Here is a 60,782-nt window from a genome sequence, read left to right as displayed (position 1 = left end):
CATATTGTTATGCTTAATACAGCCTATATAATGCAAGCAATTAATATTTTTGAGAACTCTAACATAATACTTTTAATGACTAAACTGTTGAAAACAATGCACGCAACCTATCAAATAATGAACAACATAACAACTAGTTGTAATTCATAATATTTATTAAAGGAATTACTTTGGTATGGGCAGCTCGTTTTCCCTTCACCTCCTTACGATCTACATCCTCATCAGATGGAATCTCACTGCGTTCCAGGTTTTGTTTTCTTGCCTTCTTGTCCTTGTTTTTTTACTATATCTCCGCTTCCTCCTTCACTTTCACCTCTAACCACAGCCGGCTGTACACAATGGACGCACAGTTAAGTATTTTAAAAAATGAAGAATGGGTACACATTCAATGATGTAATGTTCCTACCCCATTGTTGATTTCCACACCACCTGCGGCTGTCCCAGATGTCGTTCCAGATCCACCAACCGAATTAGGCTTGTCTCCTGACACAAGTAAATAATGCGTGAATTATGATTTAATAAAGCAAAAACCTCTGTATACAATGCGTTGTAAACTTTACAAAAATTAGCATCACCTTCATGCTCACCTCCAACACCATCATCTCCTGTCTCCTCGGCATTAGTGTTTTCCTCTTCCCGACAACAACCCTCTGCCCGTTGTTCTTTCTGCGTAGCAAAAGGGCCAGGACACTCAAAGCCATCCAAGACGAACGATGGCCTATCAAATCCTCTGCTTATTGTTTTCTTTTTGTCGTATGCCTGCATCATCTTCTCCATTTCAGCAATCCACTCGGGACTGTACTCTTCCTCGTCTTCCCTCACTTGTGTTAGTGTTGTCACGATTTCCCCATCTTCCACGGGCTTTTCTTCTTCCATCCCTAACAACTTCAACCCGATCTGACTCCTCAATCGGAAGCACCCATCGTCAAGCAGTTGAATAGGTATCTGCTTAAAATCGTCGACCCACCTCGAAATAGCGTGTCCCATCAAAGAACTCGAAGCGACAAAACGATCTCTAAGTCCCTTCGCCTTGTACCTGCTGGGGGTTCCACTAATTCCCCTTTCCACAGCGTCCACCCTCCTTGCTTCCTCGTCGGTAAGATACTGATGTTTGTCAATGCGGCCCTCTAACCTCCCAGTTCCGAACTGATCAAGCTCCACATCCTCCCTTTGTTTGAAGGTCTCCGCTGTCCAACCCTTTATAGTGGGCCAGGCACGCTCGACTCGCCTCCGTATGTGAACCACACGGTCCACGTACGCACACTGACAACAACCAAGCAATGTCAAATATTAGTAGCGCAGCGCGACACAAAAACAATGCACAGTAAAGGCTATTATAATGCAACAGATTGGGTTCATTAATGCAGCAAAAAGTAATGCATGTACTCTAACATATAATGCACTGACACTATTACATACCAAAAGAAAGTGGATTGGTCCGGTGAAGTATGCAGTTTCCCCCCTGGCCCAGCCCGGATAAGTGACTTCCAGAACGGATAAGACGTAACCGCACCAATTCATGTCACTGATAGCCTCCACATCGTCGATAAAGTGTAGTATCTTTGGCTTGCAATTGCCATCTGACGGAGTCTCCATCAAGGCATTCTCGAGTAAGAACATGAATAGACGCTTGAAGACCGGACCACCATCAGTTTCATCCTTAATCATATTCGCAACATCTGTCGCGTTCAGCTTGTACCGAGACTTTTTACACCGCGCAGCAACCATATCGTTGAACTCGAAGTTTGACTGATATTCTTCTTTGCGTGCAATCGGAGTCCGCCCTCTCGGGAAGCCCAATGTCAGGTGGACATCCTCCTCATCTAGTGTTAGGCGCTCGCCACCAGATAATGGAATCTCGCACCAAGCCAGATTTAACGACTTCAACACCCGGTAAGCTAGGTAACCTGGGATCTCCCTGATGTTGAACTCTAGGACAGCGCCGAATCCCAGTTCGATCACGGCTTCCTTCTGCTGGGGAGTTAGGTTTTGTATACATGAAATGAACTCGGTGGGGTTCTGTCGACAGTACAGGTGGTCGGCTTTCTTCCCCCTGGGTTTCTTTTTCTCCACGTCTTCATTGCGTGAACTTATTGCAGCTTTTTCCTCGGCTAACCTTTGCCGAAGTTTCTGAGCTAATGCTATGGGAGTAACATCGTCTACCGCTTGGTCAAACTCAGGCCGACGGTGCTTAGAACCTGTCCAGAACAGGTAAAACCATGGTTTAGAACAAATAATCTATGCGTTTCAGTAAGTAATGCATGACATATATTTACCAATGTACAGAACTGAAGATGTATGTACAAACCCAAACATACTAATCACTCACTTGCTAAAGGGATGCATCCAACAACTTCATGCCAAACTCCCACATAACAAAAATGCCAAATAATCTATGAGTTTCAGTAAGTAATGCATGACATCTATTTACCAATGCACATAACTGAAGATGTAATGTACAAACCCAAACATACTAATCACTGACTTGCTAAAGGGATGCATACAACAACTTCATGTCAAACTCCCACATAACAAAAATGCAAAATAATCTATGCATTTCAGTAAGTAATGCACGACATCTATTTACCAATGCACAGAACTGAAGATGTAATGTACAAACCCAAACATACTAATCAATCACTTGCTAAAGGAATGCATCCAACAACTTCATGCCAAACTCCCACATATCAAAAATGAAAAATAATCTATGCGTCTCAGTAAGTAATGCACGACATCTATTTACCAATGCACAGAACTGAAGATGTAATGTACAAACCCAAACATACTAATCAATCACTTGCTAAAGGGATGCACCCAACAACTTCATGCCAAACTCCCACATATCAAAAATGAACAATAATCTACAAAAATGATGGAATGATGCATAACCTTCATTCGGTTCTGGCTGGCTTTTGTAGGGGCGTCGTCTTTTAGTCATTCTAAATCTGCGCGACGAGAGGGCCAAAATCGGTTAGTTTTCAATCATAACTCAGTGTGGTATCACCAAAAAAAGACGAAAAGTGTACATATTGGCCAGAAATCCAGCATACATTAAATAGAATGCTCACAATACCAACTTCTCCAACAAAAAACAACAACTTTTGTGCATTACACCAACTGGAAAGTAAACCGATGCAAAACCCAGATCCAACTGAGAGAACTAATTATTATAGCAAGGATGAACAAAACCCTAACTCTAATGACCGCAATTTCATCTTTTTCCAACAAAATCGAGCAAAATAATTTTGTGCATTATTTCGATTATAAAGTATAAATCGATGTTTAGGAGTGTTTTTGCATACCAAACAAAAAAAAGAACCACACCTTTTTGTTTGCAGGAGAGGTATCGACTTTCAAGAAGCGCGCGAAGTGATTTCACGGCAGGAATCGTCGACCGACGTAGATTTCACGGCGGGAATGGTAGACGGACAGAGATTTCACGGCGGGATTGGTCGACCGACGGAGACACAGCGGCGGCTAGGGTTTGTTCAATTAGGGAGAAATTTTGTGGAGAGAATGTTGATGAGATGGAGTGAGAGAGAGGGGAGACGAGAGGTCGATGAAAATGCCGCGTAAATTTATGACCTGCCGTTTCGAAACTGATTGTGTAGTATATTATTTTACTCCTTTACCCTTTTAATGCACGAAAATGCACTAATAATGCAACACGGGATTGGATTGTGCCTTTTAATCTAGTCCACCCATTCCATCCATCTAACGGTTGACATTAAGAAGAGAAAAGATACTTAGGGTGTAATAGGACCCTAATGCTCCCCTATATATATATATATATATATATATATATATATATAGGGATGTATTCATATCCTTTTTCTATATATTGTTCAAACATTCAACTGAATCTCAGCCCCACGATTTTGTCATCTAACGGTTAGATGAATGTCACGTGTCATTTAATAATGCACATTTTCATTCTAATAATGTACACCGACTAATAATGTAGCATTATAATCTAATAATGTAGATTTTCATTCTAATAATGTACACCGACTAATAATGCAACATTATAGTCTAATAATGCATTGATCACAACCATCCAATTCAATGATCCAAGGGATGTGATTTGTTTGAAGCTTAACACCAAAAGCTGTGAAGGACCCTAATACACCCCTATATATATATATATATATATATATATATATATATGGAGATGATCAAAATAAGAATGCATTTAAATCAAGAAATGCAGCCCAAATCTTGGCCCTAGGATTAGATGATCTAATGGTCAATAATTAACCAAAAACACAGAAGGTCATAATTAAGTAGTTTTAGGTCATATTATAATATTTGAGTTTATGTCATGTTAAGATCATTTTAGGTCATGCTAACAAAGCATGACCTAAAAATAAACTAGCTATGACCTAAAAATGCCCTACGTATGACTTTGTTCTGCGTTTCTGTATTTAAATCTGGTCTTCATAGATCAAAACTCTCTCTCTCTCTCTCTCTCTATATATATATATATATATATATATATATATAAAAGGATATGTTAAAATGACAACTCATATTAAAATAACACCATACCACCATTCCTAGCCAATCATTTGTACATGTGGACCGATAATCAGCTGTCATGTGCCAATCATAAAAAAATCGCAAGGGTAAATTTACGCGGACTGCAACATCCAATATTTTAGACTGCAATATTCAATACTCTAGACTGCAAGGTGACGCGGCCTGCAATATCCAATACGCTAGACTGCAATCTATAGATTGTTGTAGATTACTGTCTAGCGTTTATACTATTGCAGTCTAGCATATATAATATTGCAGTCTAGCGTGGTGTCACATTGTCATTTTAAGAGTGTTGTCATTTTAACACACCCATATATATATATGTTCGTTTATAAGTATTTTTATTAATACCGACTACATATTTATTCATCTAAATGTTTTTTAATACATCATTACATAATTATGTATGATCCAAATGAACTAAAATTTAGTCTTCTTAACCAAGTAAAATTTTATTTTGATCATTATTATTAGCTACCTTTATATTTTAACATGGCATATAAATAAAACACTTAACCTATTTAATAGTGATTAATATATACAAGTAAAATAAAAATAATTAAGCTGTATAATCATTTAATTGTGTTCAATGCTATCAATTAAAGAAAGAATATGCATGTGAAACATGATTACACTCTATTATGTGTGTTCACACATATATACCTATATATATTTTAGGGTTTTTGGCCTTAAAAACCAAAAACTTTCACCGAATTCTGGTTTTCCCCACAAACTATGAGATAAGATTTTAAAACCACGAACTTTAGATTCGTTTGATATTTCCCAACCCGACCCGAATACAATTTTCCGGTGTGAAATTGTCCAACGTGGACAAGTCGGAAATATGACTTGGAAACTGATTTACTGACTGTGAAATACCAATATTTTTTTAATTAAAACTTGGAATTAAAAAATTATTTTCACATCTCTGCCCCAATTCCTCCTCTCTGCACAGCCGCGCAGCGTGCCGTCTCCGCCGAATTCACGGCGGCTTCAGCGCCGTCGCCGGCATCTCTGACTCCGTCGCCTCACGCCGCTGCCTACAGCTCTGTTCCCATCTCTCTTGCGGGGAAGAGGGCGGCCACGTCCCTTATTGGTAAGGTTCTATCTTTTATTTTTGATATGTCTTGTATAGTAAGGCAAGCCTAGATGATAGTTTGGATAAATAGAAGCTAAGTCTGATATTGAATAGCAAGGATGCAACCTTTCACCCCTATTTAGTAGGGCATGTTGCAAAGGTTGCTGGTGTCTGAGATTGAGAAGGAAGGAGAGTAGGAGCAAGAGGGGAGGCTTCAGGCTCAAGAGCAGCTAATGAGCAGGCTCCTTAGGAGAAACGGCATGTCTTTCGTTCGCTGTCCTGAGTAGTTGACGGGGGAGGAAGAGGGGGTAGCGGCGGCGGCTGGTGGATTGGACGGCATTGGAGTCTGGAGAGGGAATGGTGGGAAATGGGAATACAAGAAAGATGAAGGGTGAAAAATGGGAATATGGCAAAATAGTATAAGACATGTGGCATTGTCAAATAGGATCTTTAATGACAAATAGGATTAAAATTGACACATAGACAAACCGGGTTGGCCGTTGACCCGCCGGAGGAAATAGCAAACGATATGAAAGTTCGTGGTTTTAAATTCCAATTTCATAGTTTGTGGGAAAAACCAGAATTCAGTGAAAGTTTTTGGTTTTTAAAGCCAAAAACCCTATATTTTATATATATTTAAATATATATTATAATATATATTATGTACCGATATCTAATGAAATAGTTTCATAGTTTATAATTGCTGTAACATTTTTTTCAGTTGATTAAAAGATAATGGCAGATTTAGGTAATACTCCTAATATTTAATGCATATATGTAGTATATATGGCTATAGCGTAGTATTAAATATGGGATAATAATAATTTCCATATAAAAATCTATGTTGTTAACATTTGTGGAGGTGTAATTTCCAGCTGTTATATTTCCATTTGTCAATATGTTATAGGTTAGGTAGGACATACCTCATTTTCCCATTTTGGTATACCTTGACTAGAGAATTTTTTCTCCAATTATCACATAACTTAAAATTTTTGGCGATTATTTGCGGTTATTATTTACGTGGCATTATTTAGTGACTTGACATTTATGTGGTTATTTAATGACATGACATTATGACGTGACATTTTTGCTTCCATCAATGTGATGCATTACAAATTTAGAAAAATGACGTTGCTTTCCATTCTCAAAAATTTCGCCCTAATTCTTGTCAAATTTCTTCATTCTCACGTAATTTAGCCCTGATTATCTCAAATAAACTATGTTATGTCCACATTGGAAAATACCGGCATCCATTTCACCACATAATCGCCGGAAATTATTAAGTTATGGAACAATTGCGAAAGTATGATACGTTATGATTTAATTAGCTAACTTTATAAGATGCGGGATCGACCAGAAAACTGAAAGTTGTGATTTAATGGGCAATTTACCATAATTTATGTTAGTATAATTTTTTCAGATGAGCACAGATATTACAGTATATAGTTCCTTATTTTGATATAGCATATAATACATAAAATTGAAGATTAATATAAAATGAAAATGAAGTAAGAAGTAACTGGTGCGTAAGTAAATAATTAAGGTAAGATATATTTTATTGACGACAATGTTGAATAAAAATTACCACAAAAAAATATTGAATGTGAATGGAATGTGATGTTTAATTCAATTCGAATTAAATAATTTTTAGTTAATCCAATATTATACGATCAGTTGTGAGCTCTATACTATGAATAGTGGGGATGGATGGAATAGAATGTTTAAATTACTATAATTAGAAATAAGTTATGTATAAAATATCAATTTTATTATATTTTGTTAATTATTGTTCATGGTATTTTTGTTAAGTAGTATAGTAAATGGCTATGATTAGAAAAAAAAATATGTATGAATAAAACGATCAATATATTATATAGTACTTCCTCCGTCCGCAATAAGAGTCGCATTTTGTAATTTCGCTCAATCGCACGATAAAAATCACATTTTATTTTTATCATAGATGGTAAGTAGGACTCACATTCCACTAATTCACTTCATTCACGTTACATTATAAAATCAATAATATAAAAAAGTGAATCTCATATTCCACTAACTTTTCCACCTCACTATTGACTATGTGACTCCTAATGTGGGAGTATATTTATATATTCCACTAACTTTTCCACCTCACTTATATATCTTAAAATTCGTGCTCACCGAATATGTGACTCCTAATGTGGGAGTATATTAGATTTCTAATTTGAGCAATGGATTATTATCTTATGGTAAAATAATAAATTTATAATCAAACTTATATATTAAAAATAGGAGTTTAAAACAATAATAATGATTAAAATCATAAAATTTAATCAAAGTCTAATTAGTTTAGTAAGATTTGAAAATGAATTATTAACCCAGTTTCAATTTTTGCATTATCTAACTAGTTTGATAATACTTAACAGGACATTATTATACATTAAAATAAAATTGAAAAAATAGTTTTTCTTGCGTCACATAAGATAAGACATTGTTTGAATTTATACATTAATTGTATTTAATTTATACAAAAAACCAAAATATGACTTAATCCTTCCATTGCAAAGCCCAATTCCACTGCTAGTACAAAACAAATCAAAACAGCCGCCAATGCCCTTTTCCTTCTTCTTCACTAGATTTCTCTACAGACGTTTTTCTTCATTGCGGTATTCCTCTTCCCTTCTCTTTTTTATGTAATCCGCTGAGATTTATTCTGTAATATTCCATTAATTAGTGTTTGTGTTTGAAACAGTAGAAACTCAATCAAGCAATTCTACTCTTCAAAACTAGATTAAAAACGTAATTGCATACTAGGAAATAGAACTGAGAAAAACAAATAGGAAAAGCCCTAGAAAATTCTCCATCACATTTAGGCATACTAATGTTGAAGAAATATTTAAAAGCTGGAAGCTTCACACCCACTGCGAATAATTGGTAACAATTTTTTGTATATCTTATTCCTCTTGTATTTTACATTGAATTGAAAGATTAAAGTAGGTGAAAGTTCTTGAATTGTGCTAGCCAAGGGGGCGAGAATTTTCGACTTCATAGTAATTGGCTTTATGCAATGCTCAAACTTGTCTGGTAGAATTTGTGAATTGGGGGTATTTCATAGTAATTTGGAACTTCACCAAATATTTATGATTCAAAGTTTTGGAAAATTTCAGAGCGAAAAAGTGATTTTGTTATTAAAAAATATGATTCATGGATGTGCCAATTTGGAGATTTGAAAATCAAAATACTTGTTTCCATCATTTTATTTTGGCTGTTACAGGAGGAGATGAATGTTATAGATCAAGGCAGTATGCAGTTCACCAAGAAGCCATATGTGGAAGACGTCGGCCCCCGAAAGATGTAAGTACTTCTCTTGATACTTTGATAATGTGCAAAGTGGGTTTAAGTGCATTCATAGTCAATATGCCAGGATAAAGTGGGTTTAGTACATTCATATCATAGCGGATGTTAGGATCTCTTAAAGTAGTGTGACATGTATACCAAGCGTAGAGATATGGTGTTCTGGACATTCCAGCCACTTGCATGTCTGAGAATCTGAGAAATCTAAGACTGATTGGACAATCTGCTACAGTCTGAAATCCTTGAAATAACCAATTTTTTAATGAAAATAGTTTCTTTTTTAGTTTACTCAAATGATACTATTATTTTAGTTTAGTATAAGCCTACTACAAAAGTTTATCATGTCTTGGGATATTTTTTTGACTGGATTTTATTGCCATTGTGTAGAGAAAGTATTAAGTTCTGTACACTATCTGAGAAGGAAATATTAAAAATTTCTGAAGTTCAAGTTTCGCGCGGCATTTACTACAATGACGCCAGAAAGCCTGAAGCTAGTGGGTTGTTAGATCCTCATATGGTAATATCTTTTATCTCTTTCCTTCAAAGTTGTCATTTTACTTGTGTTTTTCCATCCTAGATAATAAGAGTTAAAATTTCAAAGTCCTTGTTGGTTTTCCATGATCTCCTTGTTGGGTTTCCATGATTCAGTAAGTCAAGGAAATAACAATATTCGGGAATAGAAGAAGGCAACAATCACATGGTTCTTTATTTTGCCATTTCCTAGCATAGATATTCCACCCAATTAATAGTATCTTGGAAATATATTTAGCCTGTAAGACCAATGTAGTTTTTCTTTCAGAAATGTAGTTTATTTGGGTTGATTTTGCTATATCCTTATTTGTAATTGTTAGGGATATTGTTTCGAGATTATGACAACTAAAGAGTGTGGAAATAGCTTGCATTTTGACGAAAGTATGTGATTTTTCTGCAACTTGATTCTTGTAGTTTCTTTATTCTTATCAGTACCATATTATACAAGTGTTTTTTTTACCAAGTCGTCTATCTGAATTTACTGAGAGATATTGACATTTGATAGGGCGGTTTTCCATAGCTCATAGATATTCGATAATCAATACTATAGCGTATTACATTTACATGTCATATTTTGGTATTTCAGGGGCCACCAAACAAGCTTGGCAAATGTGAAACATGTGGTGGAAATTTTCAGAACTGCCCAGGTCATTGTGGATACTTGAATCTAGCCCTTCCTGTATATAATGTCGGATTTTTGGCTACGATCGTTGACATATTGAAGTGCATTTGCAAGGTATCAAAATTTTGTGTCATTATCTCTTCTCCCAATCGTAATATTGTATCATATCAGACTTCTCATTCCTAGATATCTGAAAAATAGTATAAAGTGTCACTTTATCTCAAACTGAATCCATTTCGTAGGAGTTCACTTACTAGGCATTTTTACTACACTTGAAGTTACTTCTGTAGTACTTTTGGGACGCTGCTGCCCATGCGCTAGTTTTGTTCTAATATAAATGAGTTTTTGTATTAACAATATACCTAACATTGTATGCCCAAGAGAACACAGATGCTTGTTTCAAGTAAACCTTTGAAGTTGTTTTTGTGAAACTAAGCTTGTCTCATGATTAGGACTTTGGCAATTCCTTACTTATATATATTCCTTTCATCTTTCATCCTTCTAGTTGGTGACTATTAATTCGTTTCATTCTGTTAATGGATAACTAATTTGCATGTGTAGTCGTTGCCATATACCTTGTCTTGTACTCTTGTTGTTTGTATTAGTCCCTCTAGTTCTCTCCTTCGTGATCAATTTGTATTCAGATGAAGATTGGATATCCTAGATGGCGATTTTTCTTGATGGAAACTTCTCATAGGTTAACCTCATTTTTCTCTATTAACAGAAATGCTCCATAATACTCCTTGAAGAAAAAGAGCGGCGAGATTTCCTTAAGCAGATGAGAGGTCCAAAACTTGAGCATTTGAAGAAGGTTGAGTTACAGAAGAAAACAGTGAAAAGGTGTAATGGCATGGGAGGAACTAGGCGCGCTGTTGTGTGCTCCAGATGTGGATATATTAATGGTTAATACCCTACCTCTTTAAAACCAGCAATATTGCATATTTAATAAAACTTGCTTAAACTATGTGCATGTGTGTCACAATGTAAGCTATCTTTCATGGATATGGTTATGAACCTGAGATTATCGGTAAAATTGAATTAAAAGACATTGCAGAAGCTTAATCGCAGATTATAATATTTTTATTGTTATTATTTTCATATAATAAAGATGTCCCTAACAACTAGTATTTGTTATAGGTATGGTTAAAAGGGCACAATTGAAAATCGTACATGATCGTGCTAGAGTTGCTGACAGTGCTGATTGTAGCTTGGAGGAATGCCGTTCAGCTCTATCCCATACAAAGACAAATATGCCTTTGCCTTCATATCTTGATCCTAAAAGGGTCTATGAGCTACTGAAAAATATGCGTGATGAGGTACTTCCACATTTATGTTTCAGTATGATTAAGTCCTCAGTTTCAGTATGGTTAAGAGAACAATAACTGACATTTTTCATATTTTCCATTATCTATTTATTCATTCATTTCTCCTCTTGTTTCTTTCCTCCATTTTATTTTTTCTTCAGGATTGTGAGTTGCTTTATCTAAATGATAGACCTGAAAAGCTTATGCTTACTAGTATTCTTGTGCCACCAACTTCCATACGACCTTCAGTTTTTGTGGATGGTGGAACACAGAGGTAATCCTGAGCACGAATACACACATTCTCTTGCCTTATATCATAATAGAGATATCAATTTGCTTTGATATTTGTTTCCATGGTCGAAATCATTGATCTCTCCATCCCTTTTCGAGAATTTTAGATACTTTAATCTGCTAATGATAACTCTGTATTCTCAAATGACATTTAATAAATCATACTCCCTCCGTCCCACAATGATTGTCACTCTTATTATGGGCACGAGTTTTAATAAATGTAAAGAAAAGTTGGTTGGAATAGTTAGTGGAATGTGGGACCCACTTTTTTATATTGGTTTTATTCTAAAATGTGAGTGAAGTGAGCTAGTGGAATGTGAGACCTACTTACCATTTATGGTTAAAGTGAAATGTGACAATTATTGTGGGACGGACTGAAATGGAAAAGAGTGACAATTATTGTGGGACAGAGGGAGTAGTTATAAATCACCTGATTTCTGTTATTGAAGAGAACTTTTTCCATGCCTCTTGGTTTTAGAGCATCATTTAGGCCATTAAGTTAGACACATAAATGAGCATTGATTATATGAAGATTGGGAAAAACTGCATAGATCTTCTTGGTCAAGGTCATACTTGTACAGTGTCTCTTGTCATCCACAACACTTTTCTGACTTTTGTTTGGCTTATGCAGTAATGAAAATGACATCACAGAGAGACTAAAATATATCATCCAAGCCAATGCTAGTGTTCGCTCAGAAATGGCAGAAACAGACTCTCAAAGCAACAGATGCATGGTATAATGCTGTTTATGTTTAGGTTCCTTTTTGTGATATCTTCCAAGGTGTTGTTCACTTTTGTTAGTTTAAAAAGTTAAATTGTTTCTGGTCAACAATTTGACATATGTCATCTAATTTAAGTTGATAAAAAGCTACAGTTTTATGACTATGCATGAGCCATTAGTGATGAACAAAGGTAATCAACTTTTTCTTGTTGTAGTAGACCAGCATGCCGTAAGCTGTAATTTCAGATTTGTCTTCTTCTGCACGTTTACTTGAGCATTTCACTTGGTTTTATTGTTTTCTGCTCTATGACTGTAATTTCTAGTTTGTTTGCCGTACCAGTCAACTAAGTCCCCATATAATCCTTAACTCGGTAAACATAGCCAAGCACATTTAAGGTCTTCAAAACAATTAGATCCACACGTTCTGGATTCTGATGGTCATACTTTAGTTTCTGAGAACTCTTTTCATGGTCAGTTAGCTGGTGGCTGTTTTTCCACTTTAGAGTGAATTTAAGAACTTGTCTTAGCAGAGAAAAGTGGGTGGTTTTATAACAACCACATCAGCAATCAACATTTGATGATTTGAATTCTATTCTGAATAATCCTGGACCACACCTGCAAGGTGTGAAGTTATAATTCTTTGTAAAAAATGGTTTGCAACTTACTTTCCTTCAATGATAATATGGCACCAGATGTAGATAAGGAACTGATCTTAGAAAGAATAAACAAGTGCTAAAAAACTTGTTTAGTTTTTGTGTGTTTTTGTCTATGTATCTAGATTAGTGGAACACTAGATTGATATATTTGCAATCCTTTTCATTATTTAAGGAAATGAATTATGAATATTCATATCCAGGAAGCTTTTGCTGCTTTCCTGCAGGTTACTGATTTTCTAGTAACGGATAGTGATGCATGTTAAAATGACCTTACCAACAGCCCTACTTGGTTTTTCTCAATAATTGACACGATATTGAAGATTCTCATGAAATGTTGAACCAGGTTAGCTGGCAGCTTCTGCAAGAGGAGGTTGCACAATATATGAATAGTGATGTTCGTGGATTGACACCACAACCTGCAAATAGTACTAGAAGACCATTGAGTGGTTTTGTTCAGCGTCTTAAAGGAAAGCAGGGGAGATTTCGTTGCAATTTATCAGGGAAGCGTGTAGAGTTTACTGGCAGGACAGTTATTTCTCCTGATCCTAATTTGAAAATTACTGAGGTAAAGTATTTTACTTTTATCTGTCATGCTGAAGATGCTTTGCATTTGGTGACAGACTTTCTGACTGACAGGTTGCTATTCCAATTTTAATGGCTCGGATTTTGACTTATCCTGAACGAGTTTCACACCATAATATTGAGAAATTGCGGCAATGTGTTCGTAATGGCCCCCAAAAATACCCTGGTGCTAAGTTTATAAGGACACCTGATGGTCATGAGATGTATGTGTTTACTGGTTTCATAAGTAATTTCTTTTTCTTTTTTCTTTTTTTTTCCTTTTTTGTGGTTTCTTTTACTTTTTTTTTATATTTTCTTTTTTGGAGGGTTTAACTTCTGATTGCTCTTGGTTTCCCTGTAGATCATTGATGTATTCTGCCCGGAAGCATCATGCAGATCAGTTGCAGTATGGGTGCATTGTGCATCGTCACCTTGAAGATGGAGATGTAGTTTTATTTAATAGGCAACCGAGTTTGCACCGAATGTCAATCATGTCCCATCGGGTATTTACTGCAAATGAAAATTGATATAATAACAGTAAGATACTATCAATTAAGCTCATTTTATTTGTTGTCTTCAGGCAAGGATAATGCCTTGGCGAACACTGAGATTCAATGAGTCAGTGTGCAACCCATACAATGCTGACTTTGATGGTGATGAGATGAATATGCATGTACCACAAACAGAAGAGGCCCGTACTGAGGCTCTTATGCTGATGGGGGTATGTGAATATTACTTTTGTTCATTGATTTGACTCAATGGTATAGTTTGAATCTTTTTATCCTCATCCTCTATTGTGCCCTTCACGGTATCCATAGTTAAGAGGCTTAGAGCACATAATCACTCATTCTGCAAACATGCTGAATAAGACTGAAGTCAAAAGTTTTCTCAATGTTACTATCTTTTTATCCATTGCCCCTTTTTCTTGGATTCTGCTAGCTGCAATACCTTTTTGACAATGGTAAGTAGTAGCTTGGAGGAAACATTAAATGGCTGACTTTGTGAATCGTGGTTAGTTTTTTCCGCAATAATGCCACCCAAAGCAAATGTTAGTAGCTAAAATCTTATACAAGCTGATTCAAGTAATCAACAAAATTTCACTTCATAGGAGGATAGATTGTCTGAATTGATTTAGGTCAAGGTGACCTTGGATGTCTGGAACATTAAAGTATAGGCAGCTTCTGTGTATAAGTTTGAGAGGTTAACATGGTGGGTGTCTATAGAATTATCCGATATCTAGCCATATTGATTAAGGTGCAACAATATTTGATTTCCTACTAATTAACCTAGGGCACAGACCATGTATTTCCATATCATTGTGAAATTGTGAATTAGTGATATATGGATGATTTAAATGTAAGCTGTATTTACAAGGAATATAAAAGGTAACAAGTAAATTAGCTTTTCCTGATTCACGAGTTCAAAATTTTTTTTTGTGTGGTCTTCATTGACACTGCAGGTGCAGAACAATTTGTGCACCCCAAAAAATGGAGAAATCTTGGTTGCATCAACACAGGATTTTCTAACTTCTTCCTTTCTTATAACAAGAAAAGACACATTTTATGACCGCTCGGCCTTTTCACTCATGTGTTCATATATAGGTGATGCCATGGACCCAATTGATTTGCCAACTCCAGCATTAGTTAAGGTAAACTTGCATTCTAATGCCACTATGCTTAGTGTGCTTCGAGTATTGTCTAGCATTGCTCTTGTACTGATCCATGTGCTGGTGTTCATTTAAAGTCTTTTCTGTATTTTTGGTGAAACTATTTCCTGCATCCCATCCATCTATGCTTTCTTTAACTAAGTTTCCAAATTAATTTTTTCGTCGTCCTTATATTTCATTAAATGCAATGTGTTGTCTGGTGCACTTACTTCATGCAATTGTTACATTTACTTTTCTGTTCTCTCATAACATCTAGGACCAGAACCTAGAACCAAAGTTATGTAGCTAAAATAAAGATATATTCAGGTCTGTAACTATATGGTACCCTTTTCCAGTAGTATAAGCACACATAAAGGTTGAATTTGGTAGCTTTATAGGTGATCAGGAGTTGCCTTTCCTTTTTTTGTTATGGATTAAATGTTGTGGAGGTCAGCCACTCCCAGTTACTTGTTACTATTATTGAGGACTGTTGTGCTGCTGGGTGGGAGGAGAGGTTTGATTGGATGCCTCAAGACCATGTACATAATGTGATCTAATGGTTAAATCAATGGTTAATTTTCTAATATAAAGATCTATCATAATGCAGCTTACAACTTAAAGCCTTACTTTTAATTATCTTTGACGCATCCATGATTTGTGGATAAGAGTTGATTGTTAGGACTAGAGTCATTTTGTACCGTGCTTTGCATTCCATGCATGTGTGATGTGACGAGGCTCATATTTACTTCTCTAGGAAGGTGTTGTTGCTATTGCCCCTTCAGTTTGTAGATTAAAAGCTGCTATAGTTACACATATTTCTCATGTTTCCTTCCCCATCCTCATGTGCTTGATGTATGCTTGTATCTGATTTAGATGTTTCTCATTGTAGCCAGTGGAGCTATGGACTGGCAAACAATTATTCAGTGTGCTATTGCGTCCCCATGCAAAAATGAGAGTATATTTAAATCTAACTGTAGCAGAAAAGTCATATGGGAAGTCTAGAGAAACAATGTGTTCCAAGGATGGTTTTGTGTATATTCGCAATAGTGAGCTCATCAGCGGGCAGCTTGGGAAGGCCACTTTAGGTCAGTATCATGTGTTTGCAATTTATGGAGTTGAAATTGTAGAAGTAGAGAGATACATTTTTTTTCTTTTTGTTGTTCGCTAAATTGCTTATTCATCCAATATATCATAACAGGTAATGGGAACAAGGACGGTATTTACTCCGTTCTTCTCAGGGATTATGGTCCTCATGCTGCTGCTACCTGTATGAATCGCATGGCAAAGTTAAGGTGAGATATATCAACATTGTATACAAATTTTAGCTTTGTGCATTTATTTGCCCTAATTCTGTAGTCTGTACTCCCTTTAATTGTGAGACAGCATGTACATCTCTGTGATTTTATGGTCTTATGTAACACTAGATATAAATTCCGTTTTCATCATTTTCAAGGTTACAACCTTGTTGAACACATGAAACATACTTCTTCGTAATTAATGTGTGCTTGGTTAAGTAAGTACTCCCTCTGTCCCATTAAATATGAAACATTTGCTTTTTGGCATGAGATTTTATGTAGTGTTGTTTTGTGAGTTAAGTGTAGAGAGAAAACAATAGAGATGATTTTGTTTCCATTATAGGAGACGTTTCATTTTTAGAGAGACAACCCTACAAGGAAAATGTTTCATTTTGATGGGACAGAGGGAGTATTTTAGTAGTGATATTGTTAAAAAGTGCAGCTTGAAACTTTTGCAAATTTTATACTCCCTCCCTCTGTCCCTTAAAAATCAGCCTAATGGGGTGTGACACGAGTTCTAATAGAAGTGGTTGGTGTATTGTGAGTAGAAAGTATCCCACCTTAAATAGTGCTAGTAATAATTAAAAAATGTAATGTGAGTGGAGAAAGTGGTGGGCTATGTGGTAGAAACTAGAAGGGGTAAAAAAGTAAGTTGATATATTGAGGGTAATAGACTTAATAGGTTGTGGGGTAGTGTTTGTAAATGGAAATGGACTGACTTTTGTGGAAGTACAAAAATGGCAAAAACTAACTATTTTAGTATTTAAGTGACGATGGAGTATTTTTCTTTAGCATATTTAAATAACAAGATGCTTAATTTGAGCAGTGCTTCCCAAACTCAGCAATTGTAGAATCACGTGAAAAAAAATCTATCTGCCAGCATCAGCATGTAGTTGTTATTATAAGCATCATGATCAATATTAACGAAGTATGCACAAGTATCATTCTATTGTCCATGTTGTCGTCTTGTGAATTGATATTGAACCATCCAATTATAAACATAAACTTAACTAGAATGCATTTACATCAACCATTACACAGCTGGATATCTTTGGTGTTTTGCAGATTTCATTGTTATATTATGACATTAAGCTTAAGTAGGTATTGTTATATCTAAATCATTCTTTGTTAGGTGATGCTAGATAGTCCCCATGTTCTCGGGTCTTGTTCTTTCTTTGGAATCTACAAAGTGGTACCCAGGAAGAATATGGAAATCCATAGACGTATTTAATGACTGAAATGACATAAAATCTCAACAAATAATGCATGCAGCTATATCTGTGTACTTGTGTACTCGTGCAACTTTCTTGCCTGGAACTAGAAAAGAGTTAATGATGCATCATATTGGCTCCAAAAATTTCAGATCTTAGGTGAAGAAAATAAATGGAATCCACTGGAACTTTAGTATTGAATTGTAGAATGAGATTTATGATTTAGGACTGAGGAACTTAGCCTAATAATAAAATTTATGTGGTAGGACTTCAATTTCTTTCTATTAGTTTTAATACTCGCACTCCTGTTCACTTGAAGGAATTCAAAGTTGATTTTATTAATGAATTTATGTTATAGTGCACGATGGATAGGAAATCATGGTTTTTCAATTGGGATCGATGATGTTCAACCTGGGGTTACATTAAACAAGGAGAAGAAGGCGACTCTGGACAATGAGTATGGTCATTGTACCGATTACATAAGAAGTTACACATCTGGAAGTCTGGAGCTGTTACCCGGCTGCAATAATGCTGAGACTCTTGAAGCCAAGATAACTGAGACACTTAATAAAATTCGAGAAACTACTGCCGATGTAAGTTTTATGTATTCTCTGACATTTGTGAGAATTGGTGCTCCCTTGACTTTTAAGTAATCTTTGCGAATTCACTTCTGGGCGGACAACTAGCTTCTATTGGCATAAATTGCCTTGAAAGTCTGCGATATATGCATGAGATTGTAGGTTTAGGTTATATTGGTACTACTACTTGGTAGGAGAGTTTATGGCTCTTCAACATCCCTCTGCGTTTTTATCTTTGTGTATAAAAAATTTAGTATTGGCTGTTAAATTTGTTGTATGTTGTGTCATGTCGTGTTGTTTCATTACTATGTGACTATGTCAACATGAGGACTATAAGACAAAACTATTGAGTATTTATGTATTTTGGTTCCAATGCCTTCTGGAGATTGTTATAACATGCAGTATCATGTCTTATGATGTGTTAACACAGATATTTATCCTTTTATTGAGGTCAAGTTACTTTTTTCGTAACATAATCTGTTTGTGCTTGTTACTGCTTCAAAGATTATGCTCAGTTTGTGATAAGACTTGTGGAATCACAGCTCATGTCAAAAAATGGTTACCATTGTATTTATTGTTGTGGTCCAGCACAATAGATGTGCTAACTCATTCTTGATGTTGTTTTGGTAGGTTTGCATGAAGAATTTAAATTGGAGGAACAGCCCTCTAATAATGTCTCAGTGTGGTTCTAAAGGTTCTCCTATTAATATCTGCCAGATGATTGCTTGTGTTGGTCAGCAATCTGTAGGAGGTCAGAGAGCTCCCAATGGGTTTGTTGATCGAACACTGCCTCATTTTGAAAGAGGAGCAAAAGACCCAGATGTATGCAACTCTCTCACTATGTTATTTTTGATAATTTTATTAAGTTTTTTGGTAGTAATAGTGGACCAATTGTTGCTGCATCATCGCTTGCTTATTCAATTTGAGTAATCTGACTTTTACATTGCAGATAGATATGGTCAAATTATCCTTAATATGTTTCAGACTCTCACATACATTTTCATATGGAGAACTACCCTCCACACTAGCTAAACTTCATCTTATGCTTATTGTCAGGCTAAAGGCTTTGTTCAGAATTCCTTCTACACTGGTTTATGTGCGACTGAATTTTTTTTCCACACCATGGGTGGTAGAGAAGGTCTTGTGGATACAGCGGTATGTGTATTCTTTCTTTTCTGAAAAATTTACTCTTTAAACTGAGAGTGATGGGTAGTTTGCTCTTTATAAGAATGCTTATCTTGAGAATTGCTCTTTATACTCTCTCTGTCCACCATTTAAAGAGCCATTTTGACTCGGCATGAGTTTTAAGAAATTGTTTGACTTTGTGAAGAAAAGTAAAGGGAGTAAATGAGTGGAATGTGAGACCCATTTAAACTATTAGTTTTATATTGAATTGTGAATATAAAAAGTTGGTGGAATATGGGGTCCGCATACTAAAAGTGGAATAAAGTAAATGGTTCTATAAATCGTGGACAAACCAAAATGGCAAAAGGGTTTATCATAGGGTATTTTTGGGTGCTTATTACTAGAGTGTTGAGAAGACATTTAGAGCTTTCATCTGCTGTTATAGGTGAAAACAGCCGATACGGGTTACATGTCTCGTAGATTGATGAAGGCTTTGGAGGATCTATCTATCTTTTATGATAATACAGTGAGAAATGCTAGTGCTTGCATTGTGCAATTTGCCTACGGTGGTGATGCTATGGATCCTGCACAGATGGAAGAGAAAAGTGGGCTCCCGCTGAACTTTGAAAGATTATATATGAAAGCCAAGGTAACAGGATCCATCTTTTTGCATTAATCTATATGGAAGTTAATTATCTTGACCAAGTTTGGATTTTGATAATATACTTATTTATTTTCTTCTGTGCTATGATTTGACAGGCTACCTGCCCTGCAACAGAGCAGAAGAGTTTAACGACTGATGAAATTGAGAAAATAGTTGAAAACACAATCGGGAGAAGACTAGTAAAATCATCCATGACTTCTGAAGGAGAGTCTTCTCATTCATTAGAGCCAGCATCTAAAGATGAATGTTTGGCAGCTTTTGCAGAGTCAATAAGAAATTTTATTAAGAAAAAAGGGCCTAGCTCAGTTCGTGAGAAACTGAAATTGGGTGAAGGGGGACATTCTGAAGAAGATAGACACTATCTGGAAAATGTTGCCTCTAATATATCTGGGATAACTCAGCGACAATTAATGGTACTTTTCTTCTTGGTTCACTCTCTAAGGATTCCTGCATACTTTTTGAGCACTCCTTGTTGCTTAAAGTTTGGTTAGGAGCATGTTTGCAATTTGGTTGTATGAAGTCTTGCACAAAGGAAAAATATGACGAGAAATCTTGAAGTTAGGTTAGGAGCACATTTGCAATTTAGTATTATTATTGCATTGATCCTACATCTTCAACTTGTTCTCGCTGTGACTCATTTATAATGCTTCCATTATAGAGTTCCTGAAGTGAAGCATATTTTGGGCGACAAATCTTTTTTCTTAGTGCATATTTAACATCAAATCATATCTTGAATTGATAGTTGTAATTTTTTTTGTGAAATGCCTTCTATCAATCTAAAAAATATTTATTATGAGTGCCCTATTAGGATATAAAAGTTCTCTATTTTCTTTACTATTACTCTCTGATGATATATATACATCTACAAAATATTATCATATGTATAATCCTCTCCTGTGTAACTATGTTTTATTCATACAAGGTACATGGTATAATCCTGACATGCCACTTCTTTTTTTATTTTATTGGTTTCAGGTCTTCCTAGAAACTTGTATATCTCGTTACAATTCCAAGAAAATTGAAGCGGGAACTGCAATAGGAGCCATTGGAGCTCAGAGTATCGGAGAGCCAGGAACGCAGATGACCTTAAAAACTTTCCACTTTGCTGGAGTCGCAAGCATGAGTATCCTCAAATATGATTTTTTTTCTAGTGTTGTTATTTACACACCTAACCTTTTATCTGGTTTCTTCCGATATGTTTTGTTAACTTAATCTTGAAAAAGATGTTACCCTTGGGGTTCCTAGGATTAAAGAAATTGTTAATGGTGCTAAAAATATCAAGACACCAATTATTACTACACATCTGGATGTTAACAACAATGACATAACAGCTAAAATGGTGAAGGGGCGTATTGAGAAAACCCTTCTGGAGCAGGTATACCATTTTATGATAATCGATTCAGCTGTGAGTGCATGCTTTAGATCTTGTTTAATGTATTTTGATATGTTGAAAATCCTAGTAGCTTGAGATCTTTCTCTGAAAGTAGAAGATAATTAACCTTAGTGTTTAGATTGAACTTTTACTTAACAATTATTCTGTGATTTGCTTTCTAGATTCATTCATTTAGACAATACTGAAGTTGCTTTTGTCTTGGTCTTCTTTGTGTTCTTTAGGTAGCCCAGAGTATAAAGACTTCACAATCGTCGAGGTCAGCATCCGTTGTTGTAACACTTGACATGGGTAGAATAAAAGAGGCTCACCTACATATTGATGCGTACACGGTAAAGGATTCAATACTACAAACCACCCCAAAGTTAAAACTTAAAGAGCAGGTGCAATTTTCTTGCTTCGCCACTTTATTTGTGTTTATTATGGATATACTGGCATGCTTCTCTTTCTATGGTTCCTGTTCTGAATTCTCACTGTTATAATTGATTCTACTTCATGTTTATGATAGCAAATTAGAGTAGTGGATGAACGAAAACTTCAAGTCGATCTGAATGATGATAAAAGTAAACTTCAATTTGAACTCAATGGGCTTAAGAATAAGCTCGCCAAAGTTGTAGTCAAGGTGAAACCAGCAAAATTCAATTTTTTAATATCCTTTTTCCTTTTTGGTATTTGGCTGGCCTGTCAATAGTTTCATTCAAGAGAGTACTAATTTCTTTCGTGGGTATTTTCTATAAATGGCAGGGAATCAGGACTGTTGAGCGGGCTATAATACTTAATGAATCAAAAGAAAAAGATCCCGCGTGCAAAAAATTGACATTACTAGTAGAGGGGTAAGTAGCAGTAAAACTTTCCAGTCTTGTTCTTTTTTTTTCTTGATTACTGAGTGTTTGATAATGGAAAACCTTGTAGAGTTTTTTGAGACTGAAAAATTGAGAGGAAGGTACACTCGATTTCTGATTGTGCTTGATTATTGGTGTTTGTTGCGTCAGTGTGTACTTTTGGTTTGTGAAAATAAACAAGGAACAGCACCAGAGATAGCGTAGCTGTGTGTTTGTAGATGAGCAACAATAAACAACTCTTCATTTTCCTTGAATATGAACTGCGAATTAGATATGTAGCAGAACCTATAGATAAAAGTGGAGTATGATTTTATCATAATTCTTGCATGTAATAGTTTTAGGCATGCAATTTCAGCATTATATGTTTACGTGCAGGAGTGGTCTTTTGTCTGTCATGGGCACTGAAGGAATTAATGGTCACAAGACAGTGAGTAATCACATCATGGAAGTAAAACAGGTACTTGGAATTGAAGCTGCACGGAAGAAAATAATTGATGAGATAAACTACACCATGTCAAGCCATGGCATGACCATAGACATACGACACATGATGCTGCTGGCTGACTTAATGACATTCAAGGTTATTTTGTTTTCTTTCAAATTGGAAATGTTTCTTGTTTATGACCGCAAGGATATGCATATTTTGTCTCTCTAGCAACTGTGAGGAGCTCGTCTAGAGGTCTTGTCAAGTGTTGAGGAAGCATCCAAGACGTCATTTGTTCTCTACCATGAACACCAGACTGCCTCAATGTTTATTATACTTTTTATGTTTGTCATGTTTTAATTCTATCACGTGTTTAGTAAGGGTTTAATGAAGAGAGTAGAAATGGCCTAGTTCTGACCATGATGGAAGTAGGATAATTGTGAAAATAGTTATGTGAAGATATGATAAAGGAAATGCTAATTCTTGATTAGGTCAATATCTCCCAAGTTCTGTTGTCGATTTCTTGATTCTCATAAAAAACATATGCCAATTAAACTTTCTTGTCCATCATCTCCGATGGCCTTCCCCGATGCCCTGTTTGTGTGTCCCTTTCTGATTACATTGTATGCGAAACTTCTTATAACAAGAAGTTAATGATGAGCTGATTTCCTTGTTCGATTATGATTAAATTTGTTTACGCCATTAAACTCGAAGTTAATGATGGTCTAATTTCCTTGTTTTTTGCATATGCTGGTTATTTCAGGGTGAAGTGTTGGGTATGACAAGATTTGGTGTGGAGAGAATGAGGGACAGTGTCTTGATGCTCGCTTCATTTGAAAAGACCGCAGATCACCTCTTCAACGCTTCTGTGAATGGGAGAGTCGATAAGATTGAAGGAGTCTCTGAATCCATCATCATGGGCATACCCATGCAAGTTGGAACGGGAATGCTTAAAGTGAAGCAATGGTGAGTTTTCTGTATATGAGCTTCTTCTACTCACAATCCTTCAATTTATCCTAAACAATCAATCAATCCAAATAAAACATGAAACAATACAATATCTCGTTGAACTGTAACTTCTTCCATGATTCATCTATATTTAACAATTTGTTTAAATTCTCGTCCGTGCAAGTTTTTATGCTATAGACGTGCTATCTATCCTTGTTTATGACAGTTTGGATTCACACTACTGTTGTGCTAATCCTTGACTATTATCTATGCAGTGTGCCGTCTGTTAAGTTTACGTACGCTCCAGATCCAATTATACGATGACATTCTGGGAAGGGATTTATTGCTTTCCATTTGGTTAGCAGATCATCATCTCCCTAACTGTATATATTTAGTAGGAGTTGAATTTACAGTTGCTCACATTCTGCAGAAATCTGTGGGTTGTCGAATCAGATGAGCGCAAATGCCATCTCACATTCGACTTCTATAGCCGAATGCATCAGTTTTGGAAGTTTTCCGTGGCTTAGAATAGAGCAGATTAGAGACTTAAATGGTTGCATTATATCCATATTTTTTTGAATACTTTGCTCCATTTTTGAGCTTCAGTCATTTTTCGTCATCTCGTTAGGCGCTAGAAAACACGATGAGCACGGAATGAATAATTCGAAAGACATGAAGAAACTCCTCATGTGACATATAAAACCACATTAGGGCACATTAGCATGTGTCTCTCCATGAGTGAAGAATGAGTATATTAATGTGACATTTCAAACAAAAATGTAGGCCAAAACGAGGTAATAAGTGATAAGGTGCTAGCATACCAAACAATAGATGTAGGGCCATGATGGATGGATTGATGGATGGATGGGCATGCCTTGGCCATGACAATGATGATGACTACACGATGACGTAGGAGCAAAGAAGCAACATTATTATAGCATCATAATGTGTATGATGATGATGATGCATAGTGCTAATGTATGTCATGTAGTATCATTTTGCTTAAGCATCATTCAATAATGTTCAATGCATGCCAAGACAATCAATTCATTCAGATACAATTGTTGCTCAACTTTTTATGTCAAGGTATTATTTGAGTTGCGAGTTGTGTCTATATTTTAAAATGAATTATTAGCTTTTGTCTTGTATCGTTTTAAAATAGTTGTGGAAGAGGTGTATTAAGACCATCCCTTTGCAATTAATGGATCATTGTACAACACATATTTTGAACGATATTTCGTGTTAATTAATTTGGTGCATCTATTTCTTGAAACTAGATTTGACATGTTTAAATTATTGATGTACAATATTCACTAGTAGTGGTACTTAGGAATGGGAAATAGTACAAGTCAAGTTCTATATTTGAAAATATAATGTAGTGGTATTAAATGCAAAAGAAAGGCTATGCGGCCGCACCATTAAAGGATCAATTAGATGTGCTCCGTGCACATAATATATCCGAGTTGGAGCACGCGCACGTGCACATCCTTATTGCGACGCACACTTGTTGTGCCTCCTACTAACGTGCTTAGAATCAGACCGCATTAAATCAAGTTATCTAAGGTTATACATAGTCCATTTATAAAATTTCAGTTAGATATTATTATTCCTGTGTCATGCCAATATCTCAAATCATATCGTGAATACAAACATTTTAACAACTAAATTTCGACAAGATATTTACTAATTAGGGTTCTATCATTTATCTTTTTAATTCTAGATTTTATTAATTTTTACTTTCATATATTAATTTAAAATATGTGTCGTTCAAATAGAAAATACTAATAAGATTAAAAGTTGAGTATATATTTAAAATAATTAGATTTTTAAAATTTTGAATTTCTAGGCCCGAAATGAAACCTCATCTTCTACTTTCACCATCAGATTTTATAAAGATGATCAATAATAGTTCTCTATCTACTATGTAATATCTGAACTCTTTCCTTAATGTGAGGCTTCTTCTTTCCACTTGTTCTTCTCTTTCTCCTTATTCTTCATTAGACTTTATAAAGATGATCAATAATAGTTCTTATCTACTATGTAATATCTGAACTATTCTCTTAATGTGAGGCTTCTTTCTTTCCACTTGTTCTTCTCTTTCTCCTTATTCTTCTTCTATCCGGTCTGCAACTTCAGCTTCTCTTCAATAATAATAATAATAATAATAATTATAATAATAATAAACTTGGATGAGAGGCGCTCCCTAATTTCATGACAACCACATGTGAAACACTTTCTTTGTCGTGATTGTCAAGATTGTGACATATTAGAAATGAGTCATTCACCTCTTTAAAAGATCTTATAAACAACGGAGTTATCCATAGTTATATAAATGAGACACGATCATTACTAAATCGATGGAAGACAATATTAAGAAATTTTAACATGACAACATGCACATATGGCTGCGTCACTAATCCGGACTTTTTTCTCCACTCCATTCATAAACAATCAACCTTCCAATTTCGAAATTTACAATTTAATTTCAATAAAATTCAAATCACTACAATTATTAAAAAAAAAATAGAGAACTACTAGTATTATAAATACTACTCCCTCCGTCCCATATAATTTGACCCAATATTCTATTTCGGGCCGTCCCACATAATTTGTCTCACTTCACTTTTATCATTTTTGGTAGTGGACCTCATATTCCACTAACTCATTTATACTCATATTTTATTATAAAACTAATACTTTAAAAGTAGGACTCACGTCCCACCAACTTTTTTAACTCACTTTCAATTAGATTTCTTAAAACTCGTGTCGGGTCAAAGTGTCTCAAATTATGTGGGATGGAGGGAATATTTGTTAAAAATTTGGCAAGTGGTTAGATGTCGCCTTCCAAAAGGGGCAAAGAGGTGGGAAAAGCTGGTTAATTGTCTCCCAACCGCATCATGTGACATCCCACTTTGTCCCCTCATTCTCCATTTCCACTCTCCCACTCAAATCCATCCCCCTTTATTTATCACCACTTCCTTTTTATTTTTGTACCTATTTGCTACTCCTTTAATACGTAGGTTTGCTAAATATAGGCCAAAATAACAAACTATTGTTTAAATAGGAGTACTACAAGTTTTTGAATTTGGAAAACTCTCTAGCGCATATTGAACGACTCGAATTCTAGCCACTCATTTATTTGCTAAATCAATCATTTACTATAATTCAAGATAAAAAATTTCTCCTACTACTACATGCGAGTTAATAGTTTTGTATAGAGTTAAGCTCATAGTGGTAATACTTATTTATTAGATATCATTTCAGATAATTTGTAGTAGTATTTTATTTCTAATACTTGAAGTCCTAATTTAGAAAGAATACCAATCTTTTAGGAATGTGAAACATCAAGCAAGGTTGAATAACTAAAAATGCTAAGGAATGAGCATACGTCAAGTTATAACAATTATTTGGCATATATATTAGATTAGATATATATCACGGTGAAGTAAAGTTAATGCTATTTTTCTATGTTAGTAGTATGTTTTAAAAATTACTTTAATGATCAATTAATTCTCAAATGCAATAAAAACTACAGTATTTCTTTCACTTTCAAATTATCAATCAAAAAAAAGTGGAAGCCATTATTATTTTCACCTTTCCAAAAAGTTGAATCATTTTCTATGGCTTCTTGCACAAGTTTTGTTACAAGGTTTTTCTATTTTCTATGCTCTTTTATAAAATTACTTTTGCCTCAATTCGGTGAAGAAAGTCATAAGTATTAACCAAGTTTCCTTTTCTCTATTAAATTGAGAAGCTTAATGGGTAAAAAGATCAATTAATTTAAAAGCTTAAATAATAATATAATGCTATTATGAGTTATGAAATTTTTTAAATAATAATAATTATGAAATATAAAAAGTAATAATATAATGTTATTATGATTTTCTTCAAAACACATGTCACGTTATTAATTTGCCAATATTGTTAATTCAAGATTAAGTATCTAATAATATTAGTTAATCAATCGAAACTCCTATGGAGTACTATTAATTAAGTTTCTTTTTCTCAATTGGTAAAGAAAACCAGAGATTACGGACATTAAAATAATTTTAAAACCATAAATAATAATTAGTGTTTGATATTTATTGGAGTAGGATAAGATAATTTAATTTGAGGTTTGAGTGGGCTACACAATCCGACAGCATTTTTGTGGGATCCATTTTATGTTTGTGCATGCGTGTAGCTACAAATCATATTATGCCAATTATCAAACTATACAGTATTATACACTTATTATATCATTTAATTTCATTTTATTTTAAAATATCATATGCTTTTTTTAAATGGGGGAAACATCATTTTGACAATTATGTTTCGTTTGGTACAACTATGATGACGGGCTTTGAATAATTTTGTCTTAAATTTTGAATATTAATGTTGAGTAGTGGAAAACTTTAAGTAGTTAGTAGTTATATTTGCCTTTATCTGTCTCGATATTATAGGTAGTGCATATATTAAATCTTTGTTTAAACTAAATATTCATAGAGTAGAAATAAAAAAATAAATTAATTATAAAACATTGAATATAATTAAGAAGTGCTAGAAAGGGGGAATTTTTTCTGATAAAGTTAATTTTTGCTGCAAATACAATATTCTCGTACTAAAAGTGGTTTTTATTCTAACCAATCCATTTATATTCTCATATTAAAAGTGGTGTGTACTCTAACCAATCCCTTCATAAATTTGCAAGCATATTAACGTCTCCTTATGGTGATATTTATACTCCATTTAATAATAATAATAATAATAATAATAATAATAATAATAATAATAATATAAATAGTAAAATAAACATTAGAAGGTCTGGCTAATAATACGGTATAAAGCAATTCAGAGTAAATAAAAAAGAAATCGTATAAACAAAGATAAACATTCTATGCGAAATTACTATTAAAAATTAAAGTAGTCGGGACAATACACATTCCCACGTTATCGGTTATCCTAATCCACCGGAATTATACGAACACTGAAAATAGCAAGAAACTGAAAACATGATATAATCAACAAACAAATGATAGCCCTAAATTGGATTATCTTTTAAGTTTGTCTTCTCGGCATAGGGAAAATTAAAAGTATAATTTCTCCATTTTTATTACTCCTCTCTCTCTCTCTCTCATATGTGGAGTATAACTCTATCCCCACACCAAAATCAACTCTACTATCTCTGTCACACATGGAAGGTCCATAGTTCTTCTCTCCGTTGTACGAATCTCTCCTTTGAGCTGCTCTGCTGCTAATTTACTGGTAAATTTCTTCCTTACTATGTATCAGCTGCTTCATTTTGGGGTTTATATTTTGCTACCTATGTTTCTATTCCACTATTTCTCGACAGAAATTTCCTGCCTTTTGTGTTTTAGCGTGTTGTTAATATGCTAGCTTCTTCAATTTCGTCTCGCTGTTGTGTTTTTTTTTTTTGTTTTTGTTTCATTGCATTTCTATGGAATATAGTTGTCAACATTTTTCACATGTTTTAATTTGTGCATTTTCTCTGAAGTAGTAGGTTTTGGTTTCATTTGGTCAAAATCTGCTGTGGCGTCTTTGTTTTGATGATTTCCTTTAAGGGAGTGAGCTGTTAGATTTAATTAATGCATTTAATTTTCAACAAAAATACAGCAATAATTAACCATTGAAAGTGCTCGGTTTTCTGTTTCATCTGTGTTAGTATATGAAGGTGTTGGCATGGTTCTGGAGCTAAAAGCTTTCATGGCGATGGTTTGGTAGATTGAATACATTGTCGTACTCTAGGAGAGACTGCGAAACGACGATCATTTTAAGCACATTCATGGTTATGCTATGCCAGAGTAGGATTTTGGGATTTTGATACTTTGTTGTTGTCTAATGCAGTGTTAGTTTTGGTTTGAATTAATGAAATTCCGGATCATAATAACTTGTTGCATTTAAGTCTGAGCTGTGTGAGTTTTCTGTTTTCATCGAGAAGGGAATAAATCTGATGTGATCTTATATTATTTGTAGTTTTACTGAGTTTATAACTAGACTACTGCATAAATCTTGATGTCTGCGCCTCTGCTCGGTGTTGGTGGGGACGAGTACCAAAGCAACATTACCTTGCTGGATTCTTCCTCCTCCTTAGAAAGTGTCTGCCAAAATGGATCAGAACTCAAAGAGCGTAACTACATGGGGTTATCTGACTGTTCATCCGTTGATAGCTCGCCATTATCCAACACGTCAGAATACAGTCCGAGTGGTCTCAACTTAAAGGCCACAGAACTAAGGCTTGGGCCCCCGGGATCCCTGTCTCTGGGGAGGGGTTCAGAGCATTGTCCCGTGAGTTCTGCTGCAATCGATGAGAAGCTGTTGTTTCCTCTTCATCCCTTGAAATCACTTGTTACAGGAAACAAAAGAGGGTTTTCTGATGCCATGAATGGAACCTCAGAGGTGATTGGGGAAGTGTAATTTATCAATTCCTATTCTATTCCCTGATTTGTATTGTAAATCCTGAACCTGTCATGTAGGGGAAGCACCTCTCCGCTTCGGAAGTTGATGCTGTACTCTCTCCTATGCCTTCCTTGAACCCCAATGTCAAAGCTTCAAAAGACGTCTCTCCAGCACAACCAACTAAGGTGAAAGACGCGATATACCAAGGTGCTGCGCTAGAGATGCCTCGTGCTCCTACTGAGAGCCGCCCGGGTCATTTTACTGCTGCAAATAATAACTATGCTAGTGCCCCTGCTCCCAAGTAAGTCTTAATAGATGGTAGGAAAAGTACTGTATACTTTGTCTTTGAGATATAAAATTTGTGATTACATTTCTTGATCTCATACTCGTCTGCCAGGGCACAAGTTGTTGGTTGGCCACCTGTCAGACAGTTCAGAAAAAATACTCTGGCATCGACCTCAAAGAACAATGAAGAGGTAGATGGTAAGGCATCAAATGGTGCATCCTTTGTGAAAGTGAGCATGGATGGTGCCCCATACCTAAGGAAGGTCGATCTCAGAACTTACTCTGCCTACCAGGGACTCTCATCTGCTCTTGAGAAAATGTTCAGCTGCTTTACGATAGGTGAGTTATGTTGCTGTATGGGTCGATTCTTTAATAGTTAATACCGCTATTTAAGTTCTTTCTAGAAGGAAAAGTCACTGTCATTGTATGATACAGGCCAGTATGGTTCCCATGGAGTTTCTGGGGGTGAGATGATGAGTGAGAGCAAATTGAAGGACTTGCTAAATGGATCTGAATATGTTCTAACTTACGAGGATAAAGATGGCGACTGGATGCTTGTTGGCGATGTTCCTTGGGAGTAAGATCCAACCACCTGTTTTCTAGTTGTTTTAATTGGCTTTCATCTGCCAGTTTACATGATACCATATGTTGATGAGTCTAATTTGGTAGTTCTGCACATTATTTCAAGACCTAATGCACCTCTAAATTGATTTCCTAAGATATATGGTTGTAGATGGTAAATGCTTTAGAAAGAAATTGTGAAGTTTGCCCTATGATGGAGTTACAGCTTCTACTCATTATCATTATGCGTCATAAAAAGTGAAGTTTTATGCTTGATATATAATCTAATATCACCTCATAATACTAGAATCCCTGATAACTATTTTGCCTTGCTTGAACATAAGGTTTTATGAGCTGCAATACTCCATATTTAATGTACAACCAATTATAGTTGGTCTTCTTGGATATTAGCTGCAGCCTCGATTGGTACTAAGAACTGCCTGTACTTTGTGTCATGTGTTACTGCAAGGTAGTGAATGGAGTCAGGCCATGGATATACTGTTCTGGATATTCGATTGGTGAAGTCTAAAATATGATTCTGGTTGTTCAATTGTCAAGGCCTAGGATAGTGTTCTGGTTATTTTTACATTTAAGTTGTTTTGAAACATGAAAATTGTTTGAACCTTAAGACTCTATAGTAATTTGTGTAATGTGGCATCACTCTGCTTTGCTTATAGGATGTTTATTGACACGTGTAAGAGGCTGAGGATCATGAAGAGTTCGGATGCAATTGGGCTAGGTAAGTTTATCTTTTGTTCATAGTTTTGATAGAATCTTGCGCTGTTCAACTTTTCTCATATTCACGAATGTATACAAGATCAATTGATTAATCATCAACGAGAAAATCATGTCGTAAATCTAGATATTCCTGCCACTTAGTGGCTTTCATGTATAAATATGAAAGTCGATTGGTGGAGGGACCCTCATGATCAAATTCTAAAAAATATTCGTTACTGTCGTAGACAGGTTAATTTTTCATTCTTTAGCTCTAAATCCATGGAACGTTATATTTGATTAAAATATCTGGTAAGTCTAAATTGGCTTTCAGAAACTGTTCTGAGAAATTCACTTTTAGGATTGTCTTAGTGTGTCATATGGTTTGATCGTCGAAGATTGTTATGTTTGTCTTCATAGGACACATCATGCTTGATATCACAAATAGTGTGATCATCTAAGAGTTACATTAGGATTCAGACACGGGGTTGTTTCTTGGGACTCCATACTTATTATTCGATTCAACATTGTTTGTTTCTTAGCTATCATAGTAATTTTTCCTAAGTATCTAGAAAGCCTAATCTCTGGAAGAATTGAGTGATGCAATTGCATAAGTAGAGACATGTTACTGTAACTCCTGCATTTCATAGTAAAATATTTACTACCCGGTTTCGCTGATCACGCTGTTGATATTAAACATGACATTGGCGAACTTACGTGCAGCTCCAAGAGCTGTCCAAAAAAATCAAAGCAAGAAATAATACTCGACATGAAATGATCCGTTCCAGTCCAGCAGTGTGTGGTGACATTGTAACTCGCTGTAGGCTTCTTGCCAAGGTGCGGTAAGTCGTATATCTATTGTTGGTTTTTGGATAGCGGATCGTTGGCAGGTGCTATGTCTGGTTGTTATATTGCATTGCTACAAAATTTGTTGTGAAGCTTGTAATGTGATACTCTACTTATTGTGTGGTGTAGAGTGTGGATGCTGTTTTGTGTATTTACTTATCAAATACTACTATTAGTTTGTAAAGTGCATTTCTTATCGAACTTGATTATGTGTGCTATTTAAAGACTGCGTTTGCTTCTGTTAGTATTATTAGTTCAATTCATTTTTATGCTTGGATGCAATTCGTGATATGTAGCATTCTCTTATATTGGATATTAAATCAAACAGAGAGTGATGATTCCATTTTTGAAATGTGTTATTTCGGATGAAATATCTCGATAAAAATAATGTGTCGTTTTGAGTATAGAATACCCAAATAGAATAAGGGCTTTTAAAGGACGGCTAGAACTATATAAATGACAAATTACGTTTTATTTCGTACTAGACTTGGGGGTTGTTTGGTTGTTAAAGATTAAACTTTCTCAAAATTTAATTGTGTTGATCACTGAGATTAATATTGTCACATGCGAAGACTAGAGTCATAAATCAAGACTAATTTTATGTTATATTGTTAGAGATTAAGTATTGGTCCTAATCTATTCAGCCAAACAATAGTATACGACTCAATCATCTAATTAAATGGACATCAACATACATGCCAAACAAATTAATTCACCTGCGTACTTTTATTCGCATTTATTTGATTTTTTAGATAAACACCTTGTGATATACTCCCTCCATCCATTTGAAGATGACTCACTTTTCTTTTTGATTTGTCTCAATCAAAATGACTCATTACTAAAAGTAAAAATATTTTTTCTCTATTTTATTCCATCTCTCTTATTTTACTTCACTTCAAACATAAAATAAAATTGCATAAATTTCCGTACCGCACAAGAAATAGGTCGTTTTTTTTAGAATGGAGGATTACTACTTTAAGACCAAAGGTATCAAAAAATACCTTGTTTTAATCTTTAACCATATCATTATGGGTGAACATGGTTTCGTTAACCCACTGAAAAATTGAAAAAAAATACTACTCCATATACTAACAAATTAAAATCCAGTAGTAAAAACTTTTCCCATTCTAGTAAAAGGAGTTAGAAAATCAGAATCTTAAACAATGACAACTTTCTTTTTCAGATTTTTTTGTTACCTTTCCTTGACAAAAGAACCAACCAAATATAGAATTTTGAAAACATGTACTGATGTACATATAAATATAGGTCTATCAATTTGGATCGAGTGAACTACATAAATGGTACCTGATCTTTCACTTTCGCATATAAATGATACTTGATCTTTATTTTATATCGTTTTTGGTACCCAGTGATAAAAATATCCTAAGTACCAAATATGTGATTTTTTTCATGGAGGATATTTTTGAAAATTTTCATTAAAAAGTACCAAATATGTGATTATTTTTTCTTCCTTTCTTATTTCTCTTTTTCTTCTTTAGTTTCTTCTTCTTTCTTTTTTCTTCATTTTCTTCTTTCTTTTTAGTATTTTATCTTCCTTTCTTTTATCTTTTTTCTCCTTAGTTTATGTTTCTTCTTCCTTCTTTTTTCTTCTTTCTTTTTAGTGGTTTATACATACATCTAATTGCATTCGTAATATAAACAAAAAATAAAATACTTAATTAAATTAATTATTTAAAGTAATTAAATAAATTGAATATTTTTTATTAAATTATTTTATACTCATTTTAAGGTTGAAACACCTAACTAAAAATATTCAACTTTTTATATCATTATGAATACAATTCACAATGTTAAATTTTTATTAATGTTATATTGAGTAGTTACTAATTTAATGTAAAATAATAATTATTATTATTACATAATATTATGTGATTCATAATTTATATAATTATACTATAATTATTTATTAATTACTATAATTTTTTAGTATTATAACAATAATAATCTATATTGATTAGTTATTAATTTAATGTAAAATAATAATAATTATTATTACATAATATCATGTGATTCATAATTTACATAATTATACTACAATTATTTATTAATTACTATCAATTTTTAGTATTATAACAATAATAATTAGATATAATTAATTATAACTATAATTATATTTAAGTATAATATTAACAATGAATATTAATATTAATATTGATTAATAATAATAGTATAAAGAATTAGGAGAATGAGAGAAGATATTATAATATCACTTTTGGTACTAATTTTATGTTTGCCCAAAATACCCTTTATGGCATAAATGGAAACATATATTTGTTTAAAGGGCAATTTGGGAAGAAAATTGCATCAGGTACCAAAAATGTGATTTATAGGTACTAAAAACGATATAAAATAAAGACCAGGTACTATTTACGTGCGAAAGTGAAAGATCAAGTACCATTTATGTAATTCACTCATTTGGATTTCCTTCTAATATTAGTGATTTTTAATCCTTTGTGCAGATACATGAGAATCACAGTTACGAATTTACGATTAATAATTTCCACTTGCCTCTAATTGAGACGTGAAAAAGTTCTTACAATATACTTAAGCACGATCTTTTTCTCAGAATAATCTAAAAAATATAAACGTCTAACAATATTTTTTTATTTTGGAACATTCTAATATAATTGAGTTATTTATATTTTCAGAAAAAAAAATACTAGTATCATTTTTCTGTTTAATTCTTTATTTTATTTTATTTTATTTCAACTCATTAACTTTATTTTTCCCATACTTTATTTTTCTTTCATTTAACATACTGTACTAAATATTTGGGTCATATTCTAATGCTTATAGTACCATAATCCAAAATCAAGATCAAATCTCCGTCCTTAGATTTTAAAATGAGTGGATGAGATTAAATCTTACGAATCTCAATAAATAGTAGACAAAATATCAATAAAAGGGTAATACCGTCATTATGCTATCATATGATAATTTTTGTGAATGTTTTTTTATATCAAAATAGTATATTACAAATATCAACAATATGACATAAGAATATCAACACATATTTATTGAGATTTTTACATGGTTTTATTTGAGATTTTTTGATATATTTGTTGATAAAAATCTGGTTATCAACATTTACGAAAACTAAAATAAAAAATATCAAATTTCATCATTCGAACGTCGTTGGAACATATGCAATTGAGATCTCGTTGGAATCCTTATACAATTGACATCTCGTTGGAATCCTTATAAATTATCTTTAATTTGATATATTTTTTACGAAAAAAATAATTTAAATCGAGAGAGTTACGTAAATTTGAAGTTTTAAGATGATTTTAATAAGAAAAAATTGACATTAATACTCTCTAATTTTATTTATTAATTTACTTAATTAAAAATATAATCTAGGTAACATTATTTGTTAGCAATAGATCATCCTTAAATGTCTTGCTCCACTTTTCTATCTCGAATTCTCGATACCAAAATAAACATGGAAATGGGAGAGTATTAGTAATATTTGAAAAAGAAAACAAAAAAGAATATTAGAAGTAGGGATGAAAGTGGAAATAGAGAAAAGGCATGCATAGGTAGGTTAGGGCGACACTGACACAATCTGAGTGCAGATCACGTGCACAAGAGCCTCCATTAATATGCAATACTCAGTCGCCACGTGGCACCTATTCAGCACATCCAACTCACGAAAACTATTCAATTTCAAACAGAACCACAAAATAAAATAAAATATTAATAGAATAAATACATTTAATAGTGGTATATTTTTGATATATTTTTTTTAACATGAGTATATTGCTCGAATTTGTAAAATGAACTTTTTTCATACATTGTGTGATTAAAGAGGAAAAAAGTTTATTAAACCATTAAATATTTTTTATTTTAAATAAAAACTCTGTCCTACGTTGTTTGATTAAAAGTTTTTTAAACTTATATGCCATTTAAGTCTAGAGAAATGTCACACTCCATCTACTTAAATGCATATTTAATATTACTTAATTGATTTTATATATATAATGATTCTAAGAGCATGTATAATTGTTCTCTCCGTGGAGACAGCAGATTATGCTCTTCACTATTTATGGATATAGTCTAATATTATATATATTTTATTCTTTGATCTTCACTAAGAACAATCACAATGGGTCAAATTATAGTCCGCCAGTCCTACCTCTTCCCCTCGTAGTGAAGCGGACTATAACCCGTCCTATCTTTTTAACAAAAAATTTATATTTATTTTTATTTTTTTAATTTTTGAATATAATAAAATAATGAAATATACATAAATTTAAGACCACACTATGAAAATCTTTGTTTTATTAAAAAGCTGAAAAGGTACCACGCGAAATACTGAAAAAACTACAATTTCAACGGTTACACGATCAAATTTCTCTGATGAGAAGTGAATTGGGGAAGAGATTGGAAGGCGTGAGAAATGAAGATAAAATATGGTGTATTTATAGAGTGAAAAATAAGATTAAAAAATAAAAAAAATAGAAAATCATAGTCCGGGCTATAGCCCAGGTGTTTGTAGTGGGTGGACTATAGCATAGACTATACATCGTCCGCGGACTATGGGCGAGGATTAGGGCGACCATCTGCAGTGGCAGACGATGCATCGTTCACCTCATTGTGGATGCTCTAAGACACAACACCCACAACTATACGCTTTCTCAAGATCATGTTCTTCATTATTTATGGTCTCATTGTTATATTTTTTAATTTTAAAACTACAATTACTAAACCCGAAAATGACATTACAAATCCCTAAAAATTGAAAACTTACATAATTTAAATCCTAAAAATTAAAAATCACATTAAAAATTAACATAATTTAAAAATCATAGTTAAAAAATCACTCTACCCGCGGCGGTGGCGGTAACTGCATGTTCAAACAAGACATGAGGAGTGCAATTGTTTGTTGATGTGTCGCTCATTTGGACAGCGACATACGGGAAGTGTCGATCGTTGTAACAACGTACACCATTCCAAATAAAATAGTTGTGGAAGAATCGGAGGTCGTTTGGTTTGGCCCGTCTCACCCCCTTCCTTTAAACATACTTGAAATGAGAAAAATGTCTGAGAGATAATTTGGTTTGATGTGAAAAATTGTGTGACGAATGAAGACATTTAATTAGGATGAAACGGAGATTAAAAAATGAAAAACAAAAAAAAAATTGAAAGAAATAGGGAAGTGGAATTTTTTTTTCCTGCAATTTTTTCTAAACTTTTTCAAAAAGTATTTTTAAAAATAAATTAAACGGATAAAAACAACACCCACTCAGGGGAGTGGGCGTCACGCCCAGCCCACGCCACGCCACGTGGGTTGGGCGCTTGTGCTCTTGCCCAACAGCTGCGCTCTTAGCTAAGAGCTTGCTCGTTCTGGCACGAGCACAACGACAAGCTTGTCGCGTGCAGTGCCAATGGCACGAACCCAGCTCTCCCCCAACTCTTGTGTATGCTCTAATATTAAGAAATTGATTGTCATATTTCCATTTTATGATTTTTATAATAATAAAAACTTAATTTTATTGTTAAAAAATGCTTCCTCTGTCTCACTTTAGAAGTTCTATTTGAGTTCGACACGAAATTTAAGAAATGTAAATAAAAGTTGGTGAAAAAAAATAGTAGAGCGTGGCGTCTTCCTTTTATATAGTTTTATACTCTCTCTGTCCCTGATTAAGAGTCACACTTTTGCATTTCGGTCCATACTCAACTAAGAGTCACACTTCATTTTTATCATAAATAATAAGTAGGTCTCACATTTCAGTAACTCAATTCACTCACATTTTATTATAAAACCAATATAAAAAATGGGTCTCACATCCCACTAACTTTTTCAACTAATTTTTCTTTACATTTTTTAAAACTCTTGTCCGGTCAAAGTGTGACTCTTAATCGAGACGGAGGAAGTAATAAAATACGAGTAAGAAAAAAGATTAGTGAAATAAGTACGGTATACGGAACCGATTACTATTTATAGAATCCAACTAGTAAATGGGGACTTCTTAAATGAGTGTTTTTCTTATGCTCAAGAAAATTATTTCAAACAAGTGAAATCAAGATCAGTTGAGATATTTGTTTAGGTATGTTATGTAGACGGCAGTGTTATCTGATCTTTCACATCATAATTAATTTATTGAAAACATCCGAGTTAATTGTTTGTTACTTCTACATAGGATGCATAATTAATAGCGACCTTAATCCCCATGTGCCATAGCCCATATGTTTTAATTTAATTTTTACTCTCTCTTATTCCTGTTATCCACTTACATTTTATTATAAAATTAATAATATTATAAAAATATAATTCACGTTCCATTAAATTTTTCAATACACCTTCTCTTGCATTTATTAAAAGTTCTTAGTCAATACTTTTATAGGACTACTCAGTATAAACCTTTTTAAACTTTTCAATACACCTTCTCTTGCATTTATTAAAAGTTCTTACTCAATACTTTTATAGGACTACTCAGTATAAACCTTTTTTATTTTGCAAGTTGTAATGTACGTAATTTGTATGAGTAATGGGTATTACTAGTAGTACTAGTATAGTATTAGTACTCCATACACTTTATAATTAAAGAAGAAAATAAGTAGTTGAACAAACAACGCATGGGGAGTGGATCCCCTGCTGTGGTGGAAACACAGCAGGGGATGCTGTGCTCCCAAAACGTCGACGTTTCTAACAGCTTTTGCAAACTCTATCCAAATATTATTGCACCGCCTGCTGCACTAATTAAAACAGCAATCCTTTCTTTATCAATTAAACTTCCATTTGCTTACTATTTTTTTCTTACAACACTTGTGGTGGTAGTATCCATAACTGATTTGATCAATGACTTAAGTTAATATATTTGCACTACTCTACTGTCCACACCGCCGTTAATGAAATAAAATTAATTATCAATTTGTTGAATAGTGATTATTTTTATATAGTAATACTTTGTTGAATAGTAATTTTTAGCAATTAAAATTTTCATTAAAAAACATTTTAACTAATATTATTATAAATTAATGTGATATTAATACCTTGTTATTTAAAATCACAATTATAGCTTATTAATTGCAATAGATAGTTATTAATTTTAATTCTAATTTATCTTCAATTTACTCAATTGGCCTATGATGGTTAAAATTGAAACTGATACTATAAAATATTTCCCAGTAAAACTATGTCAGTTTTATATCAACATATTTTGATTAATACTGTAAATACAATGACACTAATTAGTTAAAACACAATTAGCGTCAGATTGTTGTCTTATTGTATTTGATTTTGTTATATTAGTTTTATTTAGGATATTTTATAATTTTATATTTCAAATTAAAAGATCAACAAGAAGTCAACACAAAATTATAATTTAAATTAAAATTATCTTTAGTATTACACTAAAAAATACCATAAAGAATAAAACTAAGGGAGTTTCAATTATTTTTTTCAATTATTTTTTTTACTGTAATATTAATATACTACTCCTATTATACTAATTGATATTAATAAATTTAAATATGAAAAATGATTTTCCAAATTTGATATTTTTAGTTGAAATAAAGTATAAGTAGAACTGGATAACTCTCAATTGAAATCAAAATGATGTAAATATAATTTTAAATACTAGTTAATAATTTCTTGATATTACATTAATGTATCATAATATTAATAGTTAAATGCGTAAAACTTGGATGAGCATGGTATGCTGTATGCAACTTGATTATAAAATTATGAAATGTTAATTAGTAAAATAAATAACCCATGAAATTAGTACTTCATTGCTAATTAATCCTTCAAATAACATTATTGATTACGTAAAGTCGCTAGAATATGCATTACTAATATTTTATTGGCGCATTGAGTTGCAGGTATATTTGGATAGAGTTTGCAAAAGCTAGGAGAAAACGCCGACGTTTTGCAGCACAACATCCCCTGCTGTGGCCTGTGGTTCCCACCCAGCAGGGGATTCACTCCCCAACGCATGGCATGGGCTAAGAGCTTCCGCAATGGTCGGCTAGCGACCGGTTTTTTTAAAATCATATATAAACGCGATTTTCATTTCATTTTCATTTGCACCACTTTGTTTTTAACAGAGCTTTTCTCTCTAACTTTCGGCTGGAGTCAACTGCTGCTGTTGAAGGACTTCGAGAAGTTCCGCGAGATGCTGACGCCGGTGGCCCGAATAAGCGAATACTTAACTATAAATGCGACTACTGGCGCGCTTGGCCGCTTGACCCCACGACACTCCCCCGACGAGTCTTGAGTTTTCCATACCTCCTTCATTTACCGGGTCGTCCCCACCCTCGTTAAGATTTAAGCGGGCGCAGCTGGCTGCGAGGGGCGGATCCCCCTATCGCCCCGCGAGGCTCCAGTCCTCCTCCGCCCTCCCGGCCCGCCCCACTCGAGTACACTCTCCATTCGCGTAACCAAACGCGGGCTCAGATGTTACCAGGTCGTCTTAGAGTGGAAGAAGCATGCCTTGACCCCACGGAGAAGAGGTTTCTTTACGAGATGCTCGAGAGCATGCGTCTTGATTTAGAGATCGCGGAGTCACGGCTGGGGGTTCCGACTGGAGCTCGAGATACCACGGGCGGCGGCGGCCCGGCAGCGGCGACAGACGGGGACGACGGCAGAAGCGGCGATGAGGAGTAGAGAGTGGCGGGGCTCGTGTGTTAGGCCCTTTTTTTTTTTAAAAAAAAATCATGTACTTTTTCTTTAAATCTTTGTACTTTTTTTTAATGGAATGGATAATTTTTCCCGTATATGTGTCGTAAATTTAATTCCGTATTTTAATCGTAATTTTAATTCCGTAAATGTAGTATATTTTGAGTTGTTTTTATTGCGGAATTTGGCCTATGCATTTGGCTAAATCTGACGTAGCGAGGTGGTTTTTTTAGTGATGCTAATTGTAAAAACAAAGGAGAGAATGGCTGGCCTATGGCTGGCCTAAGCACCATTGCGCATGCTAATGTATACTCGTATCCAATATCGATGATAGGGGTATATCTGTAATTTAGAAGTCCGTCAACTTCAATCCTACTGGCAAACATTGAACAAACCAGGCTGTTCACAGCTGTCATGCATATCTCCAACCCCACGGCTTAGGTTAGCAAACCACAGAGAAGAAGAAAACGGCAACTGCACCATGTCGTTAATGGAACAAGAACAACGCTCTTCTTCCTCTCTAATCAACTAATTGCACACACATTCTCACTGGATTCATGGATCCCTGCCCTTTCGTCAGGCTGACGGTGGGGAATTTAGCGCTCAAGTTCCCGGTCGCTGCCAAACCTGCTCGCGCCGCCGTCCACCCCTCCTCCTCGCCGTGTTACTGCACAATCAACCTCAAAAACTTCCCCGTCCAGAGCGCCGTCGTCTCCTACATTCCGCCGGAGAACAACACCTTCCCCGACGCCACCTCTCAGGCGACGTTCCACCTCACGAAACCCGATCTCGATAGGCTTACGGGGAAATCCTCTCTCTTCTCCACGTCCAAGACGCCGCAGCTCAGTATCTCGGTCTACTCCGGCCGCCGCGGCGCTACGTGCGGAGTCAGCTCGGGGAGGCTGCTGGGGAGAATCGCCGTGCCTCTGGATTTGGTGGCGGCGGAATCGAAGGCGGCGGTGTTTCACAATGGCTGGATTAGTATGGGGAAGGAGACGAAGAAGTCGGCGCAGTTTCACCTCAACGTGCGGGCTGAGCCTGACCCGAGGTTCGTGTTCCAGTTCGACGGATCGCCTGAATGCAGCCCGCAGGTTTTCCAAATTCGCGGCAATATACGGCAGCCTGTTTTCACCTGCAACTTCAGTTTACGCGCAGCTGACCGCAATCAACGCTCCAGGTGAATTAAATGTTGCCGAATTTCATTCGAATTTAACTTTCGTTGCCCTAATTTTCCGGAATTTCATTTGATTGATTATTTCATAATTTAGGGTTATGTAGAAATTCCCCCAATTCACGCTTCCATCCGTAGAACCCTAATCTTTTGGATAAATTTACCAATGCTATGGTGAATAATTGATGGTTTAGAATTAATAGATGATTAACAGTAGATAATGACGTTGATTGATAGGTCATTGCCATTGGAGGCTAGTTACAGTGGCGCAAGAGGTTGGTTGAGCTCTTTCGGCAGTGAAAGAGAAAGACCTTGCAAAGAAAGAAAAGGATGGTCCATCACAATCCACGACCTCTCCGGTTCACCGGTCGCAGTCGCCTCAATGGTCACCCCGTTCGTCGCCTCACCCGGCTCGGATCGGGTGAGCCGCTCCAACCCCGGGTGCTGGCTCATCCTGCGCCCGGGTGACGGGACGTGGAAGCCCTGGGGACGCCTCGAGGCATGGCGCGAGCGCGGCTCAGCCGACGGCCTCGGGTACCGGTTCGAGCTGATTCCCGACTCGGCCCCCGCCGGCATTGTCCTAGCGGAGTCCAACCTCAGCTGCAGCAAGGGAGGGAAGTTTGTGATAGATTTGAACGGCAACTGCGTCGGGTCGAACGCCTCGACGCCGCGAAGCACTGCCACGTCGCCTGGCTGCAGCCCTCGGAGCAGCGGGGATTTTGGGTACGGGCTGTGGCCGTACTGCATGTACCGAGGGTTCGTGATGTCGGCCACGGTGCAAGGGGAGGGTGGCAGAGGGGCGCCGCTGATGGAGGTGGGCGTGCAGCAAGTGAACTGCACGGAGGATGCGGCGGCGTTCGTGGCGCTGTCTGCGGCGCTAGACTTGAGCATGGATGCTTGCAGGCTTTTCTCTCAGAAGCTGCGGAAGGAGCTGTGCCCTCCATCGCCGCAAGATATACTGTTTTAACTGGAATTTGTTGAGTGTGGTAGGGAGTTTTAGGACTAACCAAGAAGAGTAGGAGAAATGTACAGAAGGGAAGCCCGCTGTGTTTTTTGTTTAGTGTGAGGCTTTTTCATTTTTTCACCATTCTTGTTGGTCATTTTTTACTTTTTTGTTCCTTCAAATTTGTATGATTCACTCATCATACTAGTATGATATTTTGTTGCTTAGATTTATGATATTAATCTTTTTTCAATGTTGCATTGTTGCTTGTAGATTTTCAGCTGTTGTGCCTTTTGCCTATCAGTTTTGGATTAACAAATTTGTGGGGCTTTTTATTGGTAGAATTTTAAAGACGGCGTCATAGTGAACTTGAATTTGAGATCAAAGGTTTCATTCGATCGACCAAAGGTCTCATGCATTAACTATTCTACCGACCAACTCACATAGACATGAACACCTTTCAACATGAAGAGAGGTTGTAAGGGTGTCCACAATGGTGGCTCCCTTGTGCATGCTCAAGCCACCAAAATTTAGGCATGTCCAATAAACTTAGCTTTGGCCACCACAATGGTGGCCTCTAGCCCCAAATTAAAATTTAGTTTTTGCATTTCTTGTTATATTTTTTAATTTAACTAGAATAAAAATTATTAGACTATAATAATTAATTTTTTTTTTGCATAATTTAGTAATGAGTGAATTGAAATCAAATTTTCGTCCTAATATAGACAGGGGAAAATTATACAACGAAAATTTTATAAAAACACTAAAAAAAATGACGCCATCGCCATCTACTCGGTGGCGTCATCAGAATCCGGCACATCTTCTTCACCACCTTTGTTGCCGCCGCCACCGTCCCCACTGCCGCTTGCGTCTCCTATCTCCGACTCTTCGCTCCACCCCAACTTCGACCTCAGTCTCAGTATGAGGTCGTAGTACATCCTCTTGGTGACCGCGTTTGTCGACTTCTCGTACAAGGACAAGTTATCCTGAAGTTGTTTCATCATCTGCACCTCTAGGGTATGAGCCAACACCGCCCTCGGTGTTGAGCCCATTGCAAACGCGCTCGCAACAGAGACTTGGGAGGCGGTTCTAGCTTCCCGGATTGCGGCAACTTGCCCTGCGGACGTGGGCGCTTGGAGAGTGACGGGGAGGAGGCTCCTCCGAAGCATCGTCGTTCAGGTCGAAGGCACGTGAGTCGCTACTACTGATGTAGTTGCCGGCAACGCCGAGTCTTGTCCGCTTCGCACCAGGAGCACGCTCATCCTCGCAGATGGCCCTGAATTTTGGGGAGTCCCGCATAACGAGGTATCCATCCCAGTAGGTGAAGTTGGGCTCGACGCTGCGGCCGCTCTCAGCAACGCGGAGTTGGGTCTCAACAATGCGGAGTTGGGTCTCGTATATGCCACTGAACCTCGTCACCGCTCTACTGATCCTACTAAACTTCTTCCGGATCTAGCCATGTGTACGCTCGACGCTGCCTGGTGGTTTGAATATGTTGTACACCTCTAGGACGCGCTTCTAGAAGCAAACGTCGGTCTGATCCGTACCAATGACGGCATTCGTCGTGACCGCCTCCCAGGCCCTGGCTACAACCATGGATTCCTCTGGGCTGTAGAATATCGACTGCCGACCGCCATCGCCAACGCCACCTCTGCCGCCTCGCCCGCCGCTTCCGCCAGGCCCCTGCTCTCCGTCGCGGCCAGCGCCTCGCCCACCGCCTTAGCTTCGCCCCCTACCGCCGCCATTTCGCCCCCCACCGCCGTCGCCATTTCGGCCACCGCCGCCACCATTTCGCCCCCACCGCCGGTGTCTCTCCCACCGCCTCCTCTCTCCATATCCACACTACCGGATGTCGGGGTCTCTGGTGTCCCCATCAACTGTTCCCATGTGAATCTATCAGATTCAGACAGAGGAGATTGGGTGTATTGGAATTGGGAGGATTGGAATTGTTGAGAAGGGTTGTTGATCGCGTCCATATTGGGCAGGTAGTCCCCAACCCCGATTGGGGACGACCCACGTTCCTCTGCTGATGAGAGGAGGACTGACCCCTGTATTTGGGTGTATGTTGCCACGGCAGCGATTGCGGACTCGATCTCCACGGTTGGGAAGATGGAATGTTGTCGTATCCCGAGTCTCCATTGCTGGGGGAATCATCACCTCCACCTTGCATTTTTGATAGTATGAAAATTGTAGAGAAGGAAATTTAGAGTGTAAAAATGAGTGTGAAGTGAAAAATGGATGGAAAGAATATATAAAGAAATTTTGGAAAAAAAAAAATTCGGTTTGCCCAAGGGCCGCGGCTCTCGGCCCCCTGCAATGGAGGGCCGCGCCTCGCGCCCAAGGGCCTCGCCTGGGTCGAGCTTGTGCCTCTCGCTTGGTCACCCCCCCCTTCCCCTGGAGCGCCTCCATGCGCCTCTAGTAGTGGGGGGCCGCGCCTGAGCCACCTCTGGGCTGAGGGCCGCGGCCCTCCCACTGTGGACACTCTAAAAGTAGTTAAATTGGTTTTATGAAGCATGAACTTTGCAAGTGCTACTTCTAGTCATCATTAATTGTCCCATTTGGAATCGATATGAGTCCCTTATTAATTGTCCAATGCCCGTTAATAATTGCCCGATTTGAAATCGCCACGAGTCCCGTGTTAATTGTTCTATGTCCATCATTAATTGTTCTATTTGGAATTGACACTGATATGTTATTAGTTTATTTTTTTGATATGTTACATACATACATGCAATGAGAGTCGATCTGCTGCGCACCCATTCTAAGCGACTTATGGGCGACAGCTGACGTGGCAATCTCACAATTAATTTTTTTCCTTATCAAATTCGATCCTCCACTGTCTCGTATCATTAATTTTCTCCATAATATATTTATTTCTTCCATTATCAAATTCTTGTTCTCGTGACCTTGTTGCCGCCATTGCAGATAGATTGCACCAAACCTTTAATCTCTCTACTAATTTCTCCTCCTCACTAAATATATTAATGTAATCAATGAATTTTTTCTCCATAAGATCGCCACTTCCCTCAATTTAATGAATCAAACTATTCTTACTATTGTTGTAGAATTAGTAATTTCGCACATCATCAATGGGTTTCTGCACATATTTTTTCTCACCAAATGAGTTTCTGTTGCAAATGCTTTCTCAAATTTTGTGAAAGTCAAACAGCTTTAGCAAATATTTCAATTATGCAAGAGGGATTTTAATTTTTTAAAAAAATTGCAGCGAAAATTTCATAGTCACCGTAACCAGCTATGGAAAAAGCAAATTATGTCATCGAAAGTGGAGTAATAGAGATTGAGAAAATGATTTTGTGAAAGACCCAATAAAACTAAAATTTGCAGATTAATGAGGGAAATAGGCAGGAGAAATAGGGAAGGGAAATAAATTGCACCGTAACCAGCTATGGAAAAAGCAAATTCTGACATCGAAAGTGGAGTAATAGAGATTGAGAAAATGATTTTGTGAAAGACCCAATAAAACTAAAATTTGCAGATTAATGAGGGAAATAGGTAGGAGAAATAGGGAAGGGAAATAAATTGTTAAGAGAGATAGGGAATGGAAAATTGAAAACAGTGGAAAAAATATTATAAGTAAAAGAATAAAAATATAACTCCACGTCAGCGGTCGCCCATAAGTCGCTCACAATGGGTGTGCAGCAGATCAACTCTCTGCATGCAATATACTATACTATAATAAAAACTAAAATCAATTTTATTCTTTACCTACTTAACCTCATTTTTAATACAAATATTTATATGAAACGACAAATGTAAAAAACACGGCTCGTGAGCCACGCTTTAGACCAAATTCAAGTGACAACATTGCAGTTGTGGAACGAGCAGTACAAAATGATTAGTGACCAAAGGAGAAGAGTTGTCGTTGTTGACGCTCTTATCTTATGTAATCAATGCATTTTTTTAACATTAATAATACTAGTTCGGAATAGTTTATAGGTACTATATGTATTTATCATAATTATTAATAATTTAAAATAGGTTATTAAATTAACAGTAATTATGATATAGACTATAGCTAAGTTTTCCTAACTATAAATGCCATGACAATCGAGATTCAAGGTTGTATTCTCCGAATAATATTAAATTCATTCGTTTATGATGATGGTGATGAAAGTCCATACGAAACAATGTGCACGTGATAGTATTATTTTGAAGACAGATAATCTCAAAATCATACAACATGCTTAAATAAGAGGTCTTAATTAGTGGTATCCTATGTTGCCAATTGTTGAAAATTGGGACTATCTACTTGGATTACACTATTATACTACTGTATAATCCAAATGGAAGATAGCTGTAATGCTTTAATAATTCGTTGGGACTTGAATTACTAAATCCTTATAATTATGAATCAACGATCATATCGTCCTTGCTTCAATTGAATCATATAATTAATTGAGCTACATTTTTTTTTCTTGGATGACACTCATATTAATTTAACTTGTTGGTAGAATATAATTGAATTGATAAAGATCCTTTTTGATCATTTAATAAATTGAGAATTCGAATAATCACAATCACAATAATAATAATGTAACAAAAAAGATTATTATTATCATTATTTTATGTTTAATAATAAAAATATTAAATTACGGTTGCTCAATGATGACGGTGTTAAATGAGTATAAATTGATTTCATATGATTTACGTTTGGGCCAACACGGGCCTAAATATAACGCAATTTGGGAAGAAACATTGAAAACGACGGCGTTGGATTCACTCCAGCGAGAGAGAGATGAAGTTGCTGGGGTGGTGGCTGATGCTCGTAGGCACTCTCCGATTAGCTTCGGTGTGGTTCGGATTCTTCGATATATGGGCTCTTCGCCTCGCCGTTTACTCCAAAGCCACCAGTATGTTTGCTTCCCATTCACATCCACCATTCATCATTTTCACCGATGCACAATGCAATTCTCCATGGAAATTCACAGCATTTACTATTATTGCTGTGTGCGCATTACAATTGATTGGATTAAAGTAGAGATTCACATCACATGATGAAATTCGTCTTGTGATGCTGCTTTGCTTATTTCTTAGTTCTATATGATAATAACCAAAATATCGATGCTCAATGCTCATGATTAAGAAGATTTCACTGTGAACAAATCTGTGTGAAATACAATGGTGGAGATTTGGGAAACTATCTCTGATTTGGGTTATGTGATGGTTGCTATGTTTGATTAGAGTTAGATTTGTGGATTCACATTTGAGTATAATGTGTTTCTGAACAAGGTTTTACTTATTTTATTTGCTAATATTATGCACAATTTCAGAGAGCAATATCTGTTTTTTGTAATTTCCTTCTTCCTTAGAGTTGACACCACAATTTGATTCCTGAAAATTAAACAGATGCAGAAAATAGTATTTGGAGATTTGGAATCCACACACATATACTATGTGTTAAGATAATTGTCAATGAACTAATTCAAGATCTGGTCGAATAATAGACTGTGGAATAGATCATGAAGTGATTCCTGTGGTACTGGGTTTCCACATGCTATAGTTTCGTGTTCCATCACCGATTGATTGGCTTTTGCGCCCATAAACGGTTTGTGACTACTTGTCTGTGTAGTAAAATAGGCTAGTTCTCCAAAACCATGACCAGCCTTATTGGCATGGTTTTATTTCCTTTGCTATTTAGGATTTCTTCGATTTCATTTTTTTTTTTTTTTTTTTTTTTTTTTTTTTTTTTTTTTTTTTTTTATCGAAATGAAGTTGCCTTTAACTATGCACGTTATGCCATAGAGCAGTAGCAGTTAGGTTCAGAAATAACAGAAGGAAGATTGTATACTGACCTGAAGACTATGTGGATACTCGTATCTTTTCCTTATATTCTCTCTACAATTGTTGGCATTTGGGAGAAGATCGCGTAACTTCATTTTCCGAACAATTGCGTTTTGATTACCTCTTATAATAGCTTTGACCATCTTTTCTATGGCATTGTAGTGACTGAAGTTCATGGCCGCACTTTTGGTGTTTGGACATTGTTGACTTGCACTCTTTGCTATCTATGCGCGTTCAACCTTGATAACAAGCCTCTATATTTGGCCACGTTTCTATCCTTCATCTATGCGTTTGGCCATTTCCTGTCGGAGTATCTGATTTACCACACAATGGCTATTGGAAATCTGACAACTGTTGGCATTTTTGCTGGTAATGCTCACTGCACTGTTAACTTAAAACCAAGATTTATTATGCCTGCCATTGCTCTTGTATTGTGTTTGTTTATATTAATTCTATTAATAAGAATTGGGAACATGCCTATCACACGGATCACTATAAGAAAATATTGGATTTATTTATATAGGCAAATCCGGAGGCACGATGGTTCGTCTGTGATTAGGATATGAAATCGTGGCTGTTTTCAATACTTGTTTCATTCTCTTTGGAACTCAGACTACAGAATACCATTGCCAAGTCCGATTAATCTTATAGAGCGTTTGTTGTACTACTAGTTAACAATAAGATATGTATGATTATGTGATGGAGGTTTCAGGATCATTAGAAGAGAACAATGGATATTCCAGTGACATTTAATTGGTGGGGACCAAGATCTTAAGCTTATTACATTCTCTTATATGCCAGGAACATCGATCATTTTGATGTTGTTGCAGTGGAATTCACACCAACCAGTCAAGGCTAAGCCTCAATGAGATAGAGAGCATTGATTCTTTGGATGCTTTGTGTTGGCAGATTAAAGGTAATCTAATTGTTCTTTCACTACCATTACATACCATCTGTAGTGATAATTAAGTATCAGCCTATCTGTAACAATTTTTGTGCTGTGGTAATCAGCTACTGATCTAGTCCATTTTTTCATGTACTATTTGCAAAGGATTTATGAAAAAACTCAATTTCAAAATTCCAGGGTAAAATGATCTCAAATTAATGTGATGTACTACTATAATGAATTTGTAGTGTAGACAGATTGTTTGAAATTTGAATAGTAGTGGAATTTGATTTGATTTGAGTGATGGAATAAGATACTTTATGGTTGTTGAAACAGTGGGAATGATATTCTAGAATATCATAAATAGAAGTTTGAGATGCAATAGTAAAAAGTTGCTTCGAAAGTTGGAATGCTCAAAGCTGAAGCAACTCTTTTTCGATTCACCAAATCCAAATTCTTCTTCTAGTTTTGTCTGTTGAGGAAATTTGGCTGCCACTACCATTCCTAGTGTAACTGAAATCAGAAATATCACACAATGAGAGTGTTATATTGCTAACTCAATACTTAATTGCTAATTATAATTCAATAATAGCCATTAGATATTCAAATTAAAGGCCTAGATTATTAACCACAAAATGTCAATACGATCAATAAAAATGTCAATAAGGCTATAGGATTAATTCCAATAAAAATCAACATGGGTATTAATGTCAAGTTAGTTATAACTAACTTTTAAAAGAAATCTCAAAACTTTAAATTCATATAACATATATTAAATTAAAGATAATTTTATAAGGATTCCAACGATATACTACATGAATATGTTCCGACGTCAAAATTTGAAAAAAAAAATCTAGAATTTTCGTATTTTTCGTACACAGGCTAATGTCAATACAGCTAAGATAATATGTCAATATAAAGCATATATAATGTCAATCCTAAATTTGTGTTGACATTCTCAAAGCATTGTGTTGATATTTTCGAAACACTATATTGACATTTTCATCCAAAACCTTAATTTTGTGTTTTTTTTTTAATTTTTTTCGATTTAATTAATAAAAACTAAAATTACACGTGGCAAATTATAGACCACACATTTTTTAAAAATCATGTAGCCTTAAATTAATTGTAGTTAGCAATTAAATGATAAGTTAACGATTGATCACTCCCCTGTCACACAATTGTTTTGTTTAATAGTAGTATTATTATCATGAAATTCAAGATTTATTTTTAAGTATGATTCTAGATAGATTGTAGCCACTTGGCCGGAAATCGAAGCTTCTAGTTCCACAAAATTCTAGTGTGTTTGTCATTCTATCCAATTTTTTTTTTTGTTTGGTCGATTATACAATTTCATAATAATTTTGTAAGTAGTACTGGCATACAAGATTGTGTTTTTCGTAATTTGAAAATTTCAGCACTTTAATATTACAAGTATTTTTAATATTACAAGTATTTTTTTAACGGCGGAAGAATAGTCCAAATTCTCTTTGAAGCCCTTAAGGCCATTTTTGTTTGAAAAAAATTCAAAATATCTCAAATGATATTAACTTGTAGTTTACGGATCTAAAACGATATTTTAAAGTTTACGGGTCTAAAATGATATTTTGGCAAAGTTCGTGCATCTAAAAAGATGTTCCCTCTATTAGTTATTATTATCCAGACAAGGCTTTTTTTTAAATAGATTCTAACATACTTTAACTTTTAATTTTTAGTAACACCATATATCCATTCAAACTATATATACTTACTAGTATTTATTGAAATATATGTCCATCCAAAGCAATTTATTTTTCGTAATCGTAAAAAATATGCATAAATCTTTTAACATTATAGCATTGATTATTAATAATGGGATAGTATTTTTATTATTATCATGTTAGGCATATGCAAAAAAGAGAGTTTTTTCTGGTTTTTCCGTTTGATATGATAAAAATGTAGCAATATACGAATGGCAGTACAATACTGCAATCAACAGTGCTCTGTTGTCGTAATTAATTTCTTTTCCGCATTGGAATTATCAAAATCATGTCACTTCACTTTCTTTTTTTTATCTTTATTTATTTATATATTTTTATTTTTATTCCTGGCGAGTGAAAACTTGCTCATACCTGTTACTTCCATTCATACAACTCCAAAACTAACAAAAAATACAATAAAATGATAGTTGCAATGGTCCTATAATTCATCCAATTCCTTAGTAGGCAGACAAAAAACACTAAGATAGTACTCTATCTCTTACTCAATATATATATACTGTACAAATTAATTATATGAAGTAGATATCAATATTTATGTCTGAAAAAATTAGACCTTACTACATGCTATTTGAATATATGAAAATTAATTTAGAGACTCAAAGTTGTGCTACGTATAATCTCAACTGTATTAATTCCAACATAGAATGTAGTACTACTAACAATTTGAGGAAATAAAAAAAATCTAAGGGTTGAAAATGAAATTCCCACATTTACACTTCCAACACATGGGCTTGTAAGCAGAGACATCATCTCCTCTGGAATATTCAACTCTAATTCTTGGCATTTTCCCATATTTGATAGCTGCTCCTATTGGAACTTGAACTGCTTCACAGTGCCCACACTTCCCACATCTCTCTTTACATTTTGGTGGCCTTGATCCTAACATTTCCCCCCTTATTTCCTCATCTTTCATCTGCATTTATTTATTTGTCAAGATAAAAAAAAAACCAAGTATTTATTTAACACATATATATTGTCTATTTGCACGTGTGTGTGTTAAAACTTTAAATCTTACTCTTAGCAGGTGGGCATTGGGGAGCTGTGTACCTGATCAAACATGCAGAGAGAAGAGAGAGGTGTCAATTGTCATTATGTACTCCAATTTGTATGATAAAATATTATAAATTCATAGTAGTTAATAGTACTAGTAATAATATACCTTGAGCGATGAAGATGAAGAGAAATGCAAGAACGATGAGATAGGTGTGTAGAATAATGGCCATTGTTGTAGAGAGAATTAAGCAGCAGGCATGACTCGTTTAGAGAAGAAGGTAGCAATGATTGAATTTGAAGTTAAAGAAGGAAAAAGGTGGGATTCGAAGAGAAAGGAACTTGAGAAAAGGGGTAGACGTTTCTTGATTTTTGTCCCTCGTTTGCTGTGAGGAGATTAGCAAAGGAAACATAGCTTTATATTTGGAGCCTTTTTTATTTTATTTTTATTTTTATTTTTATGTAGGAATTATTAGTACTTCGTCCGTTCCAGAGTAAATGATGTATTTCTTTTTCGATACGGAGATTAAGAAAAATTGTGTTAAATAGTTAAGTAAAAAAAGAATAAAGTAGGCAAGAAAAAAAGTAGGGTGATTAAGAGAGAATAAAGTAAGTGAGAAGAAATATGTTGACTTTTACTAAAAGGAAAATGACTCTACTGTTATGGAGCACACTAAATAACAAAATAACTTTACTATTATGGAACGGAGGAACTGTGATTTTTTAGGAAATATATAGTCATTGTGCTTGGCTTGGGGATGTAGATAGGTTCTAGAGTTCATGTTATAAAACTTGGGCCTTGACGTGTGAGCTTGATAAGTCCATATTAGGAATCTCGACTTCATTCTTAATCTATACTTGTTTTTTTTCTGTTTTTTTTTTCTGAACGTAGGATGTTTTTTCAGAAAAAATTAAATGTATTTTTTTATAATTGGTTTTGTGTTGAATTTGTTTTTTATATTATTTTATCTCAATTTATTTGACAATAATAATTGAAATTAAATTTATATAATAATGACGTGGAATAAGATGGGAAGTGGGCGGAATAGACCTCGAGCTAAGGCCTTCCATTGCATGGAGATATGCCATATGGATAAATAGTTTAAGTGAAAAAATAGTAAAGTAAAAGAGAGAATAATATAGAGAATTAATTTACCATTTTTCCACTTTAACTATTTATTACTATCATTTTTACAAAACTGAATGCAGAAAAGTCAATAGGACTCTTAATGGCGGACGGAGGGAGTAATAAATAGTTAAAGCCGGGTGATGCCGATTGAGTGCTAGGAAGACCGCCTTTAGCTCGGTTGCATTGGACGGGTGGTGAGAAAGTAAAGTAAGAGATAATAATATAGAGAAAACTCTTCATTACAATATTCTCTTCCTTACATTACATTCTCTCCACTCTAGCTATTTATTACTCCCTCCGTCCGCCATTAGGAGTCTCATTCATGGGTGGCACGGGTTTTAAGACATGTTAAGAAAAGTGGGAGGAAAAAAGTTAGTGGAATAGGGGCCCCACTTGTATATATTAGTTTTAAATGAAATGTGAGTGTAATGAGTTAGTGGAAGGTGAGACCCTATTACCATTTATGGTAAAAGTGAACCGGGACTTTTATTTGCGGACGAACTAAAATGGAAAAACGAGACTCTTATTCGCGGATGGAGGGAGTATCATTTTTGCAAAACTAATGGCAGAAAAGAAACAACTCAACTATCTCGGAATAGAGAGAGTATGTAGGTAGGGGCAATGCTCTTGAGTCCTTGACCTCCATGTTCTCTCCAAATCCAAGCCAATTTTCAGATAGAAATATTAAAAAATTGAAAATACCATCTAACAAAGCTACTCAAAATCATTTCCTTTGAAACAAGAACATAATAATTAGACCCAAAAAAAAATGACAAAAATTCAGAATTTTCAAATATAATTCCAAAGCTCTTACTAAAGCAAATCCTTTGAAAAAAAATTTACACTCTTTTATGGATATATTTTTTACATGTCGTGAATAACTAGTAACTAAACTATCTATACGTAGATGTGCTCAGTGATGAATTAATTTGATCATCACATAACAAATTACCTTTTCAACAACATTAACACTTGCTACAATTGGAAGTTGTCGATCATATGTTGTATCACATTGGTTCCATGAGAGTTGATGCAGTAAGTTTTAACCTACACAGCGAAATCACGATTATTTCAGCAGCTTAGGTTCCTCGTCGGTTCAAGAAAAATATATGTGACACGAACACATGATAGAGTTCCATTAGACTTGCCAGAATCGTGGTGTGAGCGAGAGGCCCTTGTATACTTGTACTGAAATCAACGTCAATTCGCTCCCAGCTGAGTCTCGTTAGCCCTTGGATCATCACCTCTATAATTTATAGAAAGAAAAAGAGTATATCAATTTAACTTTCAATAATGAGCTTAAAAAGAAGATGAAATGTGATGCGATTGGCAAAGCTGTATATAGTGAATGAGAAAAACCTTCCATTTCACTTATCCTCTTTCTAGAGACCTTGGCTTCACGATTGTCGCCGGATTTTGATGTGTCTTCAGCAAATATGTATCTGTACTTGGCAATTTTGACAAGATTCCGGCGCTGAGGGAAAGAGCAGGTTGTGAAAATGTAATTATGTATGGTGTGTATTCTGGGGAACGGCAACAAAATCCTTACCTTTGGGAGCTCACTGTAACGGCGTATTGATGATGAGCTCCAACCAACTATATCTAGGAAAAACATGTCAAGGGTGAAACTGAATCTGAGAAATTTGATACTTGTTGATGCTGCATTATCCATTGAAACTCGGAGCTAATTAAAGAGATAGTGATGGTTAAAACTTAGAGTAAGATGAGGATACGATCAAAGCTGGTGTTTGCATAGGCCACACGCCTCTTGAACGACTCCAATGCAGATCTGGAACAAGATTTAGAGTCACAAGTTTCAGCAGTTATGCGTCAACTCAACACTAAGAAGAACGGGCGACTCACATGAACTTAAGATCATCAGAATCATCAGCCATCTGAAGCAGAAGTGGAGGTTTCCCATTGTCGTTATCCCTCAAGAATAAGTGCTTCCCTGTCCTTCGCAGTACACCTGAAGTATGCATTGCTGCTTTCTCCAAGCTGGTAAAACCACAGAGCACAGGGATCTGTAACAAGATCATCATCAAGCCCCAGAAATAACTAAAATGGACGAGAACCCTACCACAGAAAAGGAAATTATTCGAGCATGCTCAGAAGTAACAAGTTTCTTCGCCCCTATAAGAACCAAACTTTAGGGATCAAGAAAGATGCAAACATGGTCATTGACAGGAATGTTCTCATGCAAGAAAAGCTATATGGACGATCAAATGATCAAGTGAAACTCATGTGATATTTATCAGATTTCCTCGTTAACAAAGGATAAATCTAATCATGAGATGCATAATGTCAGATCATGCATATAACGAGTGCATGTTTTAAAAGCAATCCTGCAAACCTATGAGGCTAACTGATGCATAAGATTGTTGAAACACAATATCCACGAATATTGCAATTAATCCATTCTGAGAGAAAAGAAGCACATGTCATGAGGATAACCTGTCTGTGACCTCTAGCACCAAGATGCGGCGTAGCAGAGGTAATGAAATTTATAGGTTGAAGTCCAGCTATTTTCCCTCTCGTTTTCTCTTCTAAAGGGGATTTGCTAAGAAGCTCTTCTTCTCCATGTTCGCCATTTTCCTCAGATTCTTTTCTTGTCAAATCTTGTTGATAAAGCACCGCAATAGCATACCTTGCTATCAAGCCACCAAGGGAGTGACCCACAAAAGAAATCTTCTCAAGATTTGGATGACGACCGACAACAGAAACCACCTGGAGATTCAATCACTAAAAATGAAGCTTTAAGCTGTATTTCTATAAGAACTAAGTCGATCATGTATTGATGATTCGTGAGGAGATTATGATATACTCCCTCCGTCCCATAAAAATATGTGCACTTTCTATTTTCTTCTGTCCAATAAAAGTATGGGCATTTCCATTTATGGAGTACAACTTATACCACCATTAATCGCACTATCCATTAACACTACTTTGACTACCTTTCCCCTCCTCTCTCTTACTTTATTAATTTTGTTTTAATTCGCGTGCCATATCATATGCCCATATTTTTATGAGACGGAGGGAGTATAAGAAAGAAGTCTATGTCTTAGGTCATGAACATACCTCATCAGCTAATCTCTTCCCCATAACGTCAACTCCATCCAGTGTCAACATTGAAGAATTGGCTTCACTGCCTGGATGCAGCAACATGATTAGTTAGAAACAATTCCAATTATGTTTAAAGCTTTTGGCTTCATTTATTTACATTCTAGCCATGACAACATAATAAAGTTTCTTTGGAAAAAATAAAATAAAGACATGATAGCTTCATAATTGTGATGGATGTAGGTTAATCTTGTAAACCATTCTGCAATTCTCATGAGATTTAAGATGTATGTTGCTCGAGCAATAGAGTTGAACATGGAGTGTATTACTAGAGAGAGTACTCACACTAACATGCACTGACATTTGTGATTCTATTTGCAGGTATAACAACATCTGGATGAGTTTTAAAGTACTATTCAAGAAGGGAAGATTTCCATCTAAAAGAAGAAAAAGTGCACATTTCTTTTGCTTCACATATTGTATCAACACATAACTTAGCACCACAGATGAGATCATGAGACCAATGAACTCTTCCGCTTGCCCAAATCTTGCATCAACTCGAATAGTTATTCGTAACAAAGAAAACTCACAAGTCAGATGGTATGTATCATTGAGGCATTCTTAACTTGAGATAAATCAAGGCGCACATATTCATTCAGGCTTAGCTAACTGATCAAGAACTTGTATCATGTTTGATGATAAAGAAACAATTGGTAATAACATAGTATAATCAAAGTAAAGAAAAGGTGAAATAAGAGAGCACCAAACTCACAATGCACTACGACTTCACTAGGATACGCCTTCACAAAATGCTTCGCCGCATATCTCCAGTCTTGAGCACTGCACAAATTTGAAGCAATAAACATGTTACATGTGCTAATGAATCCCAATTCTTAAGCATAAACAAAGCAAAGCAAAACGGTCATTTCATCAAACACTTAAACTACAACTGACTTAACATTTTTTCAAGCAACACCAAACCTTCCAATAATTCCATTAACCATAACAATCAGATGCGCCGCCGACTGATCCTTCGCATTAGAGACTTCCAAACCTCCGGCATCCGGCTTCTCCCCAACCACAACGTCGTCATCGTCGTCGTCTAATCTGGTACACGGAAATCTCGGGATCCAGGAGTGCCTTTTCTTCTTCGGCTTCGTTTTATTATTCCGATTGCTGCTCAGCTCATCTTTTCCCTCCGAATCCATTTCAAATTTCTGAATTTTTGGCTCTCCGGCATCCTCCGCGCCTCTGTTCTCCATCGCTGAGTACACACACTGTGTTTTATGCAAATTTTGCTTATAATTGTTGGGTTGGATCAGTAGCAACGGTGGTATGCTTGAAATCCTTCAGATTTAACTACTGCTTGCAACAACAATAAGTGTATTGATGATGTTTCTGTTTGGGAAATTTGGAAGAAAGTCAAGGCGAAGGTGCTTGTACTCTTCTGCAATCATCTAATGTTTTGTCTTTGAATTTTCATTGTTTGGATTATGATAGAGAATTGACAAATCTCTGCATTTTTTGACCAGATTTTGAGTTACTATAATTTTGTAAATGTCATGTTTTCAGAAAGAGCAACAGTAAACAAGTGTACAACCAAAACAAGATTATATTAGTAATTTTGATATGTTAATTAAATATTAAAATAATAGATATAATTAGTTAACAAATTAAAATCAATTTATTAGTCTTTAGCCTCATTTTCAATTTTTTATTTTTATATTTGAATTATTTCTCTATTATATTTTAAATTTGTATTAAAGTATGCATTAATTACATTTTATGGTTAAAAAAAATTTAAAAAAAGTATACACAAATACCATAAATTTGTGCACATTCCCTATACTATATATATGTCTATACTTTTTAATTAAATGCATAAATAAATTATTTTTTTACTCAAATAAACCAATTTTTGATTGTACAAAATTTGGTTGCATAGACTTATTGTTTCATAAATGAGTAGTATTATGTTAGATTGTTAATTTTTTTAGTGTAATTAAATTAGTAATGAGAAATTACTTAATAATAAAATACTTAATTAATTTTAATATATTAATTAATACATTGATTCTTAATTAAATATAAATAGGGTAAATAATTTGGACAAGCTGAAATAAAAAAGTGCGAATAACACAAAAATATAGAAGCATAATGTATTAATGTTGAATTTAAAACATTGAGTAGGAACCATTGTTATTTTATTCGATTTATATAGTACGTAGGCACTATCAATTAAAGCACAACATTACATAAAGTGCACCTCATTTTCGTTTTTAATAAAGAAGTACTATATAATACTATAAGTATATATTTTATACGGGATGTATTCGTATCATTTTTTTATCTTGTGTTCTATTATTCTTTTCAATTTCGGCCTTCCATTTTCAAGATCCGATGATCGATTTTCATGCTAAATTGAATTATTAAAATGATTAATTTAATTCAAAAAGGGCAGATTGGAGAGCTAAGATTTGCACGGTTAATCTCATTCCTTAATTCTCTCCTTCTATTTTGGTAAACAATAATCTGCTCTATTTTCCTTAATTAAATTTATTCTCTCTTCATGCTTTACGGTATCTTCTGCAATTCATAGAAGTAATTATGTAGTTCTTATTCGAGAAGTTAGTTTAGTATTCCTTCATTGATTTCAATGTTTTCAACTATGGAAGAAGGCGTTCTAGTTCAATTTAATTGGAAAATGATATCTCCGCCGCTTCCATTAGGAAGAAAGCCGTCGAGGTCGGCGCCAGAGTCGACGCTACAATCTTTCTTCTCTCCCTCATCGTTTTCTCTTCTCTCCCTCATCGTTTTTTCTCCATTGAAGACCTTCTCAAGAAATTGATGTCGTCTTTTTTTCAATTGAAGACGTCTGTTTTTATTTTGATTATTGATAAATTTTGGTAGAAAGTTATTGTATTAAGTGTGTAATTGACCTCTATGGTGTGATTAGTTCGTTGTTGTATTTAGTTTTAATTTGCATCAATTGTCGTTTTATTTTCATTAAATCATCCATTGCTTACAGGTTTTAGTGTTTTCTTGTCGTAAGTTACAGCTTGTAAATTTTCGACAAGTAATGTATTAAGTGTATAATGTAGATTGTATTAATGTACGATTATGGTTGCATAATGTATATGCAAGCTTTGAATAATGTACTCCCTCTGTCCTATAAAAGTTGAGTCACTTCATTCTGTGCACTCGTTTTGAAAAAATCGTAATAAATAGTTAAAGTGGATAAATAGTAAAGTAAATTTAAAAATAATGTAGAGAAGACTCTTATCTACGTTATTCTCGATTTTACTTTACTATTTATCCATTCTAACTATTTATTACGATTTTTTCAAAACGAGTGCAAAAAATGAAGTGACTCAACTTTTATGGGACAGAGGGAGTACATTACAATGGGTTTAATGTATGACAGAAGTTGAATCCATTCCCCTTTGGGTTTAGCAATCCATGAGGCTAGGTTAGTAGTACCCACTCACAAACGGAACCATCACAAAGGGCAGAGAGTTTGAATCATTCCCCTTGGGTTTAGCAACCCATGGGGCTAGGCTATAGCACCACCATATGAGTTAAATTTCATTTTTTAATGCGTTTAAGATTTGGTACAGTAAATAATGTACCAATAGTATCTAATAATGTGCACGGATCAGTGAATAATGTACATATTGAATAGAATAATGTTGAAAGGAAATTGAGTTCATGCCCTTTGGGTTTAACAATCCATGGGGCTAGGTTGTAGTACCCACTAACAAACGAAACCATCACAAAGGGCAGAGAGTTTGAATCATTCCCCTTGGGTTTAGCAACCCATGGGGCTAGGCTATAACACCA

At 35.2% G+C, this 60,782-nt stretch overlaps 6 protein-coding genes across 9 annotated transcripts; 4 read left to right on the top strand and 2 right to left on the bottom strand.

Annotated features, from left to right (window-relative positions):
• The first annotated feature begins 8,160 nt into the window (after positions 1–8,160).
• On the top strand, positions 8,161–24,347 carry LOC125222029 (DNA-directed RNA polymerase III subunit 1). 4 transcript variants are annotated; one of them, XM_048124416.1, is made up of 29 exons: positions 8,161–8,259; positions 8,868–8,947; positions 9,335–9,464; positions 10,065–10,214; positions 10,825–11,002; positions 11,238–11,416; positions 11,566–11,678; positions 12,327–12,429; positions 13,416–13,637; positions 13,709–13,857; positions 13,995–14,136; positions 14,214–14,354; positions 15,093–15,281; positions 16,168–16,363; positions 16,477–16,570; positions 18,143–18,377; positions 18,993–19,184; positions 19,419–19,517; positions 19,933–20,136; positions 20,247–20,564; positions 21,127–21,274; positions 21,375–21,526; positions 21,766–21,924; positions 22,050–22,163; positions 22,286–22,374; positions 22,759–22,963; positions 23,571–23,773; positions 24,031–24,112; positions 24,186–24,347. In XM_048124416.1, exons 2-28 carry the CDS (start codon positions 8,874–8,876, stop codon positions 24,077–24,079), a joined length of 4,227 nt encoding a protein of 1,408 aa, XP_047980373.1. In that variant the 5' UTR covers positions 8,161–8,259; positions 8,868–8,873; the 3' UTR covers positions 24,080–24,112; positions 24,186–24,347. The 4 variants fall into 4 exon arrangements, with proteins under 4 accessions (XP_047980373.1, XP_047980372.1, XP_047980374.1 ...); XM_048124415.1 differs by having other exon boundaries at positions 24,031–24,347; XM_048124417.1 differs by lacking the exon at positions 22,050–22,163 and having other exon boundaries at positions 24,031–24,347.
• A 4,435-nt stretch (positions 24,348–28,782) lies between these two features.
• LOC125221619 (auxin-responsive protein IAA8-like) lies at positions 28,783–32,801 on the top strand. The gene is made up of 7 exons (XM_048123782.1): positions 28,783–28,999; positions 29,729–30,151; positions 30,229–30,452; positions 30,549–30,775; positions 30,872–31,013; positions 31,675–31,736; positions 32,435–32,801. Exons 2-7 carry the CDS (start codon positions 29,768–29,770, stop codon positions 32,470–32,472), a joined length of 1,077 nt encoding a protein of 358 aa, XP_047979739.1. The 5' UTR covers positions 28,783–28,999; positions 29,729–29,767; the 3' UTR covers positions 32,473–32,801.
• An 8,807-nt stretch (positions 32,802–41,608) lies between these two features.
• LOC125223984 lies at positions 41,609–43,568 on the top strand. The gene is made up of 2 exons (XM_048127310.1): positions 41,609–42,378; positions 42,610–43,568. Exons 1-2 carry the CDS (start codon positions 41,759–41,761, stop codon positions 43,337–43,339), a joined length of 1,350 nt encoding a protein of 449 aa, XP_047983267.1. The 5' UTR covers positions 41,609–41,758; the 3' UTR covers positions 43,340–43,568.
• Positions 43,569–48,001: 4,433 nt separating this feature from the next.
• LOC125219995 (ergosterol biosynthetic protein 28-like) lies at positions 48,002–50,303 on the top strand. The gene is made up of 3 exons (XM_048122095.1): positions 48,002–48,186; positions 49,280–49,486; positions 49,919–50,303. Exons 1-3 carry the CDS (start codon positions 48,072–48,074, stop codon positions 49,984–49,986), a joined length of 390 nt encoding a protein of 129 aa, XP_047978052.1. The 5' UTR covers positions 48,002–48,071; the 3' UTR covers positions 49,987–50,303.
• Positions 50,304–52,421: 2,118 nt separating this feature from the next.
• LOC125217807 (EPIDERMAL PATTERNING FACTOR-like protein 2) lies at positions 52,422–53,260 on the bottom strand. Its single transcript, XM_048119348.1, has 3 exons — positions 52,923–53,260; positions 52,779–52,810; positions 52,422–52,676 (listed from the first exon to the last, which is right to left on the bottom strand). Exons 1-3 carry the CDS (start codon positions 52,984–52,986, stop codon positions 52,446–52,448), a joined length of 327 nt encoding a protein of 108 aa, XP_047975305.1. The 5' UTR covers positions 52,987–53,260; the 3' UTR covers positions 52,422–52,445.
• Positions 53,261–54,650: 1,390 nt separating this feature from the next.
• On the bottom strand, positions 54,651–58,447 carry LOC125219704 (putative lipase YDL109C). Its single transcript, XM_048121746.1, has 10 exons — positions 57,924–58,447; positions 57,715–57,782; positions 56,961–57,031; positions 56,337–56,609; positions 55,746–55,906; positions 55,616–55,671; positions 55,432–55,484; positions 55,242–55,356; positions 55,031–55,128; positions 54,651–54,929 (listed from the first exon to the last, which is right to left on the bottom strand). The coding sequence occupies exons 1-10, from the start codon at positions 58,202–58,204 to the stop codon at positions 54,858–54,860; spliced, it is 1,248 nt and encodes a 415-aa protein (XP_047977703.1). The 5' UTR covers positions 58,205–58,447; the 3' UTR covers positions 54,651–54,857.
• Between the last annotated feature and the right edge of the window lie 2,335 nt (positions 58,448–60,782).

This window comes from Salvia hispanica, chromosome 4 (assembly GCF_023119035.1).
Source record: "Salvia hispanica cultivar TCC Black 2014 chromosome 4, UniMelb_Shisp_WGS_1.0, whole genome shotgun sequence".
NCBI lineage: Eukaryota > Viridiplantae > Streptophyta > Magnoliopsida > Lamiales > Lamiaceae > Salvia > Salvia hispanica.
The sequence above is the reverse complement of the archived record's forward strand: the minus strand, read 5'-3'. Positions and strand labels throughout refer to the sequence as shown.

Coding starts and splice junctions, on each gene's coding strand:
- LOC125217807 (XM_048119348.1), bottom strand. CDS start 52,986: ATGGCCATTATTCTACACACCTATCTCATCGTTCTTGCATTTCTCTTC. Junction 52,811..52,922: donor CTTCATCTTCATCGCTCAAG/GTATATTATTAC, acceptor ATGTTTGATCAG/GTACACAGCTCCCCAATGCC. Junction 52,677..52,778: donor CCAATGCCCACCTGCTAAGA/GTAAGATTTAAA, acceptor AAATAAATGCAG/ATGAAAGATGAGGAAATAAG.
- LOC125223984 (XM_048127310.1), top strand. CDS start 41,759: ATGGATCCCTGCCCTTTCGTCAGGCTGACGGTGGGGAATTTAGCGCTC. Junction 42,379..42,609: donor GACCGCAATCAACGCTCCAG/GTGAATTAAATG, acceptor GTTGATTGATAG/GTCATTGCCATTGGAGGCTA.
- LOC125219995 (XM_048122095.1), top strand. CDS start 48,072: ATGAAGTTGCTGGGGTGGTGGCTGATGCTCGTAGGCACTCTCCGATTA. Junction 48,187..49,279: donor CGTTTACTCCAAAGCCACCA/GTATGTTTGCTT, acceptor ATGGCATTGTAG/TGACTGAAGTTCATGGCCGC. Junction 49,487..49,918: donor AACTGTTGGCATTTTTGCTG/GTAATGCTCACT, acceptor CTTATATGCCAG/GAACATCGATCATTTTGATG.
- LOC125221619 (XM_048123782.1), top strand. CDS start 29,768: ATGTCTGCGCCTCTGCTCGGTGTTGGTGGGGACGAGTACCAAAGCAAC. Junction 30,152..30,228: donor CCATGAATGGAACCTCAGAG/GTGATTGGGGAA, acceptor CCTGTCATGTAG/GGGAAGCACCTCTCCGCTTC. Junction 31,737..32,434: donor TTCGGATGCAATTGGGCTAG/GTAAGTTTATCT, acceptor ACTTACGTGCAG/CTCCAAGAGCTGTCCAAAAA.
- LOC125219704 (XM_048121746.1), bottom strand. CDS start 58,204: ATGGAGAACAGAGGCGCGGAGGATGCCGGAGAGCCAAAAATTCAGAAA. Junction 57,783..57,923: donor GTTAATGGAATTATTGGAAG/GTTTGGTGTTGC, acceptor AAATTTGTGCAG/TGCTCAAGACTGGAGATATG. Junction 57,032..57,714: donor TAGTGAAGTCGTAGTGCATT/GTGAGTTTGGTG, acceptor TGCTGCATCCAG/GCAGTGAAGCCAATTCTTCA.
- LOC125222029 (XM_048124416.1), top strand. CDS start 8,874: ATGAATGTTATAGATCAAGGCAGTATGCAGTTCACCAAGAAGCCATAT. Junction 8,948..9,334: donor GACGTCGGCCCCCGAAAGAT/GTAAGTACTTCT, acceptor GCCATTGTGTAG/AGAAAGTATTAAGTTCTGTA. Junction 14,137..14,213: donor TGTCAATCATGTCCCATCGG/GTATTTACTGCA, acceptor TGTTGTCTTCAG/GCAAGGATAATGCCTTGGCG.